At 39.9% G+C, this 60,948-nt stretch overlaps 1 non-coding gene and 1 pseudogene across 1 annotated transcript; one reads left to right on the top strand and one right to left on the bottom strand.

The window, feature by feature from the left end:
* Nucleotides 1–321: 321 nt before the first annotated feature.
* On the bottom strand, nt 322–23,544 carry LOC140628536 (ragulator complex protein LAMTOR5 pseudogene; annotated as a pseudogene).
* Nucleotides 23,545–45,726: 22,182 nt separating this feature from the next.
* Nucleotides 45,727–45,835, top strand: LOC140628872 (U6 spliceosomal RNA). Its single transcript, XR_012026804.1, has one exon. It is a non-coding gene; the product is annotated as a U6 spliceosomal RNA (small nuclear RNA).
* The last annotated feature ends 15,113 nt before the right edge of the window (nt 45,836–60,948 follow it).

The following is a 60,948-nucleotide window of genomic DNA, read 5'->3' as shown; positions in this document are numbered from 1 at the left end:
GGGAGAAGGAGGCTCCCCCCTGAGCAGAGACCAGGACATGGGGCTCAATCCCAGGACCAGGACCCTGGGATCATGACCTGAGCCGAAGGCAGATGTTTAACCATCTGAACCACCCAGTTGCCCCAAACCATGATCCCTTCTTACTAATATTTTGATAAGTCAGTCCATTGACTGTCAAAAAGCAGCTTACTCTAAAATTAATAGAAAAGTGCCCAATGCACACTAAATAAATGGCCTGACTACTTTAGTAGTTGTACAAGATAATTGATATTGGTAGGATCAAGCCCCTATGACGCACTGCTGGAGAACTGATATCAGACGTCAAGAAGCCATTTCATGCGCTGCCACTGCAATGCCTTCATGTTCCTGGATCATATTGTTCCCATTATCTGATTCTAGACACACCACAGGAATATCAGTGGGGGCTGAGGTCAGCTTAGCTGCTTGCTGGGCTAGAACAGGTATCACCCCAGCATGCTCATCTGACAGGGTCCCCCAGCTGCCCAGATTAATCCTTGTGAATCTGTGCACAGGACTCAACAATGGATTCTTCAGTGTGTCCTTCAAGTGCTGCTCCAAGGGGGCCTCCACCCCACCCGTCGACTACCTGGCTCGGGATCCCCCATGCTGTGTATTTCAATGTTCAGAAACAGATCTGTGTTTCCATTTCTGGCAATACTAGATGGTAGATATTCTTCAAAACCCCCAACTAGGGGACATATATGAAGCCTGGATGAAAATACAACAAATTCCTTCTGTCTGTCCATCTGTCTATTTACTGAAACAAACTCCTTTAAAATATACAGCTGGATTTGAAGGCAGTAAAGAACTCCAGGGGTCCAAAGATGGAGGGGATGCTGTGAACCAGAGTGATGAGCAGACGATGATGGTGCTGGCTGCCCTGCCCAGATTGAATCATTTTTGGACCTTGGTAACCAGGAGACTACTGGGCAGAGTTTACTAAAAAACAAAACAAAACACAAACCAAACCAAAACAAAACAACATTAAAAACTGGGGATCCTGGGTGGTGCAGTCTGTTAAGCATCCAATTCTTGGTTTGGGCTCAGGTTGTGATCTCAGGGTCATGAGATTGAGCCCCGAGTCTGGCTCCACACTTAGCAGGGAGTCTGCTTCAGATTCTCTCTCTCCCTCCGCCCCTCCCCACTCCCTAAAATAAATAAAAATAAATCTTAAAAAAATTAAAAGTATTTTTTTAAAAAAGGGAAAGTGATATGTGATGAACCAGGAGTCTATGGAAGTCTATCACCAGCAGGACCAAGAAAGAAGCCTGAGGCCCAGACAAGTCTGGAATCCTTCTGGGGCTACCCACTCAGTGAAATGGCAGGAAACAATCCTCCTACCAGCAATGGAGATACTAAACAGTTTGATAGACTTGGACTCGCTTAGAGTGAGAAAAAAATCTCCCCTTAGTTACAGGCGCTCCCTCTCACAGACCAGGGCTGGAATATCTGCTTTCCCCCTGCACTGACAGAAGCTACAAATGACTCTCCAACTGCCAGACCTAATGGACATTTTTCCCTCCTTCCCCTTGTGGATTGTCCTGAGGCATTTGACACTGTTGTCCATCAGTTCTTTCTAGAAAGTCTCTAGTGTCCTCACTTCAATAGCATTGCCCTCTCCCGGTCCTCTTTTCACTCCCCGGGGATAATGTTCCTCTGTCACCTTAATGTTCCTCCCCTGATCTACTGGATTCTTTCTAGGGTGCCACCCTCAGCCCATAACTTATCACATATGGCTTTCCTTTTTAAATTTTTAATTTTATTTATTTATTTATTTATTTATTTATTTTTAGGTTTTTATTTATTTATTCACAAGAGACACAGAGAGAGAGTTAGAGGCAGAGACACAGGCAGAGGGAGAAGCAGGCTCCATGCAGGGAGCCTGACGTGGGACTAGGATCCCGGGTCTCCAGGATCACACCCTGGGCTGAAGGCGGCGCTAAGCCACTGAGCCACCAGGGCTGCCCTAATTTTTAATATTAAAAAAAAAAAGTAAAGTAACCTCTACACCCTATGTGAGGCTCGAACTCACAATCCCAAAATCAAGAGTCTCATGCTCTAACAACTGAGCAAGCCAGGTGCCCCACTGCATATTGCTTTCTGATTGATCTTACGTGATCTCATAGATTTAATCACACCACTTTTAATCTGCATCCTTGCCCAGAACTTTAGAGTACTTTATCCAAATTCCTGCTGTGCAAGCTCTCTTGGATGTTCCCCAGATACATATAACCCCAAAAGTCCAAAACAAAGCTCATCAGTCTTTCCCCTAAAATGTTCTCTATCTTTCATCTACCAAAGGACACAGAGCTGGAACCCTAAGGATTATACTAGAATTCTCCTCTCGCCATCCAGACACTGAGCCCTGGTAGTTCCACTTACTAAATATACCTCAAACCCACCACCCATTTCCCCAGCCCTGCTACCACTGCTTCAGTTCAAGCCATCTTTTTCTATAGATCGTTGCAAAAATCTCCCAACTGGGTTTTAGCTTCTACTCATGCCGACTTCACATCCATACCCAGTGCCACCTGAATGACTTACCTAAATGGTAAATCTGACATTGTTAAATTTGTTTTCTATTTTTATTCTTTTTTAAGATTTTATTTATTTATTCATGAGAGACAGAGAGAGGCAGAGACATAGGCAGAGGGAGAACCAGGCTTCCTGTGGGGGGCCCCGATGTGGGATTCGATCCTGGGACCCAGGGATCACACCCTGAGCTGACTGCTGAGCCACCCAGGCATTCCTGTTTTCTATTTTTAAAAAGTATTTTTATTTTTTATTTTAATTTTATTTATTTATTTATTTATTTAATTTTAATTTTGAAAATAGTTTTTGAGACATAAGTGACCTATAACATTGTGTGTTGCTTTGATACATTTACGTATCACAATATGGCTACCACCATGGCTTTAGCTAATACCTCTATCATATGACATAATTATCATTTCTTCTTTGTGGTGAGTGCATTTAATATCCAGCCTCTTTGGAAAAAAAAAAACAAAAACAAAAACTAGTCTTTTGCTAGTCTCTGAAGCATATAATATTGTTGACTATAATCACTATGCTATGCATTAGATCTCCAGAACTTATTCAGCCTCTAGTTACAAGTTTGTACCCTTTGATCACTATGTCTCCGATTGCTCCATCCGCCAGCCCCAGTAACTACTACTTTACTCTCTGTTTCTGTAAATTCAGCTTTTTTAGATTCCATGTATACTTAATACCTCGAAATACTGTCTTTCTCTGTCTGGCTTATCTCAATAAGCTTAATGCCCTTGATGTCCATCCCTGTTGTTGCAAATGGTAAAATTTCCTTCTTTCTTGTGGCCGAAAAAGATTGTATATACATGCCACACTTTTCAATCTTGGAAAATAGTATATATATACAATGGTGTATATATACCACACCTTTCGTATGCATTCATTCACTGATGGACACTTAGGTTCTGTCTGTGTCTTGGCTATCATGAATAATGCTGCAATAAACCTGGGAGCCCAGATATATTCTCCATCTGTTTTCCTATCTTTTGGATATATACCCAGAAGTGGGATTGCTGGATCACACGGTAATTATATTTTTAATTTTTTCAGGAACCTCCATACTGTTTTCTGTAGTGGCTGAATCAATTTATATTCCCACTGTCACTTTCTTTTTTAAAACCCTTGCACACTGCCTCATTTCCTGCCAAGCTGTAGAGCATGGCATAGCTGGCTTGGAATAGCAAAAAAGCCCTTCGTGAGCTGGTCTTTGGACAGCTGTCTAGTATCTTTCCATACCAACTGTGCCCAGCACGTTCTTCACCAGCAGTTCCAGTGCGGCTTGCAGCAAGCCACGCACAGCGTGCTGTTTATTATCTCTAGGCCTTTGTTCATGCTGTCCCCTCTGCCTTTCCTGCCTCCAGCCTCCTGGTCAGTTGTTATTTGTCCTCCTCGTCACGCCCAGGCCCTCTCTTCCAAGAGAACACGTCCTGTTACCATGGTCCCCTATGCATACCACCAGCATAAACATTTTTGTCCCTGTATGTTTTTCTCTCCAACTGAGCTGAAAGCTCCTTAAGGGAGGAGACCCCCATCTTGCTCAATGTGGCATCTTAGCATATAATAGACACTCAATACATGTTTACTGTCTGAACTGGAACTGAAACACAGAAAGTAAATATCCGTAAATCAGGTAATGACATATTGATCTTATAAAAATGAGAAATGCTCTTTAAGAAAAAAAACAAAACAAAAACCTTTTTCAAGGAATACATCAAGGTATGAAGAAGAAAGTGGTAAATTCCCCAGAGTCCCAACATTTGGAAAGAGCCAGCAGCAACAGATCCAATGACGGAAACAGAGACCATAACAATCCAGGCACCCTGAAATAATTTCCTAAGAATACAGTTGGATTAGATATGTTAGATCTAATAGGGTATGTGAACTGAAATGACACTGTACTGCAACTTGAGGAAAATAAACAAAACTGGAGTGAATCTGGAGGAATATTCTGAACCATCCATGAATGTTTCCACACCATGAGCAACATTAGTGAGCTTTTAAAAGTGATTCAAACTCCCAAGCAAATGATCTGCATTTGGTAGAGTAGTTAACAACTTCAATTACTGTGTAACTTTGGGATTGGTTAAGGTGTTCCCAGGAGGAAAGGAAAGTTTTGCTCAGAAACAAAATGTGTTGAGTTAAGCAATGGGGAGTTCAAAAACAATTATTATTAAGAGCTTCACTGTTCTTTTTTTAACTGTGCAAAATTGGTTTTCATTACTTTCACTCTTGGTTCAATAAAAAGGCTTTTAAATTGGCTCTTTTTAGAATTTAATAAGCTCCTTAAAAGCGATGCAAATATTTCCTAAATCCTGAAATAAGCTTTCTACTGCATTCAGATGTGCCCATCCAAAAAGTTTGATTGCAATCAATAGAATTTAAGAGATGCTCCTAACTGAAGGATTACTTAGGGGGAACATTACAGAATATAATGTAGGAGAGCCACCTTCCCTGCTTCTCAGGAGCTTACATTCTGGGACAAACATGTTCTTTTGTTCTGTAAATATTTTTCACAAAAGGTGATAACGAGTCTGGCACTGGGCAGTACACAGTAGTGATGTTTCTGTAGCACCAACAGTAAATAGAGACTCAACGGGTCACTACTATATAGTTACATAGCTCAAATATCTCATCTTCACCTTTATGGCAGCATCAGTACCAGAGACAGGAAAATCATAAGAGGAACTAGGTTGAGTCAGTATTGCCAAGACTTTTTTCAGTTGCCTGGTCTCACAACTTCAGAGCAAATGGCAGTTTCTGTTTTAAGTAAATTGATCGGGGAATCCCTTTGAGGAATTCACAAGAAAATAGCTAGTCCTCCATCCTTCCAAATCCAGCAATTGGTTTTGGCAATTGGTTTCTCGACTCTGAACCAAAGGGTTCTGCTTTGTAGGTGCTTTCTACAGAGTGATCAAACAGTTAAAAGTCTGGACTCTGGAGCCAAGCTATCAGAGTTTCAATCTCAGCCCCTCCCCCTTAAGAGCTCTGTGATTTTGGACTACTCCACATCTTTCTGCTTCCATTTTCTCATCTTTATAACGGGGATAATACTACTATCTATTGTAAGGGAGCAAACTTTGGTATCCCAAGCTCTATTGCTTATTTCAAGCTGGTTATTTTTAAGAGACCATGGACACCCTTTTGTAAGAGACATTTACATGTATAAGGGAAATCTCCATTTGTAATGGATCTCCCTCTCTGTAGCAGGAAGAGGAGGATATCTACAAATCTCTAGAAACTCTGTGGAGAAGGGAGGGAGTTAAATCTGCATAACAACCTTACCCTTCATTACTGAGTTTTTCCTGGTACCCTTATAACTGACTCCCATCTCTTTTGTTTTTAGCTCAAGATGGTTTTTAAGGTGATGGCTTCAGTCATTTGTGGGAGTTACTCAGTTTTCCTGGGTCTCTCCCATAAACACAGGAGGCATACATATTGTTAAACTTGTGTTTGATTTTCTCCTGTTAATCTGTCTCGAGTCAGTTTGATTTTTAGACCAGCTGAAAGAATCTTTGATGAGTAGAAGAAAATTTTTGCTCCCCAATAGTATATAAGGTTAAAATCAATAGTAAATGCTTGGTAATTTGTAACTATCTTATTTTCCAAGGGAGGGAATGGAGAGAGAAAAGGGCCATGGATAGAATAGGAGTTAAATGAACACACTTAAGAGGTGGGAGTGTGTGTGTGTGTGGGGGGGGGGGGATGATGGGAGAGGGGGAGGCAAGAAGGCAAGCCAGAGAAGAAAGTAGAGAAGGGGCAGTGAAACTGGAAGATGGATAACAGGGTGGTGTCCTAGAAAGTAGGGAAAGACGAAATCTCAGGAAACAGGAAGGCAACAGCTTCAGACACTGTAGACAGTTTAAGAAGGAAAAGACCACTGTATGTAGGAGGTTCTTGCTGAACATTAACAGGTCAGCACCACTAGTCAATATTCCTTTCTTGTTATGTGGTTTGCTTTGAAATAGTATAACTGTTAGCCCTTTGCTGGAGCGGGTGGGTGGGGAGTTTTTCCTCTACCCTTCTAGGTTCTTAGTTGAGACCTCCTCCTGCTCATGATAAAAAGACAAATTAACAGGAGAAAACAAAGATACATTTAATAACTATATACCACCTGTACACATGGTAGAAACCCAGGCAAACCGAGTAACTCCCTAAAATGGTCCAAGCCACCATCTTAAAATATCACCTTCAGCTAAGATAAAAGAAATGTTTTGGGGTGGGGGAGCCAGTTATAGTAGGTGACAGTAAACAAGGGTAGGGTTCTTGTGAAGATTTAAGTCCCTGCCTTCCCCACTGATCAGTTTCTAGAGATTTAGAGTCCTCTTCCTCTTCCTGGTACTGAGAGGGAGACACCCTTACAAATGGAGATTTCCCTTATACATGTAAACATCTCTCACAAAAGGGAAGCTTTTGCTCCCATTTCAGAGCTTCTTCTGTATCTACAGTTTCTTAAAAATAACCAGCCTAAAATAATCTTTATGCCATAAAGGCATATTTTGGGGTGGCATGTTCTGCTCCCCTTTATCTGCTTCCTCCATGATCATATTTGGTCGCTTTCTAAAAAGGTAAAATATTGTGTAACCACATACTGTCTGGCTCTATAGCAAGAGCTAGAGCAATGATTCTCAAGTTCGCATTTTCAAAATGCCAAGACATGTAGTTTTTATAATAATAATACAAACTCTCTACCATGATGATGACTAATAATAATAATCAAGAGCAATTTAGCACCGTATACTTTTTCAAGAAATTTTCAAAACCATGATCCCATTGAATTACATCTCAGAGTACCACAATGAATATAAGGTCCCACAAACATATTTAAATTAAGCAATGAACCAAAAAGATGCCTAGTAATTCATTTAATATTATGTGACAAACTGTTTCTGGGTACACGCTTTTTGCCACATGCTAAGGTAATAATCTGGGAACTGATGGATGGAAAGACCTAGTCCTGACCTCAAAGTTCAGAAGAGAAAGAGATAACCAACCTTAATGTAATGTGATCACTCTGTGGAAGAGCAAGACATAAAATACAATGTGGAAAAAATAAAGGACCCACTTAGCCTGGGGGAGTTTAGAAGGTTGAACTGAAGAGGTAACATTTGAACTGAATCTTGGAGGCTGAGTAGAGATTTGCTGGGTGGAAAAGAGAGAAAAGGAAACCTTGCTTTTTAGAAAGTAGTCAGGTATTTTGACATCAAAACAAAATATCCCTAAAGGGTTGTGCAAACCTACAGACTTTCTTGCTAAGACAATTACAATATTCAGACACTTTAAGTTTACACAGAACCAGATGGCCTGGGCAGCCAGGTGGCTCAGCGGTTTAGCGCCGCCTTCAATCTAGGGTGTGATCCTGGAGCGCCCGGATTAAGTCCCACATCAGGCTTCCTGCATGGAGCCTGCTTCTCCCTCTGCCTGTGTCTCTGCCTCTCTGTCTCTCATGAATAAATAAATAAAATCTTAAAAAAAAAAAAAAAAGAACCAGCTGGCTTATTTGGAAGGAAATTTTTTTAAATTTATTTTTTATTGGTGTTCAATTTGCCAACATATAGAATAACACCCAGTGCTCATCCCATCAAATGCCCCCCTCAGTGCCCGTCACCCAGTCACCCCCAGCCCCTGCCCACCTCCTTGGAAGGAAATTTTTAAAAAAATTTTTATTGATTGATTCATGAGAGACACAGAGAGAGGCAGAGACACAGGCAGAGGGAGAAGCAGGCTCCATGCAGGGAGTCCGATGTGGAACCCTATCCCCAGTCTCCAGGATCACGCCCTGGGCCCAAGGCAGAGGCTAAGCCGCTGAGCCACCCGGGCTGCCCTGGAAGGAAATTTCAACTTTTAACTATATTTTGTTTTGTAGCACTGTGTGCCTAACAATGAAATATTAAAAAGAAAAAAGCGGGTTCTATTTTAACTGGATCTTTGCAGTGCACCAAAAGAGGAAGGAAGATAGGCTACAACAGGGTCTGAGAATATTCAGTAAGAATAATTTTCATATGAGATCATAAAAGCGTCTGCATCTGGTGTCTGAGGGTGTGTCAGGGATCCCCAAGACCACAAAATGTTTGATAATTCACTGAGAGGACTCGTAGGACTCAGCATGTAGTCTGGGCTAAGATTTATCATAGTGAAAGGACATGAAGCACAGTCAGCAAAGAGAAAAAACACACAGGGAGACCAGGTGCAATTTTCCAAAAGTCCTTTCCCAGTGGAGTCACAAACAAGTTACAATAACACGTGTGAAATGTTCCCAACCCTGAAAGCTCATTAGAGACTGAGCCCCCAGGGTTTTTATTTGGGGGTGGTCACGTAGGCACCCCTTGCCTGGCACGTACCCAAATTCCAGCCTCTCAGAAGGAAAGCAGGTGTTCAAGCATAAACCTTAATGTTTGCACAAACTGTTTAGGCCCAGCGAGCCACTCTTATCAGTTCTGGAAATGGTGGGAACTCTCCCGAAATTCAAGTTCCCAGACTCCAATCATGGGCCAACCTTGAAAGGAGACCTTTCTAAGGATAAGCAGTTAGGCATCACATCTGTGTTAACTCTTTTCTGTAGTAGGGGCAATATTTTTCTCATATTTTTCCTCCCCACAGGTTGTGTCATTCATTAGTCCAGTCTTTTAAGATCTGAAGCAATGGCCTATGAGTATGCATACTCTTTACATATTTGGGCTTGAGGGTGTGTGTGTGTGTGTGTGTGTGTATGTGTGTGTGTTTTAAACAGTCATAGTACCGAACATGGCCTAGACATTTTAAGACATTTTAGTTGCAAATATTTGCAAATATTTGTCTGGCTTTCCATGGCTAATACTTTTGAAGTCCTTAACCAGATGAGTAATTACAAGAAAGTATTATGGCCTAGTGTCAATGTTCTATTTTAAAATCATTCTTCAGCCATTAAATTTTCTTCGCTGGCTCCTAACATTGGTTTTCTATATGCGAGTACTCAGGGCGAGAACAGTAAAACACACCGCTGAACAACATTTCTTCTTTACTCCAGTCACAGTTGTTTCTTTAAAGTCCACACCTCATCTGTCACATGTGGAACAGTAACTACATTTTTAGTTTGCTTGTGGCTCTGATTTTTACTTTTCTTTCTTGGTTTGCTGTGTGCTTTTTGTGTATGTAACACATAATCCTATATAAAAGCAAAATCAAAGCTTCTCAGGCAGGTAAGTATTTGAAATCAGTGATAATCACATTTTATTCAAATGAATGTTTCACTTCCTGATAATTCTTCTAGATGATCTGATGCCCAAACCTTACAAATCAATTACCTTCAACTTTTACTCCTGGGAGATTATTTCAAATAATGAAACTTCCTATATATGCTCTTCTTCAGATCTTTATCCCCCAAAACTTATTTTGATTGATTATGTATTTATTTTTTATTTATTCTTGGAATAAACATTTATTTAATGTACATCATATGCCTTCTAGGTGTCAAGTACACAAATAATAAAGAAAACAAGGTCACAACCTTCAAGGAATTGAAAGTCTAATAGGAAAATCAAACAAATTTTAAACCTTACAAATATCTAGAAAACATCTGGTATACAAGTGTAGAAGAGGAAAAATTTTTATTCTACCATTCTAGGTTCTTTTGGCTGGTCTATTAAATTGACATATTAAATTGACATAGAGAGATGAACAGAAGAAAAGCAAACTTAATTTTGTACTTATGGGATCCCCACAAGTACATGAGAGGCCCAAAGATAGTCAGGCAATTGAGATTTATATGTCATCCTGAGCTAAGGAGAAGGGAGCAGGGTCTGGGGCTTCAAAGCAGAGGAAGTAAATTTATAGGAAGATGAGATGAGCAAATGTTTGGTAAACAAATATTTGTCATGCCAGGTAGATGCAATAGGACACAGAGAGGACTTGGAACAAACAGACCCTGGTGAGCCCCCCCACCCCCCTTACCACACCTAGCCCAGACTCTTTGTAGCTATCTCTGGCAATAGCTCTCTTCCTGGACCAGGCCCTCTCTCTAAATTGTTAGAGGCAGTTAGGAGGGAGCTAAAAAACTCTTCCTGAGTCCTTTGGGTCTTGATTAGGACAATGTTAGCTAATCCCAATGGGGGATTAGGAGGGCCTGACCAAAGGATAGAATTACTCCTAATTCAAGTCCACATTTTAAGCTGTATTCAAAACATAGAGACTATGATTGGTTTGGACAACATATATAAAATGCTATCTCTTGGGATCATCTTGAGTAACATATATATTGTCTAGCAAAGAGTGGCCAGTCACACAATACATGCTTTGTGTCACTTCCCTTTCACCATCCCCTATAGAACACACCTTGAACTCGGGGCACCTGGGTGGCTCAGTGGTTGAGCATCTGCCTTTGGCTCAGGGTGTGATCCCGGAGTCCTGGGATCGAGTCCCACATCGGGCTCCCTGCAGGGACCCTGCTTCTCCCTCTGCCTATGTCTCTGACCCTCTCTGTGTCTCCCACAAATAAACAAATAAAATCTTTTTTTTAAAAGATTTTTATTTATTTATTCATGAGACACACACACACACACAGAGAGAGAGAGAGAGAGAGAGGCAGAGACACAGGCAGAGGGAGAAGCAGGCTCCATGCAGGGAGCACAACGTGGGACTCGATCCCGGGTCCCTAGGATCAGGCCCTGGACTAACTGAAGGCAGCACTAAACCGCTGAGCCACCGGGGCTGCCCCATAAATAAATAAAATCTTAAAAAAACACCTTGAACTTTTGTTTCCTTCCCCTTATTCATGTGCCGCAGGCTGCTCATGATGGCAGTGTGGGTGTGGGTGTGAATGTGAGGAACTAGTGATGGTGAGGACAAGTTAAGAAGCTTTGATGGAAAGGAGACTGAAGACCATATGAGGCAAAAACCAAACCAACCAACCAACCAAACAAAAACACCTCTTTATGGGGCATTTTTTTTCCAACTAATTTTTGCATTTGAAAAAAAAAAAATGTGAGTTGTAAAAAAGGACCAATGCCAAAGTCCATTTAAAAAATTGAAAATTCCACCCTATTCTACTCCCATCTTCATGAATAACCAGTGCTAAGAATTTGTGTATCTCTTTCCAGAATTCTTTTATATACCAAAACACATATACGCAGAATTTGGTTGTTTGGTTTTACAAAAATATCACATTATACATACTGTTGCGCAACACACTTTTTCCACCCAAATATATCCCTTGGAGATCGTTCTTGTTAGTACATGAAGAGTTAACTTGTTCTTTTAACCAAGGTATAGAATTCCATAGTATGGCTAAACTGTACATTTAAACAATCTCCTACTGATGGACTTTAAGATTGTCATTACTATTATTATTTTTATTATTATTACAAAGTACTATAATTGCCATCTTTGTGCATTTATCTTTGAATGAGCGTACAAGTATTTCTGCATTATAGATTCCTAGAAGTAGAGTCAACAGTATATATTTCAAACTTTCATAAATAACATTGGGTCTTTCTTTAGCCTAGTGATTCCCAGTGGAGTGAGAGAGACCTGCCTCTCTGTGTTGCCTGGGAAACTTGTCAAAACCACCTGTGCCCACTTCCCCTGGGCCATCCAGACATGCTCACCCCCAGCAGACTGGTAAGTAGGGAAAGGGGGAGAAATGATGTGTATAGTTCCCTAGGTGATTTTCCGCCATGCCTTCCTCTCTTGAGGACCATTGCTATGGCTGCTCTAATTAGGAGATTGATGCTGTGAGTTAATTCCCTTCCCACCGGAGAGAATTGTTGGCCACAATCCCTGCAAGAGAAAGTGTTCCTTTAATATTTGTGAACCCTGTATTCTTCCAGAAGCAACTCTTTTTTCCCTAGAGTCAACATCATTTACTGTGAACATCTCCCTGTTCAAAAGAATAGGTCAGTGATGGTCCCCAGTGCAGGCCTCCGGTCAAAACCATATTTAAGTACTTACAGCCAAAGGGCCTGACTTGCCTCACTTCTGTCCTGACCACATACTCTGGGCAACTTTCTGGAACACTCATCAGTAAGAATGTTGATTTTTTTGGGGAAACAAAAAAAGTAAATAGAGAAAACAGTAATGATTGCTCTCAGCAATATAGGAACCGAGAATTGAACATAAAAGGCAAAAAGATTGTTAGCTCTCTCAACGACTTGCAGATGGACAATTTCATGTTTCTGTAACTTCTCTGAAAAAGAAACTTTAACCTAAAGGGGCAACACACTTTACTAAAATTCAAAGGCCCAAGATTTAAAAGAAAGGACTAAGCTTTAAGAACTGCATTATTGGTGAACCCTCTTGCTCTGTCATAGACCCCAACAATTAAAACCAGCAAAAGGGGCCTGGGTGACTCAGTACATTAAGCCTCTGACTCTTGATTTTGGCTCAGGTCATGATCTCAGGGTATTGAGATGAAGCCCCTCACGGGGCTCCCTGCTCAGCACAGAGTCTGCTTGGGATTCTCTCTCTCCCTCTCCCTCTGACTCTCTTCCCCACTCACTCTCCCACCCTCTCTCTAAAATAAATAAACAAATAAAATCTTTTAAAAAAAACAAAACAGAAATAGACAAGACTGCTTACCTCGTGGTCTTACTGAAACCCATTGTGCTTATTTATTATCACACTTTCTTGAGGCATTGGCAATTTTGCAATGACTGGAACATTCCAACCACCAGAACGGAAAAACCCTGATAGCAACAGAATGCCTAGGAACCACACTTCACGTGTCCCCTTCTCTGTCCATGATCATGGGCTGAATATATAACACCCTGACCCATGGTCATGTGCTCTCTGCACACTCTCTTGCACATGCCCCTTGAGCCTCTCTCTATAAAACTCTAGATGTCCATCTTGCTGGTAGAGAGGCGGTTGTTAAGATTTGAGCCTGCCACCTCCCCCGGCTGTTGGAACCCAAAATAAATTTCTCCTGTTCTCTTTTCCAAAACCGAGTTTCTTGAATTATTGGCTTCTCTTGCAATGAATTTATCTGAGTTTGTTCCGGCAACAGTGTTGGCAAATCAGCCAGGAGCTGGGCTTTTGATGTGTCCAGCCCCCTGGGGATCCCCAGAATGAAGCAGGTGGCAGTGGCAGTGCCAGGGCCCACCTGTTCGTTTCCTGAGTTAGTGGCTGTGATAGATCAATTACATGATTAGTTAAGAAGAAAGAAAAATGGAAGGTGGGGATATTAAAAAAAAAAGTTTTCAAGCACAGGAAACACAACAGTATAGAGGATGATCAATAGCTGCTCTGTTTTCACCATGAATGAGTCCCTTAGACATAGATTTGAATGACACATGAAGGCAGATTTACTGCATTTCTTTTTTTTTTTTTAAGATTTTATTATTTATTCATGAGAGACACACAAGGAGAGAGAGAGAGAGAGAGAGAGAGAGGCAGAGACACAGGCAGAGGGAGAAGCAGGCTCCACGCAGGGAGCCTGACGTGGGACTCGATCCCGGGACTCCAGATCACACCCCAGGCCAAAGGCAGGCACTAAATCGCTGAGCCACCCAGGGATCACCCCTACTTCTGACAAAGACTCGCTCCTTGACCAAACGTGAGTCAGGCTCCTCTGGGCACTCTTCTCAACTAGGCCCGAAATTTGTTTTTTTTTTTCCCTTGGTCCACTGAGATTCGTTTTAATAAGAACCCTGCTAGGTCAATTTAGCAAAAATCCCCACTCTCAATATCAGGTCAAATTCCTCATCCCTCACCCTCCATATTTTATTATTCTGGTCTGCCTGAAGGCAGGAATCCTGTCCAATCAGTTTAGCCAGAATGTTCCTTACCCCTGATGTTACTCCTTCTAGTAATTTTCTGTCCACTTACCCCTACCCTGCTCCTTGGCCATCATCTCCACTTGTCCTTTGTATTCAGAGTTGAGCCTAATCTCTTTTTTCTTGTTATCCGCACCCCCCCACCACCACCACTGTGGTCCCTCTTAAATAGAAGGAACACTTTATGTGAAGTTATTAAGAAAAACACAGTAAATAAAGGTAAGGTTGTTATGCAGATTTAGGTCATTGCTTTCTTCATTGTTAAGAGTTTCTAGAGGTTTAGTCATTCTCCTCTTCCTATTAAAGAGAGGGAGACACCCTTGCAAATGGAGATTTCCCTTATATATGTAAAAGTCTTTTTCGGAAGGTTAACTTTTACTCAGTTTTCAGAGATTTTCCTATGTGTGCAGGAGGGTTCATTTTTCTCCACATTCTCACCAGCACTTGCCATTTCTTGTCTTTTTGATTTTAGCCATTCAGATTAGGTGTAAGGCCATATCTCATTGTGGTTTTGATTTGCACTTCCCCGATTAGTGCTGTTGAGCATCTCCTCCTGTCTCTGTTGGCTAAATAAATCTGTCTTAGTCCACTATAACAGAATACCATAGATCAGGTGGCTTATAAACAGCAGAAATTTATTTCTCACAGTGCTGGAGGCTGGGAAGTCCAAGATCAAGGCACCAGCAGATCTGGTGTCCAGAGAGCCTGCTTTCTGGTTCACTGACAACTATCTTCTTCCTTTGTCCTCACATGGCAGAAGGGAACAGGGAGCTCTCTGGGATCTCTTTATAAGGGCACTAAACTCAATCATGAGGGTTCCACTTTTGTGATCTAATATCACCTCCCAAAGACCCCCACATCCAAATACCATCATATTAGGATTAGGTTTCAACAGACATAAACAGTTAGTCTATAGCATTCCATCCATCCAACTGGAATGGTATGTAGCCATTAAGATGACAACTGGTCGTGATTGGCAATAAAAAATCTATCACATATTGTTCATCAAATATAACAAGTCATAGGACAACACATAACATATGATCCCTGTTATATAAAATTATACACATAGGGGTGAAAATGTATAAGAGGAAACATCATTTTCACATATCAGAGATGTCCTAAGGCCTCGACTTCCTGTTTATATAAAACTTGCATCATTGGGAGACCAAAAGTTGACTTTGTTCCCTGAGGAAAGGACTCAATACTTTTCCTAAATGTCCTGGAAAAATTTAAAAAATCATCAAAATGCTTCGTTTACAATTGTATGCTTTAGTCCCAGAGAGTGTTTGCCTATATGAGTATGCCCTATATGATGAAGAATTTGAAGTTTTATTAGGAAGAAAATCAGTTCTTTTTTTTTTAAAGATTTTATTTATTTATTCATGAGAGACACAGAGAGAGAGTCAGAGACACAGGCAGAGGGAGAAGCAGGCTCCATGCAGGGAGCCCGATGCAGGACTCGGTCCCAGGACCCCGGGATCATGACCTAAGCCAAAGGCAGGTGCTCAACCACTGAGCCACCCAGGTGCCCGAAAATCAGTTCTTTAAGTGGCACACCTTAATTTCTCATTTTGGACAAGTCATACAATGCTATCTGAAGACAATGCTACATTTGGATTCACATATTCAAATACTAGAACCTCCAGATTTTTTTTAAAAAATAGCCCAAGAAAAGTAGGGACGGTTCATTTTCTCTGAAAGTGTCCTTATGTTCTATGTCTCAAAGGTGGCTCCTATGGCTTCAGGCAGACCCTTTCATCCTGTCACTGAGCCCTGTTACTTCCTTGGGTTCTTTCAGGGCAACTTCTTTGTTACAAAAATAGAAGTGTTGGCCAAACTATTTAACAGCAACGGTGTACCAGCCTCTAAGTTTGAGCTTCAGTATAAAAGGAGCGCTATGTTTCAGGAATTCATTTTAAAGTTTCACCTCTTGGTAAAATATTCAGTGTGCTTTGGGATATCAAATCCCCTATGGGGTTTGTCTGTTTCACAGGCCTCTGAACTCATGTGTTCGGGGAAGAAAATATCAGGCAAAACTCGAAGCTAGAATTTAGACTGGAGAATATAATTGTAGATAAGATTTTAATGGCACATGTTAATTGCTAAGAGACCTGGGAGGGCCCCGTAGAGTATGCAGCATCCAGAATAAATGGCTAGAACACAGCATCTAAAAGAATCAAAGCATCCTCTCGTACCCCCATCCTTTCCAGTAACTTTCATATATTTTGCTTCTGTATCTCCCTATAAATGGTGAGCACATTGCTGCGTTATTGGGCAGTCTTGAGTCGTCTAAGAGAAGCTCCTCTGGTTAAAAAATAATAATGCCATTGTTCCTTCTGTGCATGACACAGTAGCTTTACCCTCTGGCAAAATGGTGTCTGGGTTGCCTGCAGCTCTCATATAGGGGTGCAGGGGTAGATACTCGAGCCCTGCAGAGCCACACTGGCCTCATTTAAGGCTTAGTGCTAAACACCAAGTTAGCTGGCGCATTGGTCACTGCAGAGGTCCATGGTCCCCAAGCATCTATACTTCATTTGCCTTCACCCTTGGCACTTCAGTGCACACCAGCCTGACTTCTACTTCCAGCACCTTCATTTCTTAGGCTGAGGGCATGCTCTGACCACCAGAGCCAGCTTTCCCTGCCAGGAATTAATGCCCCATCCCCTCCTAGCAACCTCAAAAAATGATGGACAGGAGTTGACCACATATAAATACAACTTTAAGAGAGTAGATCCTTTTTTTTTTTTTTTTTTTAAGAGAGTAGATCTTAAAAGTTCTCACCACAGGAAAAAAAATGTAACTATGTAAGGTAACAGATGTTAATTAGACTTATTGTGGTGATCGTTTTGCAACGTATATAAATATCGAATCATTATGTTATGCGCCTAAAACTAATATCAGTTTATATGTCAGTGATAGGTCAGTTAAAAAAAAATACATCGACTTTCTAGTCCCCCCCCAGGCAGAATAATTCATTTTCCAAAGTTCCCCCACAGGGCTAGGACAATGACCCACAGTAACAACTCGCCCAATGATGGACTATGCTTTCTGTTGCTTTCTGTTCTCTGCCCTCCTTTCCCACTTCTCTGGGATCACCTTCTGAATAAACTACCTGCTTCCAAATCCTTATTTCAGGATCACTTCTGGGAGATCCCAAATGAAAACACAAACAGTGATGAAGTGCAGGAAGGAAAGCAACCAATATCCCCTTGGGTCTTGGGTCATAAAGATGGGGGAAGACAAGCATAGCCTTTGGAATCTGACATGGCTGGATTCCAATCCCGAGCTGTCTATATCCGAATTCTGTGACTGCCCAGGTTTATATATTATCTCAGAGCCTCAGTTTACTCACTGGTAATGTTCTCCCCCTTGGGCTGTTGTATTTGACAAGATAACAGGTGTAAAGGGCTCGGAATATGGGATGAATTTGGAAGTGGATGAGATTATAATGACTGCAAACCCCCCAAGGCCTGCCCCCCAGGCTACAGGATGAAACATAAAGCTATACTTTCCATAGTAAATAGCTTCCCAAAGAGAATATTTTTTCACACTTAAGGGCATTGTTCCAATTTCTCCCAAACACTCAACGTGGAAACACCCCCTACTCCGGCCTGATTCCTGCAAACGATATCTTTTAACATCTAAGAGATGAAAATTCACCAAGTTTCTTGAGAGGTTAATGTCTGCTCTAACTCATCACCTGAAATCAAGCCGATAATCCTCAGTCACACAGATCATGTGGGATTTTTTTTCCACATGTAAATATACGTGGGGGGAACAATAAGCCCATCACATAGAAGTGGTAAGCTTTGGGGAATGTGGGGAAGTGTGAAGAATATCTCTCATCCGGGATCCCTGGGTGGCGCAGCGGTTTAGCGCCTGCCTTTGGCCCAGGGCGCGATCTTGGAGACCGGGGATCGAATCCCACGTCAGGCTCCCGGTGCATGGAGCCTGCTTCTCCCTCTGCCTATGTCTCTGCCTCTCTCTCTCTCTCTCTCTGTGTGTGTGTGTGACTATCATAAATAAAAATTAAAAAAAAAAAAAAGAATATCTCTCATCCCCAAGGGACCCCAATGTCCACTGTGATCTCATCCAATCCCTGGGGGGTACTTGGGGCTTGTATTTTGAGATTCACACCCATTGTGAAATCAATTATGTTTATTACTGCTTTGGTGTGTTTTAATGGTGAGGATACCCTCATCTCCCTTAAGGGCTGAATCATAAGGATGCTTTGAATTTGCACTGTACTTGTACTCCTCCAAGTGTGTCAATACATGGTATCTTATTTTATTTTGTATTCCAAAAGTTCTCACATACAGAAATTGGTCCTTTTTCTCAATCAGAATTTTTGTAAGCTGTTCCACACTTCTCCTGGTTATGTCCCTCTGGGATTTATAAACCAAATAAATCCCTCCCCCATATTAACACCTTTCAATATCTGCAGACCACAGCCATGGCCTGTTCCCTTCCCTCCTTTTGTTCTTTTATCCATCAAATTCACCTCAAACTGATTTGAAAATCAGGGTTGGGGAACTGGGTAAAAGCGCCATAAAGCACCATAAAACTCCATCGGCAGTGTCTTCACATAGATTTCTACATTTCCTCATCCGTCTTTCCTCTGATTTCTTATCAACATTTTTGTGCCCCTTCTCTGGTTTCAAGAGAAAACAAATATTCTAGGTCAAAATGTCAGCAACACCACAGTACGAAAGAAAATTTCAACCCTCGGGCCTGTAAAATCTAAGACAGAAAGAACTCCAGCCGTCTTGGACTGTCTCTCTCCTCCATTCCTGGTTGAAGGCATTGCAATCCTTTGCAACATGTCCACAAAAATCAAAGAACACAGCTAATGTGGATTTAGCATTTCTATTCCTTGTAGTCCATTCAGACATCTTAATCTGACAGGACTGACGGCTGAGCAGACTTCCCTGTAACTGTACACACACACACACACACACACTCACGCACATACGTGTCATTCTGCCTCTCTGCACTTCACCATCCCATTCTCACTGCGAGTCTGGTCTCCACGTGACTGTGCCATAGCCAATCTCCCACCAGGCTGTGTCCTAGATTCAGCTTCTGCCTCAATTAAGGAAACATGGGAGACAAAGCAGCACTTATTTTTAAATTAAAAAGCCTCCCGGCTTCCTCCCTTACAGACTGCCCTGAGTGTGCTGCCCTGATCAAAGCCGCTTTGAACACTCCTCTGTCTGGCAGGCAAGGGAAAGGAGGTTGCCTGTAGAAACCGTTCATGTAAAACATTAGAGCATCAGGAACATGGGAGGGGCCAAAGTCCGTGTGGAAGAGGCTCATAAGTTTGTCTTGGTTTCAGGAGTTCTCGAAGGCCATGATTAAAAACAGAAGGTCCGTGGTTCTAACTCTTTTTACTTATTCTAATTCTTACAGGCATTTCTTACAAAAAAAAAAATCATTCCTTCCTTCATTTGTTTGTTTATGTATTGCTTTTTCCTATCCTTGTCCACTTTAATTCTTCTCTTTTTTCTTTTTAAAGTAATCCTCCCACACAATATCTTTCTCAAAAGATTCTTTTGTTCCAGTTTTTATTACCCTTCCCAGTCTTTTAACTGCATTCCTTGCTTCTCTTTCTATTCTAAGAAAAAGAATCACTGACCGATTTGTCATTTCTTACCATTTCTCACCCCCTCTAAAATTGACTTGAAAAAAAAGTGTTTAGAGTGGTAGGATTCATAATAGACCCAAATTGGAAACAAGGCAAATATCCATCAATGGAGAATAAACAAGTTGTTATCTATCCATACAATGGAGTATGACTAGCAATAATGAAGAAACAACTACTGATAAACACAACATGGGTGAATCTCAAAATAATTGAACAAAAAAGAAGCTACACAGAATGGAGTATGTACTGTATAGTTCCATTTAGATGAAGTTCAGGAATAGGCAAAACGAATCTGTGGTGAGGGCCATCAGAATAGCCTTGTGGGGAGATAGATTATTGAACGGAAAGAGGCCTAAGGGCACTTTTGGGGGTGATGGAAGTATTCCTTACCTTGACAAGGGTGTGTTTTACATTTGTCAAAACTCATCAAACTGTATGCTTCAGATCTATGCATTTCACAGTCTAAATGATGTCTCCATTTTAAGAGATATGGTTTAAAGAATTTTAAAAAGGAGGCAATTATTAACTGTGGCACTTACATTATGTGGCTTATAACATCACTATTTAAAATAATTTTTCTGGGGCACCTGGGTGGCTCGGTTGGTTGAGCATCTCCCTTCAGCTCAGGTCATGATCCTGGGGTCCTGGGACTGAGCCGCAGAGAGGGCTCCCTGCTCGGTGGGGAGCCTGCTTCTCCCTCTGCCTGCCACTCCCCCTACTTGTGCTCTCTCTCTCTGTCTCTGTCAAATAAATAAATAAAACCTTTTGTTTTAATTTATTTATTTTTAAAGATTTTATTTATTTATTCATGAGAGACACACAGAGAGAGAGAGAGGCAGAGACACAGGCAGAGGGAGAAGCAGGCTCCCCACAAGGAGCCCGACGTGGGACTTGACCCTATGAGCCTGGGATCAGGGCCTAAACCAAAGACAGATGCTCAACCACTGAGCCACCCAGGCATCCCAAATAAAACCTTTGTAAAAAATCATTTTTCTGAAGACCAATACTGTGGGAAAGTTCTTAAATGTGAAAGGGGCAGGATGCAAAATCCTACGTAAGAATGGCTCAGTTTTTCATAGGGAATGTTTCCTACAGCATATGCCTGGAAAAAATGGAGGAGTTAAAAATGATTTAAAGTGAAAGCACTCCTCTTCTTTCCATATAAGAAGTTCTGCCTTCCTAAATGTTTGATTCTGACAGTTACACAGAGCAGGACCGTGAAGAAAAGGCAATAATTCTTCCAGAGAACCACAGGCTGTAGCTTTTTGTCTACTATGGTCACCCAAAGGGTTGTACGGCCTTGCCTGGAAAGTGAATGGATCCTGGAAGTCTGCTTTGTTTTCTTCCCAAAGTCCCTCTGTTTGGTTTAGCAAATCTCTCACTTGCTTTCTATTCCTTTGTCCAAGTGACCAGAACCCTGTTAGCCTGCCCTCCAGTGGGCTGATGACCCATAACTCCCTTCCTTCCTTTTTTTTTTAAGATTTATTTATTTATTTTAGAGAGAGAGAGAGCAAGAGCACGTGCAAGTGGGGATGAGGGGAGAGCAAAGAGGGAGGGAGAGGAAGAGGGAATAAATCCCAAGCAGATTCTTGCTGAGCGTAGAGCCTGACAAAGAGCTCATCCCAAGACCCATGAGATCATGATCTGAGCCAAAAACCAAGAGTCCAATGCTCAACTGGCTGAGCCACCCAGGAGCCCCACCACTGGTTGCTTCTTAAACCAGATGTGGTCAACCATGATATCCAGGCCATAGGCACAGGGTTTTCTAACCTTCACTAATCTAAGTAATTTCAGAAAAAGTGAAATAACCGTGGGAGAACTAAGATTCCTGCAAAATGCAACTGACAAGTCCACAGTATTTTCAATAAGCACTGATGGGGGTGGTGGGGCTGCTTCTTCTTTTTTTCCGCCCAGATAGAGTTTAACAGAAGAAGGTGCAAAACCTACAGGAAGTGATAAAGGGTTTATTTTGGTGATTCTTAGACTTTTTTTTTTTTCCCAGAGAGGATACAAAGAAGCTGATCACTCTTAAAAAGAAAGAGTAAGAGAATAGGTCACAGGTGAAAAGAACTAAAGCACGATGGGGTCTTTGATGCATACCAATCAAGAAGAAAGTGAATTAAAAAAAAGCATAAACATTTGAGAAGGACAAACTACATTTTCTCATTCTGTCCTTATTCCTTAATTCACTGATGAGTATATCTTTAGGAGAGAATCAATCCTCATTTTTGTGGAGATAGAGGAATACTTGTCTTTGAATGACTACTTTAATTCCTCTTTGAGGAAGGGGTGTTCCGGGGATTGAAATGAATAAGTAGAGCACAGAGGATTTTTAGGGCAGTGAAGATCTTCTGTATGATACTATCATGATGGATACATGTCATGATATATTTGTCCAAACCCGTAGAATGTGGAACACCAAGAGTGAACTCTAATGTAAACTATGAACTTTGAGTGATAATGACATGTCAATGTAAGTTCCTCAATTGTAACAAATGTACCCCTCTGGTGGGGAATTTTTTTTTTAATTTTTATTTATTTATGATAGTCACACACACAGAGAGAGAGAGAGAGGGGCAGAGACACAGGCAGAGGGAGAAGCAGGCTCCATGCACCGGGAGCCTGACGTGGGATTCGATCCCGGGTCTCCAGGATCGCGCCCTGGGCCAAAGGCAGGCGCCAAACCGCTGTGCCACCCAGGGATCCCTGGTGGGGAATGTCGATAGTGGAAGTGACTAGGCAGGTGTGGGGGCAGTTGGTATGTGGGGAATCTCTGCACCTTCTTCTCAATTTTGCTGTGAACCTAAAACAGCTGTAGAAAAATAAAGTCTTTAATAAAAGAAAAACCTATAAAGAAATATAACAATAGTAATTTCTAAAAGAAGTGCTGTATTGGGGTAGACACTGTTATTTACATACACAGTATCTATTTCCCTCTGTCCTTCTGAACAGAACCCAATTCTGTTCAAGCATCCTCCTCACCTCCACAGAGCCCAACTGACCCAAGACCCCTTCCTTAGCTCCAGTAATAGGTCTTGATTGCTCTCAGCTATTCAAGGCAATTGCACTACATTAGCCAGTGATTGGTCCAGAAATCCAAGTTTAAAGGCAATCAGTGGATGGCCTTCCCCAAGCAACTGCACCCATGTGACCTTAACCCACCTGATCACACTGTAGGAAAGGACTTTTTGGCCATGGTTCGGGGAGATGCTTTCTTGTTATCTCCCACTGAACATGATGAGCATGCTGGTACTGGCAGCCACTTTGCGACCATGAAAGAGGTCAGACTGAGGACAACAAAGAAAACAAACAAAAACACATGAAGGAAGGCAGAGCTAAGAGAACTGAAAGAAGGAAAGCAGAGTGCTGCTCAAATGGTGCCTTGAGCTTGCATTACCATTGGGCATTTTGACATTTTTAAGCCGGTTTAAGCCTTATTTCTGTTACCTGCAACAGGAAATAATCTGATACAGGTTTTCCCTACTTGAGGAGTATATGTTGGTTTCTACGGCATTTTTTTTGCTCATATAGATCAATAATTACCTTGGCTGCACTCTGTAGCAACCAAGTATTTTCAAAATCCATCACGCGCAGTTAATTGTGTCAGTCATTAGTAATAAAGCTCCAATAAGTCTAACCAAGATTGTAAACTCATAGGGCTTGATAAAATCTGCCAAAATGGTCAGTCATTTATTTACTCATCCAACAAGGAATTATTGAGAACCTAATATGCATCAAGCATTAAGTAATGAGAAGTGTGCTACACCCTGATTCTGTCCCTTTAAATTACATTTGAGTACAAAGAAAATAGGGCAATCTGTGATTATGCATATATTCATTACAAACTACTGCACAAATATTTGGCTCATAACTATGAGTTAAATGGTATGACATTTCCATGAGAAAATTAATTACTTGAACATGTGCTGTATAAAATATGTCAAATCACTTATTTGGATGTTGTAGATTGCACATTAGTTTTTAACCAAAGGAAATACATGAGAAATAAACATAAAATGCACACTCTATGTATTGTAAATGTCATGTTATGCCCAAGGGCCTCTTGCAAGTGAACAATTCTTTTCTGGATGAGGAGAGTGGTGTCTGAAAGATCATAAGATCACAGATCCAAAAAAGAGAGTCACGTTGCAATGGCTTCTTCATGCATTTAAAGGTTGCACCTATTGATAACATGTCTATTTAAAGACTATGTTTCATACAAATAGCTATGTGTGAAAGAATGGGTAGATTAATCATTTCAGAGCCCAACCTGTCATCTAGAATCGTTTGGAAGTCTATCTGCCTAGGAATAAAAAATAAAGATTTATGGTTTGATATGAGTACCTACAGTCTGATGCTTTTTATGGTTTCAACGACTTTGAGAAAGATCTATATAAAGATCTCTAAGTTAGAGACTATAATAAATGCCACTGAAGTAAACATATACTACTACAATAAATGATAGAGTAAGAAAACTAAATGAAAAAAAGAGAAAAAGAATTAGTAAGGTCAGACACATACACAAACAAAATGTAGCCTGTGTTGTTTATTGAGAGCCAAGAAACATTCATAAATGGAAAGGAAATTCCCCAAGGAAGCATATGGGCTTCACTATGTATGCTTCGGAGGGAATATGCTTATTCAGCCGGGCATACAGTAGGACCTTCTCTGTATTAATATAGATACAGGATAACTGTGACATCCATCCTATAAACTAATCATGTTATACCAGTTTTATATACTCTGGTTTTAGGCTGAAGGATTTATCCTATAAAATAGCCAAGGTCACATAATTAGAATGTCTTATGTCAAACTTCTGATTCTAAAAATGATATTTGTCCTTCAAGTCACAGAATTTACACATGGTCTGATTTATTTCTCAATTTCTTAGCTTCAGTACAAGGGTTCTCTAGGCTACAATTATTTACTTGAACACATTTGCACTGAGACAGTACATTTTTTGTAGGGCACCGAAGTACATGCTTTTGCTCTGATTAAGTCTTCTCTTTATGTATGAATGAGTGTTTTCACAATTGCAGTGGCTAAGGATGAGTTCATCAAGAGTAATGTTCTCAGAGGCTGTGGGCGTTTTGCTTTAGGAGGCAATAATGAGAAATTTTCCGTGCTAACTTGGACACAGCTGATGATTTGAACTACTTTAAAGTATGTGGGTGGAGGCCAGAGTTTTGTTAATAATAATCATAAAAAAGGAATATGTATGGAGCAGAGAGAAGGGATGCATAAAGAAATGTTCTCTGGTCAAACCAGTAACCTACACTTCTGGTGGCTAATTTTATGTATTAATTTGACTGGGTGCCCAGATACCCGGTTAAATATTCTTTTGGGTATCTGTGACGGTATTTCTGGATGAGATTAGCATTTCAGTTGGTAGACTGAGTAAAGCAGATTGCCCTTCCTAATGTGGGCGGGCCATATCTAATCCATTGAAGGTGTGAATAGAACAAAAGGCTGAGTAAGGAGAATTTTTTCTCTGCCCATCTTTAAGCTGGGATGTCAGTCTTCTCCTATCTTCAAACTCAGACTCAGACTGGAACACACCATCAACTCTCCTGGTTCTTAGGCCTCGAGATAGCCCGGAACTATACCACTGGTACATCTGGGTCTCCAGCTGGCCAACTGCAGGTCTTGGGACTTCTTAACCTCCATAATCACATAATACAATTCCTTATAATAAAATGTATATTCTATTTTTGTTTCTCTGGGGAACCCAGATGAAGTCACCTACGTGCTGAACCTGACAGCTAGAGTACATAATTTTTTAGCATACCCATCTGTCTCTGAGAAAATATGTCATGATTTACTTGAGTCTTTCTTTCATTTTAAGATAAACAACTAATGATTAAAAAGAATACAGTTCGGGCAGCCTGGGTGGCTCACCGGTTTAGCACTGCCTTCAGCCCAGGGTATGATCCTTGAAACCCAGAATCAAGTCCCATGTCAGGATCCTTGCAGGGAGCCTGCTTCTCCCTTTGCCTGTGTCCCTGCCTCTCTCTCTCTCTCTCTCTCTCTCTCTCTCTCTGTGTCTTTCATGAATAAATAAATAAAATCTTTTTTTTTTTATGATAGTCATACAGAGAGAGAGAGAGAGGCAGAGACACAGGCAGAGGGAGAAGCAGGCTCCATGCACCAGGAGCCCGACGTGGGATTCGATCCTGGGTCTCCAGGATTGCGCCCTGGGCCAAAGGCAGGCGCCAAACTGCTGCGCCACCCAGGGATCCCATAAATAAAATCTTTTAAAAATAAATAAACAAATAAATAAATAAAATACAGTTCGACTTTAACAACATGATTCAAATAACTAAAATATTTCATGTAGGAATTAATATTTTCACTTACTAGCAAATGTTAAATACCACAGTTTGCACTTTGCTTCACTGTTTTAAATTTTATTTTATTTTATTTTTTTGGTTTTTTTGTTTTAAATTTTAAAAACAAATACAGACTCCAAGTGATAAACCCAGAAGGATCAAATTGAACCATCTCATCTTCTTCTGGTTCATAATTACTGTGCTATCATTGCTTATGTCTCTTTTTTTTCCCTTTTTTGAAAAACTTATTTATTTTAGAGAGAGATAGTGAGAGGGTGGGGAGGGGGGCAGAGGGAGAAGGAGAGAGAAACTTAAGCAAGACTCTATGCTGAACACTGAGTACCACACAGACCTTGATCTCATGAGCCTGAGATCATGACCTGAGCCAAAACCAAGAGTTGGACACCTAACCAACTATGCCACTCAGGTTGTGGGTGCCTATTATTGATGCGCCTATCATTGTTTATTTCTTTTTTGTTTTGAAGATTTTATTTATTTATTCACAAGAGACAGAGAGAGAGAGAGGCAGAGACATAGGCAGAGGGAGAAGCAGGCTCCCCACAGGAAGCCTGATGAGCGACTCGATCCCAGGACTCTGGGATCATGACCTGAGCCAAAGGCGGATGTTCAACCGCTGAGCCACCCAGGTGCCCCTCATTGCTTATTGCTAATCAACTATTTAATCTCAGGAATATGCATTATCATAGTAATTAGAGACAAAAACTGTGCCTAAATTCTGATAATTATGAACTATTACATTAAAAAAATTTATTTATTTATTTATTCATGACAGAGAGAGAGAGAGAGAGAGAGGCAGAGACACAGGCAGAGGGAGAAGCAGGCTCCACGCTGGGAGCCAGACACAGGACTCGATCCTGGGTCTCGATCCCGGGACTCCAGGATCGCACCCCAGGCCAAAGGCAGGCGCCAAACTGCTGAGCCACCCAGGGATCCCCGAACTATTACATTCTTACTCTCCAATCAGACAGAAGATAAATATTGTAGGATCTCACTTATATGTGGAATATAAAAAAGGTGAACTCACAGAACCAGAGATTAGAATGGTGGCTTCCAGATGCTGAAGGGTGGGGGAATTGAGAGATATTGGGCAAAGGGTATAAGATTCCAGTTATTAGATTAATAAATTCTGGTGATGTACAGCATGGTGATTTTAGCTAATAATACTGTATTATATACTTGAATGTTGCTAAGCCAATGAATCTTAAATGTTCTCAGCACCAAAAAGGAATGGTAACTATGTGACAGCATGGCGGTGTTAGCTAATGCTATTGTGGTAATCTGCAACCTATAAATGCATCAACACACTGTTTTCCTTTTTTTTTTTTTATTTATTTATGATAGTCACAGAGAGAGAGAGAGAGAGAGGCAGAGACACAGGCAGAGGGAGAAGCAGGCTCCATGCACCGGGAGCCCGATGTGGGATTTGATCCCGGGTCTCCAGGATCGCGCCCTGGGCCAAAGGCAGGCGCCAAACCGCTGCGTCACGCAGGGATTCCCTATTGTGGTTACATCATATAAAATCCTGTTTATTGAAGCTGTCAAGAAATTCAATTTAAAAAGAAAAGGTGAGATTCAAACCCAGATTCTCTAATTATGAATCCCATCCTCTTTACCCTACTCCAGGAGTCCTTTCATCTGTTAATGAAGGTCCAAAGGAGAATGTTTAGGATTTTCTTTTTTTTCTGCCTCCTGTATGTTCATCTGTTTTGTTTAATAAATTCCATATATGAGTAAAATCATATTGCATTTGTCTTTCTCTGACTTATTCCGCTTAGCATAATACCCTGTAGTTCCATCCATGTCATTGAAAATGGCAAGATTTCACTCTTTTTGATGGCTGAGTACTATTCCATTGTATATATATTTCACATCTTCTTTATCCATTCATTACTCGATGGACATTTGTGCTCTTTCCATAGTTTGGCTATTGTTGATAATGCTGCTTTTAAACATTGGGGTGCATGTGCCCCTTTGAATCTGTATTTTTGTATCCTTTGGGTAAATACCTAGTAGTGCAATTGCTGGGTTGTAGGTTACTTCTGTTTTTAACTTTTTTGAGGAACCTCCATACTGTTTTCCAGAGTGGCTGCACCAGTTTGCATTCCCACCAACTGTGCAAGAGGGTTCCCCTTTCCCCACATTTGCACCAATAGCTATTGTTTCTTGTGTTGTTAATCTTAGCCGTTCTGACAGGTGTGAGGTGGTATCTCATTGTGGTTTTGATCTGCATTTCTCTGATGATGAGTGATGCTGAGCATCTTTTCATGTGTTTGTTGGCCATCTGGATTTCTCCTTTAGAAAAATATCTATTCATGTCTTCTGCCCATTTCTTAACTGGATTATTTGTTTTTTGGGTGTTAAGTTTGATAAGTTCTTCATAAATTTTGGATACTAACCTTTTATCACATATGTCATTTGCAAATATCTTCTCCCATTCCATAGGCTGCCTTTTAATTTTGTTGATTGTTTCCTTTGCAGTGCAGAAGCTTTTTATCTTGCTGCAGTACCAGTTGCTCATTTTTGCTTTTGTTTCCCTTTCCTCCAGCATAGTGTCTAGTAAGAAGTTACTCTGGCTAAGGTCAAAGAGGTTGCTGCCTGTATTCTCCTCTAGGATTTTAATGGATTCCTGTATCACATTTGGGTCTTTTATCCATTTTGAATATATTTTTGTGTATGGTGCAAGGAAATAGTCCAGCTACATTCTTCTGCATGTTGCTGTCCAGTTTTCCCAACACCATTTGTTGAAGAGACAGTCTTTTTCTTTCCATTGGATATTCTTTCTTGCTTTGTTGAAGATTAGTTGACCATAGAGTTGAGGGCCCATTCCTGGGTTCTCTATTACATTCCATTGATCTATGTGTCTGTTTCTGCACCAGTAACGTACTATCTTGATCACTATAGCTTCGTAATATAGCTTGAAATCAGGAATCATGATCCCTCCAGCTTTTCTTTTCTTTTTCAGGAATGCTTTGGCTATTCAGGGTCTTTTGTGGTTCCATACACATTTTAGGATTGTTTATTTTAGCTCTATGAAAAATTCTGGTGGTATTTTGATAGGGATTGCATTAAATATGTTGATTACTTTGGGTAGCACAAACATTTTAACAATGTTTGTTCTTCCAATCCATGACCATGGAATATGTTTCCATTTCTTTGTGTCATCTTCAATTTCTTCATAAGTGTTCTAGTTTTCAGAGTACAGATCTTTTACCTCTTTGGTTAAGTTTACTTCTAGGTATCTCATGGGTTTGGGTGCAATTGTAAATGGGATCAATTCCTTGATTTCTTTTTCCATTGCTTCATTATTGGTGTAGAGAAATGCAACAGATTTCTGTACATTGATTTTATATCTTGCAACTTTGCTGAATTCATATATTAGTTCTAGCAATTTTTTGGTGGAGACTCTTGGGTTTTCTACATAGAGTATCATGTTGTCTGCAAATATTGAAAGCTTGACTTTTTCCTTGCCAACTTAGATGCCTTTTATTTCTTTTTGTTGTCTGATTGCTGAGGCTAAGACTTCTAGTACTACGTTAAATAGTAATGCTGAGAGTGGACATCCCTGTCTTGTTCCTGATCATAGAGGAAAAGCTCTCAGTTTTTCCCCATTGAGGATGATATTAGCTGTGGGTTCTTCATATATGGCCTTTATGAAGTTGAGGTATGTTCGTTCCATCTATTACTACTTTATTGAGGGTTTCTATTAAGAATGGATGCTGTATTTTGTCAAATGCTCTTTCTGCTTATATTGAGAGGATGATATGGTTCTTATTCTTTCTTTTTTTTTAAAGATTTTATTTATTTATTCATGAGACACACACACACACACACAGAGAAAGAGAGAGAGAGAGAGGCAGAGGGAGAAGCAGGTTCCATGCAGGGAGCCAGATGTGGGACTCAATCCCTGGTCTCCAGGATCGCACCCCCAGGCCGCAGGCAGCGCTAAACCACTAAGCCACTGGGGCTGCCCCCTTTTATTTTGTTAATGTGGTGTATCACGTTGATTGATTTGCAAAATGCTGTACATCTTAAACTTACACAATGTTATGTGTAAGTTATATCTCAATAAACCTGGGAAAAAAAAGAAAAGATGAAAGGCTAAAAGTAGTTCAAGAAGTTAGAAAACAACAAGTAGGGAAAAAAATAAACTTTAAAAGGGAGGAGCAGAAATTACTGAAAAAAAATCTCAAATCAAAAGGAGGGATCCCTGGGTGGCGCAGTGGTTTGGCGCCTGCCTTTGGCCCAGGGTGCGATCCTGGAGACCCGGGATTGAATCCCACATCAGGCTCCCGGTGCATGGAGCCTGCTTCTCCCTCTGCCTATGTCTCTGCCTCTCTCTCTCTGTGACTATCATAAATAAAAATTTAAAAAAAATTAAAAAAAAAAAAGGAACAGCAAGGGATCCCTGGGTGGTGCAGCGGTTTAGCGCCTGCCTTTGGCCCAGGGCGCAATCCTGGAGACCCGGGATCGAATCCCACGTCGGGCTCCCGGTGCATGGAGCCTGCTTCTCCCTCTGCCTATGTCTCTGCCTCTCTCTCTGTGTGACTATCATAAATTAAAAAAAAAAAAAAAAAAAGGAACAGCAAGATACAAAATGTTTCATATGAATATAAAGAAGACATACATGCATGATAGATCAGGATAAGCTTACTCTTATTCTTAATTGTTATGTTAACAGATAATTATTGTTAAAGTTTATACTTCTCATGTAACTTTATTTTTTCTAATACAAATTATTAGTGGGAGGAAAAAAACTTACTCTCCATACAAATGCATATACTACCTGAATCCATAGGTTTTGGGGTCTGACCATGTAACTGGGAGTTCTCCAAACTGACTTCCATGTAGAATACAATATTTATTAGATGGTAAGTAATAAAACCGTGCTAATTTGAGGCTTTTGACTTATTATTAAAACATAACCATAACCACAGTTTCTGTTTAGACCTTAAGCAAGCTCTGTTCAACATAGTAGCCATTAACCATATGTGACTAATGAGCACTTGCAATGTAGCTAGTCCAAATGGAGATGTGCTGTAAGTGGAAAATATACACCAAATTCCAGGGACTTAGTATGAAAAAATTATACAAAACATTTAACAATTTTTATATTGATTACATATTGGAATGGTAGTATTTGGATATACTGGATTAGATATATTATTAAAATTCATTTTACCAGGGCACCTGGATGGCTCAGTTAAGGATCTGCCTTTGACTCAGGTCATGATCCTGGGATCTTGAGGTTGAGCCCTGCATCAAGCTCCCTGCTCAGTGGGGAGTCTGCTTCTCTCTTTCCCTCTGCCCCTCCCTACAGCTTTTGCTCTGTCTCATGGTCTCTCTCTCTCAAATAAAATCTTTTAAAAAATTAATTTTGCCCTTTTCTTTTTACTTTTTTAATGTGCCTACTGGGAAATTTAAAATAACATATGAGGCTTGGATTATATTTCTTTTGGACAGCACTGCCCCCAGACCCAGAAAAGATTTCAGGAGAGTGGGGAGGGTATTTTACCACTGACATTTTTTAGAATTGTCGGTGCAAGGTGAAAATAAAAAGCAGAATGAATTCTTGTCAGCTTTAATATTGTTTTAAAATTCTCTATTGCCGGGCAGCCCGGGTGGCTCAGCAGTTTAGCGCTGCCTTCAGTCCCAGGGCCTGGTCCTGGAGTCCCAGGATCGAGCCCCACGTGGGGCTCCCTGCATGGAGCCTGCTTCTCCCTCTGCCTGTGTCTCTGCCTCTCTCTCTCTCTCTTTCTCTCTCCCTCTCTGTGTGTGTGTGTCTCATGAATAAATAAATAAAATCTTAAAAAAAAAATCTCTATTGCCAATGTATCCACTTACTGCTTGCACTCAAGGCCCAGTGCCCCTAACTACTTGATATGCCACTAAATCAGATCAGTCAAGCTCACACTACGGAAGGGTCCTCCCCCAGATCACAGACTACTCAGTTGAGCATTTGCTGTCCTCTCATTTTCCACTGTCCCTTCAATTTTTCTGCCCTCCTCACTCCCACTTCTAGGTATCATTAACATTGTTCTTTCTCACCAAATATTCTATCTGAAATATTTAAGCATCTATCTCTTCTGCTTGTTGAAATTCCACTGCTTTTTTCCAGTTCAAGGCTCCTCCCTCAAATCTTCCTCTAAGACTCCAGTCCTCAGGGATCTATTCTTTTTCCAATTTCTCTCCTGTGTTCTCTAACTTTTTTTCCAGTTCAAGGCTCCTCCCTCAAATCTTCCTCTAAGACTCCAGTCCTCAGGGGGATCTATTCTTTTTCCACTTTCTCTCCTGTGTTCTCTAACTTGTTGAGACAAGTCTGGTCCATACTACCCATTTGAATGGACAAATGGCATTTTGTCATTGCTTAAAAGTTTTTATTAGTGTGTATGTTCACTGAGAGGTTCTTAAATAGCTAGAATTTTTTTAAAAGATTTTATTTATTTATTCATGAGAGACACAGAGAGAGAGGCAGAAAGAGAAGCAGGCTCCCTGCAGGGAGCCCAATATGGAACTTGATCCCAGGACTCCAGGATCACACTCTGAGCAAAAGATAGATGCTTAACCACTGAGCCACCCAGGCATCCCAAATAGCTAGAATTTAAATGTCTTTTTCGTCTCATTCAGGACCTAACACAATGTTATGACATTTTATATGTTCAATAGATAATTGTTGAATGAGTGAATAAATAAATGAATGATTGGCATCATTGGTTAGATTTATTTTATTTTTTATTTATTTTATTTTTTGTATATTTTTTATTGGCATTCAATTTGCTAACATATAGCATAACACCCAGTGCTCATCCTGTCAAGTGCCCCCCTCAGTGCCCATCACCCAGTCACCCCATCCCCCTGCCCACCTCCCTTTCGACTACCTCCTGTTTGTCTCCCAGAGTTAGGAGTCTCTCATGTTCTGTCTCCCTCTCTGATATTTCCCACTCATTTTCACTCCTTTCCCCTTTATTCCCGTTCACTATTTTTTATATTCCCCGGATGAATGAGACCATATAATGTTTGTCCTTCTCCTATTGACTTACTTCACTCAGCATAATCCCCTCCAGTTCCATCCACGTTGAAGCAAATGGTGGGTATTTGTCATTTCTAATGGCTGAGGAATATTCCATTGTATATATGGACCACATCTTCTTTTTTTCATTCATCTTTCGATGGACACTGAGGCTCTTTCCACAGTTTGGCTATTGTGGCCATTGCTGCCATAAACATCGGGGTGCAGGTGTCCTGGCGTTTCACTTCATCTGTACCTTTGGGGTAAATCCCCAGCAGTGCAATTGCTGGGTCGTAGGGCAGGTCTATTTTTAACTCTTTGAGGAACCTCCACACAGTTTTCCAGAGTGGCTGCACCAGTTCACATTCCCACCAACAGTGCAAGAGGGTTCCCCTTTCTCCACATCCTCTCCAACATCTGTTGTTTTCTGTCTTGTTAATTTTCCCCATTCTCACTGGTGTGAGGTGGTATCTCATTGTGGTTTTGATTTGTATTTCCCTGATGGCAAGTGATGCGGAGCATTTTCTCATGTGCTTTTTGGCCATGTCTATGTCTTCCTCTGTGAGATTTCTGTTCATGTCTTTTGCCCATTTCATGATTGGATTGTTTGTATCTTTGCTGTTGAGTTTAATAAGTTCTTTATGATCTTGGACACTAGTCCTTTATCTGATGCGTCATTTGCAAATATCTTCTCCCATTCTGTAGGTTGTCTTTTAGTTTTGTTGACTGTTTCTTTTGCTGTGCAGAAGCTTTTTATCTTGATTAAGCCCCAATAGTTCATTTTTGCTTTTGTTTCCCTTGCCTTCATAGATGTATCTTACAAGAAGTTGCTGTGGCCAAGTTCAAAAAGGGTGTTGCCTGTGTTCTCTTCTAGGATTTTGATGGATTCTTGTCTCACATTTAGATCTTTCATCCATTTTGAGTTTATCTTTGTGTCTGGTGTAAGAGAATGGTCTAGTTTCATTCTTCTGCACATGGCTGTCCAATTTTCCCAGTGCCATTTATTGAAGAGACTGTACTTTTTCCAGTGGATAGTCTTTCCTGCTTCGTCGAATATTAGTTGACCATAAAGTTGAGGGTCCACTTCTGGGTTCTCTATTCTGTTCCATTGATCTATGTGTCTGTTTTTGTGCCAGTATCACACTGTCTTGATGATCACAGCTTTGTAGTACAACTTGAAATCCGGCATTGTGATGCCCCCGGCTCTGGTTTTCTTTTTCAATATTCCCCTGGCTGTTCGTGGTCTTTTCTGATTCCACACAAATCTTAAGATGATTTGTTCTGTCTCTCTGAAGAAAGCCCATGGTATTTTGATAGGGATTGCATTAAATGTGTAAATTGCCCTGGGTAACATTGACATTTCCACAATATTAATTCTTCCAATCCATGAGCATGGAATATTTTTCCATCTCTGTGTCTTCCTCGATTTCTTTCAGAAGTCTTCTGTAGTTTTTAGGGTATAGATCCTTTACCTCTTTGGTTAGGTTTATTCCTAGGTATCTTATGCTTTTGGTTGCAATTGTAAATGGGATTGACTCCTTATTTTCTCTTTCTTCAGTCTCATTGTTAGTGTATAGAAATGCCACTGGTTTCTGGGCATTGATTTTGTATCCTGCCACACTGCCAAATTGCTGTATGAGTTCTAGCAATCTTGGGGTGGAGTCTTTTGGGTTTTCTATGTACAGTACCATGTCATCTGCAAAGAGGGAGAGTTTGACTTCTTTGCCCATTTGAATGCCTTTTATTTCGTTTTGTTGCCTGATTGCTGAGGCTAGGACTTCCAGTACTATGTTGAATAGCAGTGATGAGAGTGGACATCCCTGTCGTGTTCCTGATCTTAGGGGAAAGGCTCCCAGTGTTTCCACATTGAGAATGATATTTGCTGTGGGCTTTTCATAGATGGCTTTGAAGATGCTGAGGAATGTTCCCTCTATCCCTACACTCTGAAGAGTTTTAATCAGGAATGGATGTTTTTATTTTTTCAAACGCTTTCTCTGCATCTATTGAGAGCATCATATTGGTTCTTGTTTTTTCTCTTGTCGATGTGATCTATCATGTTGATTGCTTTACGAGTGTTGAATCAGCCTTGCATCCAGGGGATAAATCCCACTTGGTCACGGTGAATAATCTTCTTCATATACTGTAGGATCCTATTGGCTAGTATCTTGTTGAGAATTTTTGCGTCTGTGTTCATCAGGGATATTGGTCTATAATTTTCCCTTTTGGTGGGGTCTTTGTCTGGTTTTGGAATTAAGGTGATGCTGGCCTCATAGAACGAGTTTGAAAGTATTCCATCTCTTTCTGTCTTTCGGAACAGCTTTAGTAGAATAGGTATTGATTCTTCTTTAAATGTTTGATAGAATTCCCCCGGGAAGCCATCTGGCCCTGGATTTCTGTGTCTTGGGAGGTTTTTGTTGACTGCTTCAATTTCCTCCCTGGTTATTGGCCTGTTCAGGTTTTCTATTTCTTCCTGTTCCAATTTTGGTAGCTTGTGGTTTTCCAGAAATGTGTCCATTTCTTCTAGGTTGCTTTATTTAATTATTTAATTATTTATTTATTTATTTATTTATTTAAAGATTTTATTTATTTATTCAGAGAGAGAGAGAGAGAGAGAGACAGAGGCAGAGTCACAGGCAGAGGGAGAAGCAGGCTCCATGAAGGGAGCCCGACATGGGACTCGATCCCGGGTCTCCAGGATCACACCTTGGGCTGCAGGCGGCTCTAAACTGCTGTGCCACCGGGGCTTCCCTAGGTTGCCTAATTTATTGGTGTATAGCTCCTCATAATACGTTTTTCAAATCGTTTGTATTTCCTTGGTATTGGTTGTGATCTCTCCTTTTTCATTCATGATTTTATTTTTTTGAGTTTTCTCTTTTGTTTTTAATAAGGCTGGCTAATGGTTTATCTATTTTACTAATTCTTTCAAAGAACCAACTCCTGGTTTTGTTGATCTGTTCTACAGTTCTTCTGGTCTCTATTTCATTGAGTTCTTCTCGAATCTTTATTAATTCTCTTCTTCTGCTGGGTGTAGGTTTTATTTGCTGTTCTTTCTCCAGTTCCTTTAGGTGCAAGGTTAGCTTGTGTATTTGAGTTTTTTCCGATTTTTTGAGGGATGCTTGTATTGCAATGTATTTCCCTCTTAGGACTGCTTTTGTTGTATCCCAAGAATTTTGAATGGTTGTATCCTCCCTCATTCTCATTAGATTCCATGAATCTTTTTAATTCTTCTCTAATTTCCTGGTTGACTCATTCATCTTTTACCATGATGCTCTTTAACCTCCATGTGTTTGAGTTTTTTCCAAATTTCTTCTTGCGATTGAGCTCAAGTTTCAAAGCATTATGGTCTGAAAATATGCAGGGGACAATCCCAATATTTTGGTATCAGTTGAGATCTGATTTGTGACCCAGTATGTGGTCTATTCTGGAGAAAGTTCAATGTGCACTTGAGAAGAATGTGTATTCAGTTGCATGCAGATGAAAAGTTCTGTAAATATCTGTGAAATCCATATGGTCCAGTGTATCATTTAAAGCCCTTGTTTCTTTGGTGATGTTGTGCTTAGAAGATCTTTCATGTGCAGAAAGTGCCGTGTTGAAGCTTCCCAGTTAGTGTATTTATTATTATCTAAGTATGTCTTTACTTTGGTTATTAATTGATATACTTGGCAGCTCTCACATTAGGGGCATAAATATCCATGATTGTTAGGTCTTCTTGTTGGATAGACCCTTTAGCTATGATATAGTGTCCTCTTCATCTCTTCCTATAGTCTTTGGGATAAACATTAGTTTATCTGATATGAGGATTGCTATCCCTGTTTTCTTTTGAGGGCCATTTGAATGGTAAATGATTCTCCAACCTTTCATTTTCAGGCTTGAGGTGTCGTTAGGTCTAAAATGAGTCTCTTGTAGACAGCAAATAGATGGGTCCTGCTTTTTTATCCAGTCTGAAACCCTGCGTGTTTTGTTGGGATCATTAAGCCCATTCACATTCAGAGTTACTATAGAAAGATATGAATTTAGTGACTGAATAATACCTATTCAGTCCCTATTTTTTTGGATTATTTCTTTGGGCTTCCTCTTTATTTTACAGGGTTCCCCTTAATATTTCTTGCAGAGCTGGTTTGGTGGTCACATATTCTTTCAGTTTTTGCCTATCTTGGAAGCTCTTTCTCTCTCCTTCTATTCTGAATGAGATCCTTGCTGGATAAAGTATTCTTTGCTGCATGTTCTTCTCATTTAGGACCCTGAATATATCCTGCCAGCCCTTTCTGGCCTGCCAGGTCTCTGTGGAGAGGTCTGCTCTTAATCTAATATTTCTCCCCATATAAGTTAGGGATCTCTTGTTTCTTGCTGCTTCAAGGATTTTCTCTTTATCTTTGGAATTTGCAAGTTTCACTATTAAATGTTGAGGTATTGAACGGTTTTTATTGATCTTAGGGGGTGACCTCTCTATCTACTGGATCTGAATGCCTGTTTCCCTCCTCAAATTAGGAAAGTTCTCAGCTGTGATTTGTTAAAATATGCTTTCTGGTCCTCTGTCCCTCTCGGCACCCTCTGGAACCCCAATTAAATGCAGATTTTTCCTTCTGAGGCTGTCATTTATTTCCCTTAACCTTTCCTCATGGTCTTTTGTTTTTCTCTTTTTTCCTTAGCTTCCTTCCTTGCCATCAACTTGCCTTCCTTGTCACTTACTCTTTCTTCTACCTCATTAACCTTTGTCATTAGGACCTCCAGTTTGGATTGCATCTCATTCAATTGATTTCAGCTTGATTAGATCTACATTCTGCATTCATGAAGTCTCTTGACTCCTTTATGCTTTTTTTTCCAAAGCCACCAGTAGCTTTATAATTGTGATTCTGAATTGGCTTTCTGACATCGAATTGTAATCCAAATTCTGTAACTCTGTGGCAGAGAGGACTGTTTCTGATTCTTCTTTTGTGGTGAGTTCTTTTTTCTAGTCATTTTGCTCAGTGCAGAGTGGCTAAAAGCGAGTTGTACTGGAAAAAGAAGGAAAAAAAAGTAAAGCAAAAAAAAAAAAAAGTTGAGGTTCCCTCTGGTTCTATATACTTGAATTCCTCGACTTCCCCTGGAGCTTTCCAGTGCTTCTGGGTCAAGAACTTCCTCTTCCTCTGTCCTTCCAGCGGGTCTTCTGGGCGAGGGGTTGCTCTGCTGATTCTCAGGTGTGTGCACCTGGGGGAGCTGCCCCACCTCCTGCTAGGTGCACGGCTCAGTGGTAGTTGTTGACCCCATGAGGCCTCTGTCCACTGGCAGCCCCTCTCCATCCCAGGCACAGGGTGACACTGGGAGGAACAACAACACTGGCGGTGGCCAGCTCTCCATCTCTGGAGTCAGGTCCTGCAGTAACTACTGCAGTCTCCCAGTCCACACTGGCCTGGGTGTTCCCAGGGCGGCAGGGGGCACTGATCTGCACAGCTCAGGGGTGCCTGGTGGCAGGAGAGTCCTCACTGTCCTGTGGCTTCCCCGCCTCCGCCTGTCCCAGGGGGAGCACAGGATCCTGGGCTGTGTCCCCCGGTGCTCTGGGATCCGGGGCCTGTGCTGCTGGAATCTTGCTCCCACGGCCGCAGCCCCCAAAGGCAGCAGGGGCAGCCCCCTCCACCGGGAGCCCCCTCCACCGGGAGCCCACCGGGAGCCACTCTGCACTGAGCCCCCTCCACCGGGAGCCCCCCCAAATGACCCCGAGGCCCCACCGGGCACACTCCAGCCCTTTACCAAGATGGGCCCGCAGTGTGCGGTGTGCTCTCCCCCAGGCACCCCTCCTCTGTTAGTGACCCCGGGAGATTGGAGGCTCCATTGGCCCGTCTAGGATCCTGCCTGATTTCCCTGCTGAGCGCCTCTCCATCAGGGAAGAATCTGGGGCAGATTGTTAAAGTTCCTGCTTCTCCTGGGTTGGGCTCTCCTGTCCTGGGCTCTCGCCACCCCCTTTAGCCCGGCTCCTCGCAGGGCCCCTCCCCCACTGGATTCTTTTTTATTTATTTTTCAGCCTTCCTACCTTGTTAGAAGCGCAAACTCTTCTCTCTGTAACATTCCAACTGTTTTCTCTTTAAATCTCAGATCAAATTCATAGGTGTTTCAGATGATTTAAAAGTTATCTAGGTAAGTTGGTGAGACCTGGTGACTTGGGGACCCTACTCCTCTGCCATCTTGCCCCTGTACTTATAGGTTAGATTTATTAAAACAAGTTCATCTGTGAGTGACAGCTCACCCAAAACAACAAATGTTTGTACAAGATAGACATCTTTTTTTCCTCATAATTTCTCTCACCTCTTTGTAATAGGCACAGAGCTCTTTGGGTACTCAGGTGTGTAGGGTGCCTTGACTCCTTCCACCTTTTGCCTGCCATTCCTAGGATATGGCCCTCATGCTTAGGGTTCAAGGGAATATTTTAACAGTATCAAAATGAATGAAATATTTAAGAATATATTTAGCAAAGAAAGTACACAACTTGTACACTGACAACTATAAAATTCCACTGGAAGAAATTAGAGAAGATTTAACTAATGGAAAGACAACTTATATTCATGTATCAGAAGACTTAATATTGATAAGATCAAAATAGTTCCCCAAATTGATCTACAGAGTCAGTGTAATCCCTATCTAAATTCTAGCTGACTTCTTGGCAGAGATTGACAGGCTGGTCCTAAAATTCATACAGGAATTCAAGAGATATAGAATAGCCACTGTAATTTTTTTTTAAAAAAAAGAAGAATCTTTTTAAAATCTCTAAAAAGAACAATCTTTAAAAAGAAGACCGAATTTTGCAGACTCAAACTTCCAAATTTCAATATTTGCTTCAGAGCTACAGTAATCAAGACAATGTGGTACTAACAGAAGGATAGACCAGTGGAATTAAGAGTTAAAAATAAACATTCACATTTACAATGAATTGATTTTTGATAAGTGTACCATGATGATTCAGTTGGAAAGAATATTCTTTTCAGTAAATGGTGTTGATATCCACATGCAAAGGGTTAAGTTGCACCTCTACCTCTACCTCTCACCATATACAAAAATTATTAGATCTAAATCTAATAGCTAAAACTATAAAACTCTTCAATGGAAACGTAGGAGTAATTCTTTCATGACCTTAGATTTAGACATGACACCAAAAGCAAAAGTAACAAAAGGAAAAATAGGTGAATGGGTCTTCATCAAAATTAAAAACTTGCGTATCAAAGGACATTATTGAGAAAGTGAAGAGGCAATCAAACAGAATGGGAGAAAAGATTTACAAATCATATCTCTAATAAAGATTTTGTGTTCAAAATAATATACAAAGAACTCTTCCAGGGATCCCTGGGTGGCGCAGCGGTTTGGCGCCTGCCTTTGACCCAGGGCGCGATCCTGGAGACCCGGGATCGAATCCCACATCGGGCTCCCGGTGCATGGAGCCTGCTTCTCCCTCTGCCTATGTCTCTGCCTCTCTTTCTCTCTCTGTGACTATCATAAATAAATAAAACTTAAAAAAAAAAAAAGAATGTGCGAGAGGCAGAGACATAGGCAGAGGGAGAAGCAGACTCCCTGTGGGGAGCCTGTCGTGGGACTTGATCCTAGGACCTGCGGATGGCACCCTGAGCTGAAGGCAGATGCCCATTCACTGAGCTACCCAGGCACCCCTCCCCCAAGTTTTTAATTTTTATTTATTTATTATTTATTTTTCTCCTCAGTTTTTTAAATGGCAAAAGACTTCCATAAACATTCCTCCAAAAAAATACACAAATGGCCAAAAATCACATGAAAAGATACTAACATCATTAACCATCAGAGAAATAAAACTCAAAACCAAAATGAGATCACATTTCATACTCACTAGGATGGCTCTAATGAAAAGATAAAATACAAGTGTTTGTGAGGATTAGAAGAAATTATAACCTTCATATGTTATTGATGGGAATGTGAAATGATATAGCTGCTATGGAAAAGTCTGGCAGTTCCTCAAAGGTTTAAACATAGATTTACCAAGACCCTGCAATTCCACCCCTTGGAATTTACCCAAGATAAAAGAAAACATATGTCCATACAAAAACTTGTACTTGGATGTTCATAGCACCATTATTCATAATAGCCCCAAAGTGGAACAAACCCAAATGGCCATAAACTGATGAATGGGTAAATAAAATGTAGCATAACCATACAATGGAATATCATTTGGTATTTTAAAAAGAAACACTAATACACAGTACAACATGGATGGATCTTGATGCTAAGTGAAAGAAGACAGCCACAAGAGACTACATGTTGTATAATTCTGTGTATTTGAAATGTCCAGGATAGGCAAATACATAGAGACATAAAGTAGATTAGTAATTGCCTAGGTCTAGATACTTGGGAGAGGAGAGTGAATGCTAATGAGTTTTGCTGGGGGATGATGAAAATGTTCTAAAATTGACTGTGTGATGTTTGCACAACTCTGTGAATATGCTAAAAGCTATTGAATTTTATACTTTAAATAGGTGATTTGCATGGTATATCATTTATATTTCAATAAAACTTTTATTAAAAAGAAACAATCCAGCATCTTAACCCAAGGAATTATATGGAAGAAGAATCAGGAAAAAAAGTGATAAGGGGAGCACATCTATGATTTCTTAGGAAAGTTCATGGACAGATTCATTTAATCTGCACAGTTTATGAGATTAGAACTATTATTACCTCCACTTTATCGGAGAAAAACTGAAGCACAGTCCTTTAAATAACTTTCTTACCCAGAAGCAAATAGGTTTAAAAAAAACAGGCAAAAGAGTATATCCCGTGTATTTGGAAATTAAGAACCCATTGGTTAAAAAAAATCATAAGAAAATTATAAAATTCTTAAACTGAAAATCAATGAAAATGTTATATATTTAATAATGTTAAATAGAGGGCAGCCCAGGTGGCTCAGTGGTTTAGTGTCACCTTAGGCCAGGGTGTGATCCTGGAGACCTGGGATGAAGTCCCCCGTTGGGCTCCCTGCATGGAGCCTGCTTCTCCCTCTGCCTGTGTCTCTGCCTCTCTCTTTTTGTGTCTCTCATGACTAAATAAACAAAATCTTAAAAAAAATAATAATGTTAAATAAACACTTTTGGTCTTGATCAAAAAAGAGCAAACACCCTTCCCCCTATTTCTCCCACAAAGTATAGCCTGGATACTATATATATATATATATATATATATATATATATATATATATGACTTTCAAATGGGGACCAGTTAGGAACCTAGGGACTCAAGGAATGACACAGTAATGAGCTCCCTAGGCATACTTTTTGCCTGTGTCTATCAACACAGAAATGCCAGCAGACACAGGCCAAAAAAAAAAAAAAAAAAAAACCCTAAAAAAGCTTTCTCTCTCTAACCATAGAACCAGGAAAGGGGCGACCTAGCAAGAAAACTTTTGGGCAACAACCACTCTGTTCCATCCAAACACCTTGGAAAAGATTTTCATCCCACTACTCAACACACCAGAAAAGGCCAAGGGGAGAGTTGAGTGGTCCCACCACTCAACACTCTCGCCAAGCTTTAATGAAGTGACTCAACGCCTCTGCCAGGTTGGTAAAATGTAAGGTCAAGTGGTTAGACTTTCGTCCCAGGCAGACAACAATGAAGTATCTCCCATAATGCCAGTGGAAATCACATGAGGAACTAGAACTTCCACTCCCACCTGGTGGTAAGAAAGAACCCTACCCTGTCTCTCCTTGCTGGAATGGTTTCAAAGAAGGCCTAGTAGAGAATCATGACTTTCACCACCACCTGGTGGCAACAAAGTCCCACTTCCAACCCCAGGGTGTCAATAGAGGCCAAGGGGGGACATCTGGACTTCTGCTCACAACCTGGCCGGAAAGAGGTTGTGTCCATATTCCTCTTAAAGCATGGTGTCAGAGGAAGTCTACTAAGACAAGAATTAAGTAAGATCCAGTGTGTCCTAACATAACACTAAAAATGTTCAGGCTACAATCTAAAATGACTAATGATCCAACAGCCAGGAAAATCTCAACTGGAATAAGAAGACAGTCAGCCGATGCCAACAATGAGGTGCCAATAGGTAAACTAAAATTATCTAAGAAGGATTTTAAAGTAGCCATTTCAAAATTACTTCAAAACACAATTATGAACATGATTAAAACAAATGAAAAAATAGAAAGTTTAAGCAAAGAAATGGTGTCAATAAAGAAATAAAAAGAAGAATCCAACAGAAACATTGGAACTGAAATATACAGTAACCAAGGTTAAAAAAAAAAAAAAAACAAACCTCACTTGATAGGCTGAACATCAGAATGGAGGGGATAGAGAAGGGAATTGATAAACAGAAAGAACAATAGGAATTACCCAGTCTATACAAAGGAAAGGGAAAAAATAAATAGAGCCTCAGGGAACTGTAAAACTATAACAAAAGATCTAACATTCACGTCTTTAGAGTTATGAGAAGAGGAAAAATGTAAGATTGAAAAAGCATTTGAAAAAATCATGGCTGATTTCCTCAAATTTGGCAAAAGGCATAAGCCTACAAATTCAAGGAGCTTAATGAATTCTAAACAGAATAAACTCAAAGAAATTCATGCCACAGCACATGATAATCAAAATTCAAAAAACTAAAAATAAAGAAAAATCTTGACATCAATGAAAGAGCAATGATACCTTATCTATAGGGAAAATCATTCAAACGGCAGTGGATTTTTTTCTTTTCTTTTTTTTTTTTTTTGGCAATGGATTTATTATCAGAAATTGTGGGGGATCCCTGGATGGCGCAGCGGTTTGGCGCCTGCCTTTGGCCCAGGGCACGATCCTGGAGACCCGAGATCGAATCCCACGTCGGGCTCCCGGTGCATGGAGCCTGCTTCTCCCTCTGCCTGTGTCTCTGCCTCTCTGTGTGTGTGTGTGTGTGTGACTATCATAAATAAATAAAAATTAAAAAAAAAAAAAAAGAAATTGTGTAGGTCATAAGAAAGTGGCACAAAATTTTTTATGTGCTATAAGAAAATAACTGTCAACTTAGAATTCTATAACCAGTTAAAATACTCCTAGGAATGAAGGGGAAATCAAGATATTTTCAAATAAAGAAAAACTAAGAGAATTTGTCACCAGCAGACTTACTCTAAAAAAATAGCTAATGGAAATTCTTGAAAAAGAAGAGGAATGATAAAAAATAAGAATTTAAAATATCAACAAGGAATAAAAAAATAAGAATAGTAAAAATATAGGCAAATAAAATAGTTTCCTTCTCTTGAATTTTCTGAATTTTTACTTTTGGAGCAAAAAAAAAAAAATTACATTATGTGATATGGTTCTCAGTGTATGTACACAAAATACTTAAAATAATTACAAATGGGAGGGAGGAAAGGAATTCACAGGAAGATAAGATTTATATATTGGTAAAATGTAGCCATCAGTAGAGTATGAAAACTCATCTATGTATAAGTATGTAACACTTAGGGCAACCATTAAAACTCTGTAGAAAGAGATATACTCAAAAAATACTCTAGGGTCAGGGGGACAGGGTTAGAGATGCTACTGGTATCTAGTGTTACAGGCCAGAGATGCTGTGAAATGCCCTACAACACACAGTACAGTCCTTCACGACAAAGATTTATGTCAATAGTACTAAGGCTGAGAAGCCCTGGCTTACATGCTTACCAGTGCTGGATATTATCATTCTTTTTAATAACATTTTTTGAAGTTTGTGTTTATGTTTCCTTTTACCTGGTCTCTATGTAGGCAGGGATAATTGGTTTTCCACAATCATCATTGCTTCATCATTCTTTTAATCTTACCTATCCTGTAGTTTGGAAAATGATACCTTATTTTATTTTGCACCTCTTCAGAAGAATGGAGCTGTTTTTACTTCTTATTTTAGGTATTATTTGAATTTTTTATAATGAACCTGTATTATTTTTATAATTTTTTTGACAAGCTATTAAAGATTTTTAAAAACTACAAATAAATCAAAATGAGATTCTAAAATATGTTCAAATAACCCAAGGAAGACAGGTAAAAGAAACAGAAACAAACAATCCACAGAAAACAAAAATTAAAATGGCAAACTAAAGCCTTAACATATCATTATTTACATTAAATGTAAATGGTATAATTACAGCAATTGAAAGGCAAAGATTGACAGAGTAGAGTCAAACATAAAACACAACCATGAAACTCACTTCAAATACCATATAGATAGGTTAAAATTAAAAGAATAAAAATATATACACTATGCAAACATCAATTAGAAGAAAGCAGGAGTGGCTATGTTATTATCAGACAAAATCATCCTCAGAGCAAAAAAATTACCTGCCTGAAAGGAATTTTAGAAAATGATAAAAGAGCCAGTCTACCAAGAAGACATAGGAATCCCAAATTTGTACGCATAAACCAACAGAGCTGGAAAACATGTAAAGCAAAAATTAATGCAATTACAGTTGGAGAGTGCTCACTTCAGCAGCACATATGCTAAAATTGGAATGGTACAGAGAAGATTAGCATGGCCCCCACACAAGGATGACATGCAATTACATTTGGAGACTTCAACACCTCTCTTATAAACAACTGATAAAACTTCTAGGCAATCAACAAGGATATATAAGAACTTAACACATCATCAACCAACAGGATCTAATTAACATTTATATAACATTCCACCCAATAACAGCAGAATAAACATTCTTTTAAAGTGTCCATGGCAAAAAGATGGCAGTGACAGTGAAGAAGGAAGCCCCTGCCCCTTCCAAAGCTAAAGCCAAGGTTTTGAAGGCCAAGAGAGCAGTGCTGAAAGGTATCCAGAAAAGAAGAAGGAATGGGTGGAGGATATTCACACAACACTCAACTTCTAGTGGCCCAAGCCACTATAGTTCTAAAAGCAGCCAATATATCCTTAGAAGAGCACCCTCAAAAGAAACAGATTTGACTATTGTACCATCATCAACTTCCCCCTGACCACAGTCAGCCTTGAAAATGATAGAAGACAACAGCACACAATGTTCATTGTGTATGTCAGAGCCAATAAGCACCAAATCAAACAGGCTGTGAAGAAGCTCTACAACATTGAGGTTTCCAAGGTCAACATCCAATCAAGCCTGATAAAGAGAAGAAGGCATATGTTCACCTGGCTTCTGACTCTGACACTTTGGATATTGCCAACAAAATCGGGATCATCTAAACTGAGTCCAGCAGGCTAATTCTAAATAGAAACATTTTATCATATACGCAAAAAATAACAAATTATCTGTGGAACATAGAACAAGACCATTCATATTCTGAACCATAAATCTCAACAAAATTAAAAGAATGGAAATCAGAGTGTGTTCTCTGATTACCAAAGAATCAAACTAGAAACCAATAGCAGAAAGATAACAGAAAATATCTAAGCACTTGAGAACAAATAGTATACTTTTAAATAATCCAGGGATCAAAAAGGAAATCTCAAAGAAAATAAGAAATACATTGAATTGGATGGAAATAAAAATCTAGCATATCAAAATTTTTGAGATGCTGCTATACCAGTGCTTTTTTATTTTTTTTACCACTAAATGCTTACATTAAAAAAAAGGAAAAAAAATCTCAAAACAGTCACCTAATATTAAGAAACTTCATAAAGGAATACAAAATAAGTCCAAAGAATAAAAAAATAAATAAACAACAATAATAAGAGCATAAATCAATAAAATTGAAAACAGAAAAAACAATATAGAAAATCAATAAAACAAGGAGCTGATTCTTTGAAAAGAACAATAATAGTGACACATCTCTAGCAAGACTGGCAAACACCAAAGGAGAGAAGGCACAAATTACTAATACCAGAAATGAAACACAGGATATCACTGGAGATCTTGCAAACATCAAAAGGATAATAAGGAAATAGTATGAACAACTCTACACATAAATTTGGTGAATTACATGAAATAGAGCAATTTTTCAAAAAACACGAAGTACCACAACTCACCCAATATGAAATAAATAATTTGAGTAGCCCTCTAACAACTATAGAAATTTATAACTTTAAAACTCCCAAGAAAAGAATCCCCAGGCTCACATAAATTCTAGCAAACATGAATTCTAGGTGAAATCTATCAAACATTTTTAAAAGAACACCAAATTTGTAAAATCTTTTCCAAAAAATAGAAAGGAGAACCTTTCTGAACTTATTTTATGAGGTAGTATCATCCTGACACCAAAGTCAGTCCCAAAAAAGACAACTGCAGACAAACAGCTCTCATGAATATAGGCAGAAAAGTACTTAATGAAGTATTATCAAATAGAATTGAGCAACACATAAAAATAGTCATACATCATGAATGATGAGGACTTATTCCAGAGATGCAAAGCTGGTTCCATATTTGAAAATCAATCTATGTGAACCACCATATAAATGGTCTAGAGAAGAAAAGTGAAATGATCATATCAACTGATGCAGAAAAAGCACTTGACAAAATTTATCATTCGAGGATATCAGCAAAAATGTTGAAGAGAGGAATTTCACAAATCTGCCCTTCCATAAAAGCAATTAAAAACTGGCAAAAGCAACTTTTTCAGAATTCTGGAAACTAACTAAAAGCTTACAGTGACAAGGAGAGTGTTTAATCAAAAACAAAAACAAAAACAAAAAACAAACAAAAAAGCCAAATCTCAGTAAGAATAGTGGCTTTGTGGAATTTTTTAAAAATATTTTATTTATTTATTCATGAGAATACACAGAGAGGAGAGAGAGAGGCAGAGACACAGGCAGAGGGAGATGCAGGCTTCATGCAGGGAGCCTGACGTGGGACTCGATCCAGGGTCTCCAGGATCACACCCTGGGCTGCAGGTGGTGCTAAACCGCTGAGCCACAGGGGCTGCCCAGCTTTGTGGAATTTTAACAGATCATGGTTACATCCCCCAATCCAAGCCCAGTGGCAGCCTGAAAATAACACCCCACTTTCCTGGTAGTGGCGTGGAGGGGGGCAAAACAGACTTCATTTACAAAGAATTGTAATTAATTGCTTTGACTCACCTGGTAGCTCCTTGGAAGATCAGCTCACAAAGTTTGCCTTAATCTTGCCTACCTCAAAACTCACCCTGTTTATGAACAAGTTAAACACAGAGTTACTGCATGACCCCGCAATTCCATTCCTAGATATATACCCAAGAGAAGTGAAAACCTATGTTCACATAAAAACACGAGTGTTCATAACGGTACTATTCATAATAGCCAAAAAGTGGAAACAACTCAAATGTCCATCGACTGGTGAATGAATAAACAAACTTTGAGATATCCATACAATGGAAAATTATTCAGTCATGAAAAGGAATGAAATATTGACACATGCTACAACATGAATGAAATTGAAAACATTATGCTAAGTGAAAGACACAAAAGTCACATATTGTGTGGATCCATTTTTATAAAACATCCATATTAGATACATCTATATACAGAGAAAGTAGATCGGTGATTGCGAGGGGCTGAGGGGAAGGAGGAATGGAGAGTGATTGCTTAATGTGTATGGATTTCTATTTAAGGTATTAAGAGAGTTGAGAAGTTGGATGGTGGTGATAGTTACACAGCATTGTGAATATACTAAAAAGAACCTTGAATTGTACACTTTGAATGGTTTAAATAATTAATTCTTTGTTATGTTTTATCTCAATAAAATTTTAATTTTATCTCAATAAAAATAATGCAAAAAACATTCAACGCATATTAATGATAAAAATGCTCAGAAAATTCGGAATAGAGTGGCTCCTGGGTGGCTCAGTCGGTTAAGCATATATCTGCCCTAGGCTCAGGTCATGATCTCAAGGTCCTGGGATTGAATCCCATGTCTGGCTCCCTCTCAGCAGGGAGCTGCTTCTTCCTCTCTGCTGTTCCCCCTGCTTGTGCTCCCTCTCTCTCTCTGTCAAATAAATCAATAAAATGTTAAAAAAAATTAGGAATAGAGAGTAGCTTCCTCAATTGATAAAGAATGCCTTCAAAAATCCTATAGCTGCCGTGAAACACATGGTGAAAGACAATGATTTCCTTTTAAGATCCAGAACAAGGCAAAGATGTCTGCTCTTTTTGCTGTTATTCAGCATAATACTGGAATCCTTGCCAGAACGATCAGGCAATACAAACCATACAGATCAAGAAGGATGAAACCAAAGCATCCCTATTTTCAGATGACATGATGATCTACATAGGAAATGCCAAGAAATCTACATAAAAACTCCTAGAACTAATAAGTGAATTTAGCAAGGTCATAGGAAACAAGATCAACATATAAAAATCAATAGTATTCCTATGTACTGTCAATGAACATGTGGACAACAAAAGGAAAAGCAATACCATTACAACCACTCAAAAATAAAAGAGAAATACTTTGGGATAAATATAACAAAATATATACTATACTTTTATGTTAAAAACTACAAAACATTGATGACAGAAATAAAATATTTAAATAAATGGAAAGCCAGCATATCCATGGATTGGAAAATTCAACATAATAAAAGTTTCATTTCTCCCCAAACTGATACACAGGTTTCATGCAATTCTTATTAATATCCCAGTAAGACTTTTTGTAGATATAAACAAAATTTTCTAAAATGTATTTGGAAAGGTAATGGAACTGGAAGAGCTAAAAGGATTTTGAAATAAAGTTGGGAAATAGAAAATTGGAAAGGAGCACTCTATATAATTATTATTATATAGCTACAGTAATCAAGACAGTATAATATGGGCAGAGGAATATACACATAAATCAATGAAACAGAATACAGAACCCCAAAATAGAACGGGTAAGCAAGACTGGCTGATTTTTTTTTGACAAAGATGCAAAAGCAATTTGATGGAGAAAAGATCATCTTTTTAATAAATGGTGCTAAAGCAATTGAACATCCATAGATAATCAATCAATCCATGAAATGAACCTCGACTTAAGCTTCATAAATTCTATAGAAATCAACTCAAAATCAATGATATATTTAAATGCAAAAGACAAAACTATAAAACTTTAGAAGAGAGCATGGGAACAATCCTTGGATCTGAGGCTAGGCAAACGTGAAACCAAAAGCACAGTTCTAAATAGAAAAAAGTTTTAAAACATGTAAAAAAAATGGGGGGGGGGCACTGGGGCGACTCAGTGGTTGAACATCTGCCTTTGACTCAGGTCATGATCCCGGGTCCTGGAATAGTGTCCTGAGTCAGGCTCCCCATAGGAAGCCTGCTTCTCCCTCTGCCTATGTCGCTGCCTTTCTCTGCATGTATCTCATGAATAAATTAAAAAAAAAATTTTTAAAAAGTAAATAAAAAAAGAAAAAAGTCAATAAATTGGACTTCATCGAAATTTAAAACTCTGAGAGACTATTATAAGAATGGAAAACTAAGATATATACCTGGATAAAATAATTGTAAAATATATCTAATAATGGAATTGTATATAGAATATATATAATTTTACATTCTCACCAGCAATGTTTAGAGATCCAGGTTCTCCACATCCTTGCCAGCATTTGATACTGTCTTTGATTGTTTATATTTTAGCTTTTCTTTTCTTTTTCTTTTTTTTAAGATTTTGTTTGTTTATTTATTTATTTATTTATTTATTTATTCATTTTTAAGATTTTATTTATTTATTCATGAGACACACACAGAGAGAGGCAGACACATAGGCAGAGGCAGAAGCAGGCCCCTCTCAGGGAGCCTGATGTGGGACTTGATCCCAGAACCCTGGGATCACAACCTGAGTGGAAGGCAGACGCTCAAACCCTTGAGCCACCCAGCTGCCCCATATTTTACTTTTCTAACAGTGCTATTGGCTAGTGATGTTGAACATCTTTTTATGTGCTTATATCTGTATATCCTCTTCAATGAAATATCACTTCATTGCTTTTCTTTATCTTCTAAGTGGATTGTTTGCTTTTTACCATCAAATTATAAAATGGTACAACCATTCTGGAAAATAGTTTGCAATTTCCTTAGAAAACTAAACATATACTTACCATATCATCCAGCAAAAGGACTCCTGGGCATTTATCTCAGGGAAATGATAACTTATGTCTGCACAAAAATGTGTACACAAGTGGAGCCTGGGCGGTTCAGTCTGTTAAGCAGTTGACTCTTAATTTTAGCTCAGGTCATTATCTCAGGGTCTGGGAATCAAGCCCCATGTCAAGCTCTGTGCTCAGCAGATACTCAGCTTGAGGATTCTCTCTCCCTTTCCCTCTGCCCCTTCCCTTTCTCTCTCTCTAAAATAAATAAATCTTTTAAGAAAATATATACACAAATGTTCATAGCAGCTTTATTTGTTTTTTTTTTTTTTTTTTTTTTATTTTTATTTTTTTTTATTGGTGTTCAATTTACTAACATACAGAATAACACCCAGTGCCCGTCACCCATTCACTCCCACCCCCCGCCCTCCTCCCCTTCTACCACCCCTAGTTCGTTTCCCAGAGTTAGCAGTCTTTACGTTCTGTCTCCCTTTCTGATATTTCCCACCCATTTCTTCTCCCTTCCCTTATTTTCCCTTTCACTATTATTTATATTCCCCAAATGAATGAGAACATATAATGTTTGTCCTTCTCCGACTGACTTACTTCACTCAGCATAATACCCTCCAGTTCCACCCACGTTGAAGCAAATGGTGGGTATTTGTCATTTCTAATAGCTGAGTAATATTCCATTGTATACATAAACCACATCTTCTTTATCCATTCATCTTTCGTTGGACACCGAGGCTCCTTCCACAGTTTGGCTATAGTGGCCATTGCTGCTAGAAACATCGGGGTGCAGGTGTCCCGGCGTTTCATTGCATTTGTATCTTTGGGGTAAATCCCCAACAGTGCAATTGCTGGGTCGTAGGGCAGGTATATTTTTAACTGTTTGAGGAACCTCCACACAGTTTTCCAGAGTGGCTGCACCAGTTCACATTCCCACCAACAGTGTAAGAGGGTTCCCTTTTCTCCGCATCCTCTCCAACATTTGTTGTTTCCTGCCTTGTTAATTTTCCCCATTCTCACTGGTGTGAGGTGGTATCTCATTGTAGTTTTGATTTGTATTTCCCTGATGGCAAGTGATGCAGAGCATTTTCTCATATGCATGTTGGCCATGTCTATGTCTTCCTCTGTGAGATTTCTGTTCATGTCTTTTGCCCATTTCATGATTGGATTGTTTGTTTCTTTGGTGTTGAGTTTAATAAGTTCTTTATAGATCTTGGAAACTAGCCCTTTATCTGATATGTCATTTGCAAATATCTTCTCCCATTCTGTAGGTTGTCTTTGAGTTTTGTTGACTGTATCCTTTGCTGTGCAAAAGCTTCTTATCTTGATGAAGTCCCAATAGTTCATTTTTGCTTTTGTTTCTTTTGCCTTCGTGGATGTATCTGGCAAGAAGTTACTATGGCCGAGTTCAAAAAGGGTGTTGCCTGTGTTCTTCTCTAGGATTTTGATGGAATCTTGTCTCACATTTAGATCTTTCATCCATTTTGAGTTTATCTTTGTGTATGGTGAAAGAGAGTGGTCTAGTTTCATTCTTCTGCATGTGGATGTCCAATTTTCCCAGCACCATTTATTGAAGAGACTGTCTTTCTTCCAATGGATAGTCTTTCCTCCTTTATCGAATATTAGCAGCTTTATTTGTAATAGTCAAAACTTGAGCCAACTAAAATGTCCTTTAATAGATAAATAGTTTAAAAAAAAACCCTCTGGTACATCAATACCATGGACTACTCCTCAGCCATACAAAAGAACAAACTATCAATACACACAACAATTCTAATGGATTGAAGGGCATTAGGCCAAGTGAAAAAGATCAGTCTCGGGGGATCCCTGGGTGGCTCAGCAGTTTAGCGCGGCCTGGGACATGATCCTGGGGCGTGATCCTGGAGTCCCCGGATGGAGTCCCATCATCATGGGCTCCCTGCATGGAGCCTGCTTCTCCCTCTGCCTGTGTCTCTGCCTCTCTCTCTGTCTGTGTCTCTCATGAATAAATAAATAAAATCTTTAAAAAAGAAAAAAAAGAAAAAGGTCAGTCTTAAAGATGATGTACTATTCGAGTCCATTTATATAACATTCTCAAAATGATAAAATTATAGAAATGGTGAACAGGTTTGTAACTACCAGGAGTTAGCAATGGTGAGTTGGAGGAAAGTATGACCATAAAAGACTAGCAGGCAAGATATATTGAAAAGTATAAGACAATTATTATATGGTCTCATTCATATGTGGAATATAAGAAATAGTGAAAGGGACCATAAGGGAAAGGAGGAAAACTAAGTGGGGAAAAATTAGAGAGGAAACAAACCATGAGAGATCCTAACTCTGGGAAACAGAGGATTGCAGAAGGGGGTTGGGGGAGAATGCGGTAACTGGGTGATGGGCATTAAGGAAGGCATGCGATGAGATGAGCACTGGGTGTTATACTATATGCTGGCAAATTGAATTTAAATAAATAAACGAATAAATAAATAAATAAATAAATAAATAAGAAAATTATAAGCTCTCTCAAATAAATAAATAAAAATCTTAAAAAAAAATCTCTTTCCAAAATCATGACAATTCTTCCACGGAACAGAAATATGAAACACTCCAGCTTTCCAATGTTACGAGGTTAGTATAACCTTGATAACAAACACAGATAAGAGTACAAGAAAGAGGGGATGCCTGGGTGGCTCAGTGATTGAGCATCTGCCTTCCGCTCAGGTCGTGATCCCAGTGTCCTGGGACTGAATCCTGCATCAGGCTCTCTGCTCAGCGGGGAGTCTGCTCATCCCTCTCCCCCTGCCCCTCCCCCCTGCTCATGCTCTCTCCCCCCTCATACCCTGTCTCTCGAATCAATAAATAAAATCTTAAAAAAAAAAGAGTACAAGAAAGGAATACTACAAGCAGCATAATTTCACTTACCAACACAGATGTAAAAACCCTAAACAAATCATATGCCAATGAACTACCAATGAACAGAACAGATAAACATCATAACTAAGCTATGCTTATCTCAGCAAGGCAAAGTTGGTTTAATATTAGAAAATTCATGATTTTTATTCACTGATTAAGAGAGAAAAAAATTATCTTACTAAATGCAGTAAAAGCATTCAATGTAATTCAATACCTATTTGGAATAAAATTGCCTAATGATCTAGGATTAAAAGATAACTTAATAAAATTATTTACCAAAACCCAAAAACCAACCAAATACCTAAATCTGAAACATAAGAACTTCACCTTTAAAATCAGATCAGAAAGAACTCAAGGACTATTACCACCTTATGTTAACACCAAACTAAGGATCCTGTTTAAGTAAAAGGAGAAAGAGAACTTATAACGTTTATAGGTTATAACGGTTGAAAAGGGGGAAAAATAATCATTATTTGAAAAGTAATGGATTGCTAACACAGAAAATCCAAGGAGATTAGCTGACAAATAATTAGAGTTAATAGAATAATTGAGGATGGTTGGTTAAAATGGAGAGATCTAAAATTAATTCCATTTCAGGGTGCCTGGGTGGCTCAGTCAGTTAAGGTCTGCCTTTGGCTCAGGTCATGATCCCAATGTCCTGGGACTGAGAGCCGTGACAGGCTTTCTGCTCAGGTGGGTAGCATGCTTCTCCCCCTACCCTCTGCTCATGCTCTCTCTCATTCTCAAATAAATAAATAAATCTTTAAAGTTAAATTAAATTAATTTCATTTCTATACAATAGTAACAGATAGAAAACATGTTTCAAAATATACCACTAAGAAAAGCAAGAAAAGATATATAGAAATAAATCCAATATATTCATTACATTTTTTTGGTAAAGATTTTATTTATGTATTCATGAGAGACACAGAGAGAGGCAGAGACACAGGCAGAGGGAGAAGTAGGCTCCATGCAGGGGCCCTAAAGTGGGACTCGATCCCAGGACCCCGGGATCATGCCCTGAGCTGAAGGCAGACACTCAACCACTGAGCCAGCCACCCAGGCATCCCTATATCCATAACATTTATAGAGAAAGTTATGAAGCTTTCCTGAAAGCTAAAGCAACTGTTCTTCCCTAAAATGACAGAAATATGGAGGTTTATTCCCTATACAAATCAACAAGAGGCCTCTGCACTGCAGACAATAGGTACATCGGAAGACAGAAGTACTTGGTACAAACCAAGGAGATAGGTGACCAAATCCCTAAATGCTAAATACTGAGAGTCCACCCCGTCTCTCCCAAGTCCTCCTCTCTGGTTGGATCACAAAACTCTGACAGCCAAACATTTACCCTCCAATTAGATGATCCTCCTCTAATTCCCTCTGGGGAATGAAGAAAGACTTAAAGATACTGACCTTAGGGATTACCCCCCAAATGATGCACTCAAATTACTCTACAGTAAAGCTCAAAGTCAACAAGTCCCATTCATGGGGTCAGAGCTTTCAATCAACTTTTAATCCTAGACTTTTAATCATAGGCACTCAAACAAGGTCAAACAAACATCACAGGAAAACCTCTAATACAGAAGATGGAGTCCAAAACAAACAGACTGTAAACACACAAAGGGATGAAAGCAACCTAAAGGAAATATAATCTATGCAAGGAAAAGAAAACTTTAAAAATAATTATCCTTAATATATTAAAAGAGATTGGAAAAGATATTGTATCTATGAAACAAGAATATAGTTCTATTTTTAAAATAGAAAACGAAAATGAACTCTTGGCAAGTAAAAACATAGTAAGATGGTAGCAGAAATGAAACACGCAATAGTGATATTGAAAGACAAAAAAAGAATAATGGTCAGGAAAGAAATGTAAGAAAATGAAAGGACCATACCAAGAGGTATGACATCTGGAAAATAGGAGTTACAAAAAGAAAACATATTGAAAGCAGGGGTGAGAAAATCATCACTGAAAGAATTAAAGAGAATTTCTCCAAAGTCAAGGACATGAATTGTCAGATAAAAAGACCCACTTAAAGCAAAGCACAATTGAAGAAAATACACCTACATCAAGGTAACTTCAAAACAATGGGAACTAATGGAAGCTTCTAGAACAGAAAAAAAAAGGTTTTATACAAAGGATCAGCTATCAGAATGGCTTTATCCTTCATAGCAGCAATGAAATCAAGCAAACAATGGAGCCATGCTTCAAAATTCTGAAAGAAAATTATTTCCAGTCTAAAATGCTATACTTGACTAAACTATCATTTTAGAATAGATAAATAAAGGTAAATATGCAAGGTCTCAAAATACTTATTTTCCAAGCACAGTTTCCCAAGAATCTACTAGAGGAAGTGCTCACCAAAATGAGATGACCAAATCAAGACAAAAGAAGATATGAGACACGGGAAATAGGAGATCCAGCGTGGAAAACACCAAGAGAATCCCCATGTAGACAGTGAAGGGATTTCCTGGATGACAACTGTGCATCATCAGACATATGCAACCAGGCCAAATTGGAGCAGATGACCCAATGTGATAGAAATGTTGAGGGATGACATTACCAAGATGCCCACTGCCTTTGCATCTTTTAACCTGAGAACAGCATTTGTGAGTGAACCTGACCAAGATTTTTCTATGTATTTGACAGAGGGAGAGAGAGAGAGAGAGAGAGAGAGAGAGAGAGAGAGAGAGAGAGAAAACAAACAGGTGGAGCAGGAGAGGGAGCAGGTTCCCCGGTTAGCAGGGACTCAGATGTGGGGCTTGATCTCAGGACCCTGGGATCATGACCTGAGCCCCTTGTTTTTCTTATAAGAATACCTAATGGGGCAGCCCCGGTGGCACAGCGGTTTGGCGCCTCCTGCAGCCCGGAGTGTGATCCTGGAGACCCCGGATGGAGTCATGGAGCCTGCTTCTCCCTCTGCCTGTGTCTCTGCCTCTCTCTCTGTCTCTCATGAATAAATAAATTTTAAAAAATCTTTAAAAAAATAAGAATACCTAAAATTGAAATTAGGGCCCACCTGGATAACCCAGGATATTTCCTTTTTTCAAAACTCTTAATTATATCTGCAAAGACACCTTTTCCAAATAAGGTCACATGTATAGGTTCCAGGGATTAAGATGTGGCCATATCTTTAAAAAAATTTTTTTTAGATTTTATTTATTTATTCATGAGAGACACACGGGCAGAGACATAGGCAGAAGGAGAAGCAGGGTCCCTGTGGGGAGCCTGATGTGGGACTCTATCCCAGAACCCTGGGATCATGCTCTGAGCCAAAGGCAGACGCTCAACCACTGAGCCACCCAGGGTCCCAAGATGTAGCCATACCTTTGGGGGAGGGTGGTGAGGTAAGGTGGGGAGAGACACCATTCAACCCACTACAAGTAGTTAGCAAATCTCTCAACTCAGTGTTTCTCATATTATAATTAAGATACAGACCACTTCTAATATGAAGCCATTTTCATAGAAAACAGGACAAAACAAAAAACTTATAGTGTATTTTGGGTGTGTGTGGAATTTGACAAATTGATTTAAAATTTATATGGTAGAGTTGAGTCAAGAATAGCACACACATCCCTGAAAAAGAGTGACAATGTTGAGGAATTCTGCTCCAAGTCTTATAAATGTATAGTAATTAAGGTACCATGATATTAGCTCAGAGATGGACAAATGAGCCAAAAGAACACAGTAACAGCTGGCAACACACTAAAACATATAGAGACACTTGACATGACAGAGGCATCACTGCAAACTAATTTAGTTATATGAAAAAAATGGATCTTGGGGCACCTGGGTAGCTCAGTCAGTTAAGCATCCACTTTCAGCTCAGGTCGTGATCCCAGGGTCCTGGGATCGAGCCCTGGTTTGGGCTCCCTGCTCAGCAGAGAGTCTATTTTTCCCTCTGCCTCTGCCACTGCCCCTGCTTGTGCTCTCTCTCTCTCTCTCTCTCTGTCAAATTAAAAATTGATGTTTACCTCATGTCAAAATAATCACTTCCAGGTTCATGCAGAAATTTATATAATTGAGCAGCAAAACTTTAATATAATTAGAAAACACAATAGAATGTCTAATGGTCTCAGGAATCCAAATATCCATCAAGAGGAATACAATATTTGTGGACACTGCGATGCACTTCCAAGACTCCCTTCAAGGGAAGACTTGGGGCCTCAGCTGCTGGAGGTGCTGTTGACAGCTGACCTTCAGCTGTCAAGCCCTTCAGGGTCTGCCTCAGCTTCAGAGAACTGCCTCAGACAACGTCACTTTCCTTACTGGGATGGCCACATCCAATGACTGGTCAGCCCAACTTGGGACAACCATGCATGTTCTGAAGGGCCACTTCATTTTATTTGCTCATGATACTGTGAGACAGGAATTTGGTTTCGGCTTAGGTCACTATTTCTGCTCCACATCGGATCTTCTGAGGTCATTCCCTCAGCTGCATTTGGTTGGTAAGTAGGCTGGACTCGAAGGTCCAATAAAGCTTCTTTCATTCACGTGGGGGGCACCCAAATGCTCCCCTGAGTGGACTCAGTCTTACCATTTGGTTAATTAGGACATCCTCACAACATGGTGCTCTGGCAATAATCAGATTTCCTTTTATTTTTTAAAAAAGATTTTACTTATTTATTCATGATAGACATAGAGAGAGAGGCAGAGACACAGGCAGAGGGAGAAGTAGGCTCCATGCTGGGAGCCCGATGGGGGACTCGATCCCTGGACTCTAGGATCGTGCCTTGGGCCAAAGGCAGGTGCCAAACCGCTGAGCCACCCAGGGATCTCCTCTTTTTTAAAAATATTTTATTTATTTATGAGAGAGAGAGAGAGAGAGAGAGAGGCAGAGGGAGAAGCAGGCTCCATGCAGGGAGCCCGACGCGGGACTCGAAGTAATCAGATTTCTTATATGGTGGCTGGCTTCTAAGAGGGAGCATCCCAAATAGTGAAGTCAGAAGCCATAGATCTCTTAATTCCTAACCTTGTTAGTCACCCAGCATTGCTTCTCATTCATTCTATGAATCAGAGGGCCAGCTCAGATCCAAGGGGAGGAGAAACAGACTCCTCTTGTAGGTGAGGGTAAGATGAGATCACATGGCAAAAGAGCCTGTGGGATGGGAAAGATTTTTGTGGCCATCTTTGGAAACACAATTTATTGTAGCCATCACAATCAAGCAAGTTGTATGCTGTCCAACTCCAGGAGTTACCATTTGCCCGGACCTCAAAGCAAATAGCTCCCCCCACAGTTGTGCAGTACACAGCCAGCATAATCGATCCTCATTGCCCTAGACTGTCTCCCACATATCATGCTGATCACAAAAAGCAAGTCGCAGATGAATACACACTATTTGCATGAAGTTTAAAATGTCAAACTGAAGAATGCATTATTTAGTGCTACATAAAAATGTAGTAAGCCTATAAAGACAAACAAGGATATAACAAACACAAAATTTAGAAAAGAGCTGGAGGATGTAGTTTTTAAGATCAAAGAGGAATATAGAAACTTCAGTGGTCTTGGTAATAGTCTACTGCTTCAGCGAGATGGTAGATAAATGGGTGTTTGTTACATATCTTACACTCTTTCATACGTACAAAATAATCCATACTCACTCAAGAAAAAACAAAACAATAACATAATAAAATAGAAAAAGTAAAGTTTAGCTCAGGATAGTAGTGGCCTCTGGAATAATGGAAAGGATTCTGCAGAAGAAGGATATACAGGGGATCTAGTAGTATTTCTTAAGTTAGCTTGGCTTGTACTTGTCACATTGTTCTTTATACCTTACAAATAGATTGCATACCTTCTTTTTTATTTTTTTATTTATTTTATTTTTTAAAATATTTTATTTATTTGTTCATGAAAGACACACAGAGAGAGAGAGAGAGGCAGAGAGACAGGCAGAGGGAGAAGCAGGCTCCATGGCAGGGAGCCTGACATGGGACTTGATCCTGGGTCTCCAGGGTCACACCCTGGGCTGAAGGTGGCACTAAACCGCTGAGCCACCCAGGCTGCCCATCTTTTTTTTTTTATTTGACAGAGAGAGAGAGAGAGAGAATGAGACGGAGCACAAGCAGGGGCAACAGCCGGCAGAGGGAGAGAGAGGAAGAAGCAGACTCCCCGTTGAGCAGAAAACCGGATGTGGGCCTGATCCCAGGACTAGGGATCGTGACCTGAGCCAAAGGCAGATGCTTAACTGACCGAGCCACCCACGCACCCTGATTGCATACCTCCTGTTGTTTGTGGCTGTCAGAAGACGTAGACCATAGAATCAGCAGTGGACAGAATGGTGGCCTAACAAGAATTTTTCCCATCTGGCTGTACCTCAGAGAACATAGAGAGAGACAAAGTCTAAACTTCTCATTCTAGAAAGGCCATAGGTAAGCTTATAAGTGAAGAAAAATATTCAGCTTCTCCTTCCAAGTTACAAGATAACATTAAATTCTCAACCAAGAGTGCTAAATATACTAAAAGTTGAGGTGGGGGGGAATCCCTGGGTGGCTCAGGGGTTTAGCGCCTGCCTTTGGCCCAGGGCGTGATCCTGGAGTCCCGGGATCGAGTCCCACGTGGGGCTCCCGGCATGGAGCCCGGTTCTCCCTCTGCCTGTGTCTCTGCCTCTCTCTCTCTCTCTCTCTCTCTCTATGTCTATCATAAATAAATAAATCTTTAAAAATAAATAAATAAATCTTTAAAAAAATATTTAAAAAAAAAGTTGAGGGGTACCTGGGTGGTGCAGTCGTTTGGGCACCCGACTCTTGGTTTTGGCTCAGGTCATGGTCTCAGGGTTGTGGGGTCGAGCCCCACATCACTG

The sequence above is a fragment of the Canis lupus genome, chromosome X (assembly GCF_048164855.1).
Source record: "Canis lupus baileyi chromosome X, mCanLup2.hap1, whole genome shotgun sequence".
NCBI lineage: Eukaryota > Metazoa > Chordata > Mammalia > Carnivora > Canidae > Canis > Canis lupus.
This window is presented reverse-complemented; position numbering and strand designations above follow the sequence as displayed.